This window comes from Macaca thibetana, chromosome 20 (genome assembly GCF_024542745.1).
Source record: "Macaca thibetana thibetana isolate TM-01 chromosome 20, ASM2454274v1, whole genome shotgun sequence".
Classification (NCBI taxonomy): domain Eukaryota; kingdom Metazoa; phylum Chordata; class Mammalia; order Primates; family Cercopithecidae; genus Macaca; species Macaca thibetana.
In genome coordinates, this window is record NC_065597.1 from 67154843 (window position 1) to 67226931 (window position 72089).

The 72089-nt window shown below is 43.5% G+C and overlaps 1 pseudogene; it reads right to left on the minus strand.

The window, feature by feature from the left end:
• Nucleotides 1-1337: 1337 nt before the first annotated feature.
• On the minus strand, nt 1338-23239 carry LOC126944143 (40S ribosomal protein S14-like; annotated as a pseudogene).
• Nucleotides 23240-72089: the final 48850 nt, after the last annotated feature.

Sequence of the window (72089 nt, forward strand, 5' to 3'; positions counted from 1 at the left end):
GTTTCTAACTCTTGGTCTTCCAAATATCAAATTCCCAGTGGGGAATCCGATTTTCCCAGGTCCAACCAGGTGCTCATGCCTGGGATCATTAAGCTATGACTGGGTTGGCAGAGGAAGGGGTTCCTATATATAGTGGGGTCATTATTGGAGCCAGATAGACATCCCATAAGGTCTCAGAGTGCTAGTGCTGGGAGGGTATTGTCCACATTCCTTTGTTTTTCTGTCTCCTTTCCGAGAAAAGACAATCTGAAGCTTATCTTTTTGCTTTGAGACAAATCAAGACATAAACCAAGAAAGCAGCAGGAACTAGAAGAATGCTACACGGGGAACACAGACTTTTTTTTTTTTTTTTTTTTTTTTTTTTTTTGAGACAGAGTCTCACTCTATCACCCAGGCTGGAGTGCAGTGGCGTGATCTTGGCTCACTGCATCCTCCGTGGCCTGGGTTCAAGTGATTCTCCTGCCTCAGCCTCCAGAGTAGCTGGGACTACAGGCATGTGCCACCATGCCCAGCTTTTTTTTTTTTTTGTATTTTCAGTAGAGATGGGGTTTCACCGTGTTGGCCAGGATGGTCTTGATCACCTGACTTCGTGATCTGCCCACCTTGGCCTCCCAAAGTGCTGGGATTGGGGACACTGACCTTTTAGGGTACAGTGATCCTGCCCTTAATCAACCTGGCTCAGAAAGTGGATCCATAGGATAACATGGGGGAAGGAGGGTAAGAAATGGATTATGAGAAGGGAGTGATGAGAAGGACAAACAGCTCTCCCACATCGAAAGTGTTTAAATAATAGTCTGTTCTCTACGTATGACCCACGGTGTCCAGAGAGGAGAAACCGTGGTAAGCTCATTTGGAAAGCCCAAACTCTCATCTTGATACAAAATACATATTGGCTCTATCAGAACAATTGGATTGTCTTGTTTTTGTCAGTCACAACATGGTACGCTCAACCCCCATGTCAATTTCTGAGATGGTAAAATCAGCAGTAACCGAGGCAAAGCACCGTTAACGGACAAGACAATTTCATCAAGCAAAATCTCACAAATAATATATTGCTGTTTGTCATCAAGACACTTAATACACCAGGGGCTGCTCCCAAAGCTCCCATAATCAATTTTTGCTAATTTACCAATTCTGTGGCTCTGTGAGGGTGCTGGTAATTTCATATTTTACACACCCACAGAGGTTACGGTAATTGATTCAGTTCTAGAAAGTGCTGTAATGACTTTGAATGAACTTGAAAGGTTTTGCATTTGTTTTCAGAGGCTGTTAGAGAGAGTGATTCAGACTCTGCCACACGGGCACAATTTGTAAAGGTTGGACATGAAAACGACGGATTAGCTTTTCTCGGAGACAGCTATCTTCTTGTTATAACCTCCCTGCTCATGAGGCAGGCTGGGCTTGGCACTGAAACACTCGACTTCCTTTTTATCTGTATCTCGATGGTGGCGGAAATCATCTCTGAACATCTGAAGGGAAAAAAGGCAATTATTGAAAAATCCTCCTAGAATGACTTGGCTTTTTGAATTCAGTTTCTTTAACAAATACCCAAAAAGTAAGTTGGCAAAGATGAGAAGTTGTAAAAATTTCCTTCTCGACTTTGGCGCTTCTGAAACTATATATATTCAGCTTCACTTTGGCCCTGAGTGTCTCTTTTAAGCTGGTTAGGCCTGACTGTGAAGACAATGTCAGGAGGAGAAACCCGGAGCTCTGTTGTAGTGGCACCAGCAGCATGGTTATTGCCATTTTTAAGGAGTGTTTTCTATGGCCCTGAGACTGTGCTAAGCACTTTGTACAGTGAGAGCACTGAAGCTGAATGAATCCCTTTCAGGCGGCTCAACCCATTTTACAGATTATAAAATTGAGGCTCAGCAAGGTAAATGTGTGCAGGCTTCCCAGTCTGTCTGGTTACAATGCCTGTGCCTTTAACCACCCTCCTGTTCTGCTAGTCTACCAGCAGTGTGCTGGTAAATGTTTAACAACCAGCTTTCCGAAAACACAAACAAAAACAACGGAACTCTGATATGTAGCGTTTGTTTATTACTGTGGTGTAAATACTCCCACCACGGTTAATTTCAAGCTACTGATGTGATGCTGAGAAATACGGAAGAGTTATGCAAGTGAGGTAGGAGGTGGGACTTTACTCTGGACCAGACTGAAGAGTGGCTGAAACAGGGAAGAGGCAAAAGCACCTCTCCAGAAGGCATGCCCACCAGTGGCAGGTCAGTTGTTCATTGCCATGGCAACACCCAGAAGTTACCACCATTTTTCATAGCAACGACCGGGAAGTTGCCATCCTTTTTCTAGACATTTCTGAAAAACCTGCCCCTTCATTTGCATGTAATTAAAATTGGGTATAACTATGACTGCAGACCTGACCCTAGGCTGCTACTTTCAACACACTGCTTATGGGGTAGCCCTGCTCTGCAGGAGCGATCATGAGATTGTAACACGGCTGCTGCCTCATTAAAGCTAAGCTTTCTTCTACCACCATCTTGCTCTTGAATTCTTTCCTGAGTGAAGGCAAGAATCTCTGTGGGCTAAGCCCCGGTTTTGGGGCTCACCTGCCCTGCATTACATGGTCAGCTCTCACGCTGGTGTGATATCAACCCCATAAAGTTTCCTATGAATCATTTATCTATTAATAAACTCATCTTGCACTCCATTTTCTGATATGTGCCCAATATTGCAGCTCAGATTGCTTTTCCTTGTAGCCTCACTTTGTCGGAAGCTACCACTATGGCCCTGTCTTCTGATTCATTCCCAGGGTATAAACATCTTACTAGTCTTTTGTCCGGCACCCCTGCCGGAATGACCTTCACTCTGAGAACTGGGCTTTCACAGAACCTATTTCAGAAAGACAACAACGCCTCAGCCAGCTGCGGTGTTTGAGGGTGAGGTGTTCACTCATGATGGTGTGTGGGGACATTTTCAGTAACTGAGTGTCGAGAGGTGAACTTTAAGCCCACTCCAACACTCCCACGTTGGAGCCAACACGAGTGGGTGGAGAATGCACCAAGGGTTCTTAAAGTGGGCGAGAAACGACTTAGGGGAGCTGCCCGACTTCCGGGGTGGAGAAGGAGCCCCTCTCCAGGCTCAACAGGAACGGAGGCTCCGGAAGACATTGAGGAGTTTCTGTTCATCAGTGAGGGATGAGACTCTGGGTAAGACTCCCTGGAGTGCAATTAGACCATATAGAAAACATTCTCATCTGCGTCCTGATGACTGCTCTTGGGAGAAGGTGGCAGAGTCGAATATATAATGAGGAAATGAACCAATGAGAAAGAGTGAAACCTGAATCTCAAGGGAGGCTCATGAGTTCGATGGGAGATGATGGTGGCCGGGACTGGGGTGTGGGCAGTGCCCAGGGACAGTGGAGGAGGGGGAGTGCTGCTGAGGGGAGAGAAACCATCAAGGATGAAACAGCTCTGGCTGTGGGAAGAGATGGCAAATCTCTATCCACTGTTGAACACCAGGCAGTTGATGTGGCAGATTGAGAGAAGGGTGGTACTCAAGGCTGACTGAACACCCTGCATTAGGCTGGATACTTTATAGGTGTTGCTCTATTTCATCCTCATAAGAGTCCTTTCATGACAATTAAGCTGAGAACAGTTGCGATTGGGCACCCAGTTATATAACGGGTGTGGTTTGCAGTCAAGCCAGGATTTTCTGATTCCTCCTTCATTGCTGTCTGGTCTCACCCTGTAGAAGGCAACGCTTTCCTCCAAGCCCTTTCGTTCTTTCCTTGCTGGGCTATTTCTTCTCTGTCTTCAAGCTCCTGGCTTTTGAAGCTACTATTTCTTGAGTTCTTAATAAGCTAAAGCGCCTGACTGAAGGGTCTGCACCCAATGTTTCATTAAATACACACAGCAATGCAGTGGGGTGAGCGTTCACTCTTCCTACCACCGTTTTTCCCAATTAGAATTCTTATCTGTAGAGGGGTAGAATCACTTGTCCAAGGTCACCCTGTCAATATATGGCAGAGCTGGGCTACGAACTGTGATTGCATCTTGCCTGCTACTCTTCTGATGTGCAAAGTAAATATGTGCAGGCTTCCCAGTCTGTCTGCTTACAATGCTTGTGCCCTTAACCACCATCCTGTTCTGCTAGTTTACCAGTAGTGTGCTGGTAAATGTTTAACAACCAGTTTTCTGAAAACAAAAACGAAAACAACAAAACTCTGATTTGTAGCGTTTGTTTATTACTGTGGTGTAAATACTCCTACCACGGTTAATTTCAAGCTACTGATGTGATGCTGAGAAATAAGGAAGAGTTATGCAAGTGAGGTAGGAGGTTGGACTTTACTCTGAACCAGACTGAAGACTGGCTGAAACAGGGAAGAGGTAAAAGCACCTCTCCAGAAGACATGCCCGCCAGTGCCAGGTCAGTTGACCATTGCCATGGCAACACCCAGAAGTTACCACCCTTTTTCATAGCAACGACCGGGAATTTGCCATCCTTTTTCTAGACACTTCTGAAAAACCTGCCCCTTCCTTTGAGTGTAATTAAAATTGGGTATAACACATTTCAAGACCTTATCTAGGAAACAGCATTTGTGCAAGAGAAGAGTATGGTTTGATGGGGCCATTCTTTTTTTTTTTGAGACGGAGTCTCGCTCTGTTGCCCAGGCTGGAGTGCAGTGGCCTGATCTCAGCTCACTGCAACCTCCGCCTCCCGGGTTCATGCCATTCTCCTGCCTCAGCCTCCTGAGTAGCTGGGACTACAGGTGCCCGTCACCACGCCCGGCTAACTTTTTTTTTTGGTATTTTTAGTAGAGACGGGGTTTCACCGTGTTAGCCAGGATGCTCTCGATCTCCCGACCTCGTGATCCCCCTGCCTCGGCCTCCCAAAGTGCTGGGATTACAGGCTTGAGCCACTGCGCCCGGCCTGCTGGGGCCATTCTTTAAATGTTTTCCTGGTCCTGGCAGGCTGAGGCGGGAGGATTGCTTGAGCCTGGGAGGTCGAGGCTGCAGTGAGCTATGATTTCGCCACTGCACTCCAGCCTGGGCAACAGAGCAAGAGCTTGTCGCTAAAAAAAATAAAATAACTTTGTGGTCCAGAGCTCCATGGATGCACATGAACAGGCTCTTGTTTAATTGACAGCCTAGGAAGCTCTTTTTTTTTATTTTTTGGTCTTTTCCTGGGGATTTTCCTGCTGACACGGAGAAGATGCCTTCATCTTTGCCCTTTAGAGAAAATGTGACAAGTATCAGAAAATAACCGACAGTTGTTAATTCTCACATTCTAAACGCAAGGGTGAACGATTTAATTCCAGAGTTAGAGATAAGGCTCTAACTTCACATTTACAACCAGCAGCGAGGTCCTAGGATAACTGCATTTTTGTTTCCTAAGAAACAGGCTATGTTGATGGGAAAAGGCTGTATTGCAATGCTGTGTCCTTATTCCTCACCCATATGCCTCATAGGTTAAAATCCATTAACTGAGGTGAGATTTGCGTAAGTTACTTTATCCTGCTGGGCCTTGATTTTATTTTTTCATGTATGAAGTAAGTTTGATAGAGAAGAGAGAAAATAATTCCTCCTTTTCTGGGTTATTATGAACCTTGAGTGAGAAAGTAAGGTGAGCATGTGCAGAGAGCATGTTAAATGGCGATGTCACCCAGGTACAGTGTGGTAGTTAGGATATAGATGCTGGTGTCTGACAGGCCAAGGGTCTGAAGGCCAGCTCTGCCATTTACTAATGGAGCAACTTTGCAGAAGCGTTTTAGCCTTTCTTTCTCCTTTTTTTTCTTTTCTTTCTCTCTTTCTTTCTTTTTCTTTCTCTCCTTTCTTTCTCCCCTTTCTCTCCTTTCCCTCCCTCCCTCCCTCCCTCCCTCCCTCCCTTCCTTCCTTCCTCTCTGTCTCTCTTTTTTGAGACAGGGTCTCACTGTGTTGCCCAGGCTAGAGCACAATCATAGCTCATTGTAGCTTCAAACTCCTGGACTCAAGCAGTCCTCCCACTTCAGCCTTCTGAGTAGCTGGGACTACAGGTTACTCAGCTAATTTATTTTTGATACCTGGCTAATTTATTTTTTATGTTTCTAAAGATGGGGTCTAGCTATGTTACCCAGGCTGGTCTCAAATTCCTGGCCTCAAGTTATTTTCCCACCTCGGCCTCCCAAAATGCTAGGATTATAGGTGTGAGCCACTGTGTGTAGCCTGTTTTAGCGTTTCTGAGCCTCTGTTTCCTTATGTCTAAAAGAGAGATGTTAATGACACTGCCTTATAGGGTAGATGTGAGGATGACATGGGATAACGCATGGAAAATGCTCAACACACGGCCTGGTGTGTAGCAAACATTTAGTAAATGGCAACAACTGTTGTAACAGGGACCTTGTCAGTAGTCCATCAAGTGGCTTCAGTAGGAGCCAAGAGGCAGTGAGGGTGGGGACGAGGAAGGCGGGTTGGAATGTGGGGTAGGGGAGATCACTCCCCACTGGAGGAGTCCAGGAAGAGTCTGGGGACTTATATGGTTTGAGTTGGGTGCCAGGACCAGGAAAACATTTCAAGAATGGCCCCATCAAAAGTTGGGGATGAAAGGAACCCTATTGATCAGTTACGTTCTATGGACTCTTTGAGACACTTTCGTATATAAGACTTCCCTTAACCCTTGAACAAAACCAACAAGGTAGTGTCATTATCTCCATTTTACAGATGTGAAAATGGAGGTTCATGAAAGTGAACTGTATCAAGGGTAGAGTAGGTGATTGAACCCAAATCTCTCAGCTTCTTGGAACTTGGTGCTGTGTCCACTTTGTTCCAAAAGGGGGCTTTTGGGAGAAGCAATCAGAGAGGTCACCCACCATAGCTCCTGAAAATGCCGGTGGGCTGGTCCTCCTTCCACCCCCAGGGGATCCGAGGCAGCCCAGGGCCCCAGCTGCGTTTCTGATGACCACAAGGCCCCTTGCTTGGTTCATTCTGTCTCTCTGCATGCCCAGTCCCAGCAAGACGCCAGTGGCCTTCGCTAATGTTCCTGAACAGACCATTCCCAGACCCAGACAAGAGCCCAATTATCTCTGGCCAATCAAAGGCCAGCTCCCTGCTTGGGCCCCACATCTAAAGGCGATTTCTCTTTCTCAGGAGAGTCAGCCAGGGACCTGCGAGCCGCTGTGAAGGTAATTAAGAAAGTTTGGCTGTGGCAACCTCTCTCCCCCTCCTGCCATGGAAAGGAAGGGAGGGGCTCTGAGAGGAATGGGGGTGGCTTTTCTAGGCAGCTGCCTTCACTGAGCGCTGCGAGTCAAATAAGAGGAGATAAGACAGAAAAACGAGTCTGTCCATGTGCATTCATGGAGCTCTGGACCACAAAGTTATTTTATTTTTTTTAGCAACAAGTTTTGCTCTGTTGTCCAGGCTGGCGTGCAGTGGTATAATCATAGCTCACTGCAGCCTCAACCTCCCAGGCTCAAGCAATCCTCCCATCTCAGCCTCCTGAGTAGCTGGGATTACAGGTGCACATCAGCATGCCCAGCTATTTTTTAAAGTTCTTTATAGATACGGGGGTCTCCCTATGTTGTGCCAGCTGCTCTCGAGCTCCTGGCCTCAAGCGATTCTCCTGCCTTGGCCTCCTAAAGTGTTGGGATTACACGCATGAGCCACCGTGCTCTGCCCTCAAAGTTATTTTTCACGTGTCTTCAAAACAGGCTTGAGATGAGGATAAGCATGTCGTCCCCACCCAAATTGGCTAATGTAGTCATTAAGATAATAACTGTGGCTCCTTCTCCATCCACCATACCCAGGAACCATCTCTGCTTCTTCTCTTTTCTTTCCTATTCAAGTCCTGCTCCAGCAGCAAGCTTTATCAGCTCTGCCCCAAACAGACACACTGAATTGGATAATTTTCCTTTGTCTCTGATGTGCCTTAGTCTAAGCCACAGCCACCCCTTGTCCAGATCACCGTGATGGTTTCTTAATTCTGGACAATCCATTGGAAGTAAAAATTAGGTTACTTGTCACTGCCTTGTTTCAACCCAACAATGACTTCTCTTTGCTCTTTAAAAATGGATGCATGATAATGGTACATATTTAAGGGGTTCACGTGATATTTTGATGCAAGCATAAAATGCGTGATGATCAAGTTGGAGTATTTAGGACGTCCATCACCCCGAATGCCTGGGCAGGCTGATCGGCTGTCTGTGAGCTGACCCAAGCCTGTCTCTCTGACATCAGGTCCTCATCTTCCTCCGTCCAGCAATTGCCTGTTCCAGGCACTCTGGCCTTCGTCATGCTCCTTGAAAATGCCATATCTTAGGCCTGTGCACCGTCTGTTCCCCTCTGTCTAGACTTCTCTTACCCCGGCCTATTGTGTGGCTGGCTTCTTCCAGGCCTGATATCATCCTTATAAATAGGTCTTTCCTGAACACCCTTTCTTTTTTCCTTTTTTCAGATTTTTTTTTTTTTTGCTTACTTAAAAAATTATTATTATTTTTAACTGACAGATAATTGTACATATTTGTGGGGCACAGTGTGGTATTTCCATATATGTAGAGAAAACGTCAGGATCATGTTTAGAATATTCAAAACCTACTTTTCTAGCTATTTGAAAATATACGATAAATTATTGTTTATTATAGATACTTGATACTGAACTCCCTTTCTAAAGTAACAACCTGCCTGCACTCCCCAATAAACTGTGTTCCCATGCCCTCTTTATTGTCTTTATAACATTTATCATGGTCTGAAATTGTTTTATCTGTTGTTTGCTGCCTTATGGGTTGTCTCGTGGTTGTCACCACGAGAATAGGAGTTCCATGAAATTAGGAGCCTTTCTTGCTAGCTTTTCTTTTCTTTTCTTTTGAGACAGAGTCTCACGCTGTCACCCAGGCTAAAGTGCAGTGGTGTGATTTTGGCTCACTGCAATCTCTGCCTCCTGGGTTCAAGCGATTCCCTAACCTCAGCCTCTCGAGTAGCTGGGATTACTGGCGTGTGCCACCATGCCTGGCTTTTTAAAAATTTTTTTTAAATTTTTGGTAGAGATGGGGTTTCACCATGTTAGCCAGGCTGGTCTTGAACTCCTGATCTTAAGTGATCCACCCACCTCAGCTTCCCACAGTGCTGGGATTACAGGTGTGAGTCCCCGTGTCTGTCCACTTGGTTGCTTCTCATAGTATTGCCATCACCAAGAAGATGTGCTTGAAAAAACATTTGTCGAATGCATGAATGAATAGCAGATGTGAGGCCAAGTGGTTTTTAAACCGTGCCTTATTGTTCTCCCTGCAGTCCGATGAGTTGAGGACTATTTTCATTTCCATTTTACCAGGGAGGAAATGGAGACACTGAATATACAAATGAACAATGGCCAGACCATATATGACAACACATCTGTGACCTGGCACCTCTGTAGTCACCAGCCAAGGAATCAAAGCACAACCTCTGCAGAAATCAGCCCAATATGGTCAGGGTCAAAACTTGGTCAATAAACTGACAGCTTCCCTAATTTTTGTTCCTATTTCCAACTGAAGACCAACCAGAGAAAGCCAAATATGCCCTCTAACCAATCACATAAGATGACCACTTCTAATTATTCCCCTACCGCTTCCCAGTGTTGACAGCTTCTGATCAGGCAGACCTGAAGCCACCCCTTTTCTCCACGGTGACACTTTCCCACTCCTCTGTCTGCTTTTGAGTCTCTGCCAAATGCAAGTAATGGTGGCTGACTCCATTGCTACAGCAAGCTCCAAATAAATAGCCTTTGCTTGTTCATATGTGGACGGTCTTCATTTGTGTCCATAAAACTGAGTCTGTTCCATAAAAAGTAACGAGATTATGTCCTCTGCAGCAACATGGATGGAGCTGGAGGCCATTATCCTAAGCAAACTAACATAGGAACAGAAAACCAAATACTGCATGTTCCCACTTAAAAGAGGGAGCTAGACATTGAATACACATGGGCACAAAGAAGGAAACAACAGATACTGGGGCCTGCTTGAGGGTGGAGGGTGGGAGGAGGGTGAGGATCAAAAAACGACCTATCAAGTACTATGCTTATTACCTGGGTGACAAAATAACAGGTACCCCAAGCCTCTGTGACACACAATTTACTCATAACAGAGCTGCGCATGTACTCCTTGAGCCTAAAATAAAAGTTGAAAAAACAAACAAACAACCAAAGCTGCTCTGAAGGATTGATTGGTAACAGCTCAAGGGCACCCAGCTAAGGAAGGGCAGGACTAGGGCATGGGCTTGCGTGTTTGGCTCCATAGGCCCTCTGTGTTCACTGTGCCATGCTTTATTTCAAAGAGATTTCTCTCTCTCTCTACCCCAAACTATGGAACCAGTGGTGTGGCTCCAGAAATAAGAATATGTGGAAGTGGGGCAGGCAGAAGAAGGCATCTTGGAGGGCAACAGAGAGAAATAAAAAGAAGCAAAGGTTCCCAAGACGGTGGCAGGCAGCTTGGCACAGGCAGCTCAGTTGTGGGACTTCAATCTTCTTCCTTATTTCCAGTCCTCTTTCATTATTCATTTGGCAAAACAAACGCTAAATTTCATCAGGTTCAAGCCATGTTTCATCTCTGGGGCTGAAAAGGGGAGGCTGGGCCAGTTCTCACCCAACCATAAAGTCTAGGAGCCAGGGAAGGGCCCCAAGGGGGTCATAATCCCTGGGAGCAATGAGGTTACACAGCTGGATTTATTAATGTAGAGAGACCTCTGAAAAGGGGAATCTGTTGGGGTCATCTAGTATTAGCCCTAACTTCTTTTTGTAACTTAATTTTTTAAAAAATTTCCTTAGGTTATTGGGGAACAGGTGGTGTTTGGTTACATGAGTAAATTCGTTAGTGGTGATTTGTGACTCTCAATGATTGAGAGTCAATCATTGGCCTTTAGGTTGGTATTTGTCTAAAGGCGAGTATGGCAATGGAGAGATTTGTGGGAAAGGAGCAATCAGTACTCCCATTCATCTCAATGGAAGATAATAATAATATTAATGAATAGCCATACCAGGGTGCAGTGGAAAAATTTAAAGGTCTACAAATGGCAGCTCTTCAGGGATCACATCTTTTCTAACGGCCTCTCTCATAGTTGCCTGTTTGTGATGGGAAAAAGCAGAGACTGTCTGCCTCTTCCATTACCAGTAACCAGTTCCTAATTCCTCATCCTGTCATGCCAGGTGTAGGCGTATTTCAGGGACAGAATGTAGAGCCCTGAAATGCTGGCGGGCAAGGACTAGGGATGGGGACGGAAGGACCCCAATGGAGTCATAATTCCTTGGAGCAAGGAGTTTACACAGCTGGATTTATTAATGTAGAGAGAGCTCTGCAAAGGGGAATCTGTTGGGGTCATCTGGCATTAGCCCTAACTTCTTTTTTTTTAACTTAAATTTTTTATTTCCTTAGATTATTAGGGAACAGGTGTTTGGTTACATGAGTAAGTTATTTAGTGGTGATTTGTGGGATTTTGGTGCACCCATCACCCAAGCAGTATACCCTGCACACAATTTGTAGTCTCTTATCCCTCACCCCCTTCTCACTTTTTCACTCTGAGTCCTCAAAGTCCATTGTGTCATTCTTAGGCCTTTGCATCCTCATAGCTTAGCTCCCACTTAGGAGTGAGGACATGCGATGTTTGGTGTTCCATTCCTGAACTACTTCAGTTAGAATAATAGTCTCCAATCTCATCCAGGTTGCTGCAAATGCCATTAATTAATTCCCTTTTAGGAATGAGTAGTATTTCATTGTATATCTATATATTTCATCGTATATCTATACCACAGTTTATCCACTCACTGAATAGTATTCCATCATATATATATATATGTATGTATATATATAATATTACAGCTTCTTTATCCAAACTAACAAACACAGCCCTAACTTCTGATTATCGCAAAGCATTTTCCTTTGGGGAACTGCCCCTCCCTGGTTCCTAGTCTTTATGGTTGGATAAGAACTGACCGAGCCTCCCCTTTTCAGCCCCAGGGATGAAACATGACTTGAACCTGATGAATTTGCATGCATCACTCCTTGAGTCACTACAATTGGTACAGGGATGGTCAAAGAAGAGACCTTGAGGTTGTTAAATTAAAGGTTTGGAGAAGGCAAGCAATGAGAAATAAGAATGACCATGGTGAATTCGTGGGTTAGAGGTATTCCTCTTCCTTTATGTCTTACTGGACAGTCACTTTATCAACAACTTTTGGTTCAGCCTCCCAGATTATCAGCTTGGCTATTCTAACTGGCAGATTATTCAATCTTTTATTTATCTACCTTCTCAGGGTACATTTCCATGGCACGGTGCTGGGTAGATATTAGTTGAATGCACGAATGGAGGCTGGGTGTTACCTCCTACGCGCTATGCCTACAAATCAGGTTGCTCTCTTCATATGGATGGTGGTACTTACCCATGGTTTATCATGGTGGTTAAAATAGCCTAGGTGTGGCTAATCGAGTAGAAAGTGACAACCTCAGGGAGAATCTCACAATTCTACTATTATAGAAAAACAAGGCCAGGCATTGTGACTCATGCCTGTAATCCCAGCACTTTGGGAGACTGAGGTGGGCAGATTACTTGAGGCCAGGAGTTTGAGACCAGCCTGGACAACTTGATGAAACCCCAGCTCTACAAAACGTACAAAAATTAGCATGGACATAGCCTGTGTCTGTGATCTCAGCTACTGGGAGGTTGAGTGAGGTAGGAGGATTGCTTGAGCCCAGGAGGCAGAAGCTGTAGTGAGCCATGATAGCACCATTACACTCCAGCCTGGGTGACCTTGCCAAGAAAAAAAAAGAGAGAAACTAGTTATGGAAATGACAATATTTAGTATTATTTGCATGAAACAAAGTAAGAAATAGATTGGTCATGAAATAAAAAATGCAGTGAAATTTAAAGAAATATTACATTTAGGTATATATTGCAGCTTTCTTCTTAATACCCATTGCTATTTACCCCAGTCTCCGGCTTATACTATCACAGACTGGAGTTTAAAACTTACATTGACTTAGGTTCCAGGACAATGTTTCTCAAAGGGTGGTCCATGAACCACCTGCACTGAACAAATTGAACTGGGATCTCTAGGGTGAGGCAAGAACCTACGTTTGAAAGACACTCCTAGGTGAGCTTATGCACGAGAATCCCTGGGAACAATGTTCTGAATTCATTCCTGAACGGGCATTATGGTGCGTGTTTCTCATGGCCATGCATATCTGAACTCAGTGTGATTCTGTATTATCAAGGGGAAAGGGTGGAGGAGAAAGACAAACACAACCTCTCTTAGAACAAGGCAAACAGATGAGCTCATAAAGCAAGGTGCTATGGGAAAGCATGAAAGGTGAGATGAATTCTGCCTCAAAGGACTTTAATGAGGATTAAAGAAGAAAGGTGGGTTTAGAGTGAGATTTGCAGGATATTGAGGTCATGTGGTGTGGAAAAGGAGTCCCCAAAGGAAAAAAAAAGGAGGAATGGGTTATAAGATCTGGGCAAAAAGGAATGTGTAACACCACAGTCTGCTCCACAGGCTGCAGAAATAGCTTGAGTAAGGGACGATGATAAAAACAGACAAACGTGGACTATGTTTTTTTAGTATTGAATGTGTGGCAGGAGCATTGCAAATATCAAGAATAGAGGGATAAAGCTGGAATTGTGGACAGGAACAGTAAAGATCCTGAACATCATGCTGGCAATGGAAAGCTATTTGTTAAATACATAACATCAAATTTGCCATTTTAACCACTTTTAAGTGTCCAGCTCAGTGGCATTAAGCAAATTCAGATTGTTGTACAACCATCACCACCATCCATCTAAAACTCTGCACCCATTCAACATGAACTCCCCATTCTCTCTCCTCCCAGGCCCTGGTAACCTTTATTTTACCTTCTGTCTCCACAAATTTGACTATTCTAGATACCTCATATAAGCAAATTATACAATATTTGTCCTTTTGCGTCTGGCTTGTTTCATTTAGCATAATGTCTTGGGAAGTTTCATTCATGTAGCAAGTATCTGACTTTCCTTTATTTATTTATTTATTTATTTTATTTTATTTTTAATTTTTATTTTTGAGATGGAATCTCGCTCTGTTGCCCAGGCTGGAGTGCAGTGGCACAATCTCAGCTCACTGCAACTTTTGCCTCCTGCTTCAGTCTCCTGAGTAGCTGGGACTACAGGCACGTGCCACCATACCCAGCTAATCTTTTTCTGTGTTTTTAGTAGAGACAGGGTTTCATCGTGTTAGCCAGGATGGTCTCAATCTCTTGACCTCATGATCCGCCCACCTTGGCCTCCCAAAGTGCTGGGATTACAGGTGTGAGCCACCGCGCCCGGCCCAACTTCCCTTTATTTTTAAGGCTAAATAGTATTCCTTTGTAGATGCATACAAAACATTTTTTAAATCCACTCATCCATTGATGGACATTTGGTTTCTCATTTAATGTTTTTGAAACAAGGACTGTTAACATCTGGGAATTGATGGAGAAATAGGTATTAGGCAGGTTTTTTGTTTTGTTTTGGTTTGTTTTTTTGAGACAGGGTCTCACTCTGTTGTCCATGCCGGAGTGCAGTGGAGCCATCTCAGCTCACTGCACCCTCCACCTCCTGGGCTCAAGCAATCCTCCCACCTCATCCTCCTGAGTAGCAGGGACTACAGGTGTGCCTCATCACTTCTGGCTAATTCAAAACATTTTTTTTTTTTCATAGAGACAGGCTTTCACAATATCTCCCAGGCTGGTCTTGAACTCATGAGCTCAAGCGATCCTCCTAAGGGGGTAGGTATTTAGAATGAGGAAGGTACTGCAAGGTCTTCTTTGTGGCCAGACGAAGACTCTGGGCTCTGGCTAACCAAAAGAGATAAATATCAACTAGTAATGACTGCATGGCTACTGTGTTGAAAAATCCCCGTGATTGATTAGCTATGCCTTCCACACTCATGGAGGGAGGAGTGACACCTGCCAGGTATGTGCATTCCTGGTCTAAATTGTTTGAACTTGGGTTATCTTCATAGCCCCACTGGGGAAAGAGGTAGCATCTCTAACCCTTTAACCAGAGACAAGGGAGGATCTTGGCAGTGTCTGAAGGGTCATTTCCAGCTTCCGATTATAGCTCTGGCTTAAGAGGCATGAACAATTCAGCCTCCGCCCTTGGCAATATCTCGAACTGAAGAATCAATGGTTTTTTTATTTTGTTTTCTCTTTCCTCTGCTGAATCATCAGTGGTGAGAATGATGATGAGTGGTGAGAGTGCTGGGATTCTTGATCACAGGAATCTGGGTGAGTTCTTCTTCCAGAAAATAAGCATCTGCTTTTTGACCCAAAACTTGTATCAAAGTGAACTTTCTGGGACGGGATGCTTTTGAAAAGCAGGGAGTTTTCATTTGTGCCTGTCACCCCAAGCTATGTTGATTCATTCATTCATTTGTAATGGGCTTCCCCGATTTTTCTAGCAATTCTTCTCTCTTTTTCTGTGGTGACAGTGCTTTGCTTTTCCCCAGGGGAAGTGCTGCTCTTCTATTCTCTCTGGCCTCAGTGGGGCTTTCCATCAAGGTGTCCTGCCCAGTTCCAGCTCCCAGCCACAAAGATGGTTCCAGGATGAAGACTGGCCAGTCAGAGTTTTTTACATCCCTGGCCCCAGAGAGTGATTCAGGGAGAAAATCATGTCCCAAACATGTCCTTTGAGAGTTTACACTCATGCATGGCAAAAGTAGAGATCTTTCACTTAGGTCAGGGATTGGCAAACTTTTTTTCTGTAAAGGGCCGGATGGTAAATATTTTAGGCTTTTTGGGCTATTCAGTCTGTGTTGCAGCTACTCAATGCTGCTGCCTCTAGTGTAAAAGTATCCATAGACTATAGATACTTCAATGAATGGGTGTGGCTGTATTCTAATAAAACTTTATTTACAAAAATGAGCAACGGGCCTCATTTGACCCATTGGGAATCCTTGTCTTAAACTAAAACCATTGGAATGTAGGAATCTAGGACCTACCTCATGAAGAGAGCCATCTTGAAATGAACTCAGGGGAAAAATTAAGAGAGAATGAGCTTGGACAACAGTCGCTGACTCCTGGATTTAGCCATGCCTGAAGGCAGCTGCCCCTTGGACAAGCCAGTTACGTCATCCAACATGATCTTTTACTGCTGGTGGTAATTTGATACGGGTTCTTTCATTAAAGAGAGTCCTGGCTCCTCCAGGGACCTCTCCAGCCATCTGGTCTGGGAGTCTTAAAATTGTACAATGAACTGGAAAGGCCCATCAACAACCAAGCAGGAAGAGGACAGGGACTTTTCAAAATCTGAGTTCAGAGGCCTCCACTGAACTTTCCCATTGGCCAGAAGCAGGGAGGCTGATCTTGTCCACCTATCCCCTGCCCCCACCCAAGTCCTATATATTCTTTCAACCATTTATTGAGTGCCTAGTATTTGCCAGTCCCTGTGGCTTGACCTAGAAGGAAGGGAAGAATGGACACATGTTCCATTGTATAGCACATGCCCAGTGTGTGTGCTGTGGGCACCTGCACACCATATTTCATGCCATCCTTCCAGCAGCCCGAAGAAATAGGATTGTTATTTCTATCTTGCACATAAGAAATCATCAGCAATAGAGCTGAAGAGGGTTAAGTGATTTGCTCAAAGTAACGCAGATAGAAAGTGACGGATCTAGGATATAAACCCAGCTCTGGAAGTTCAATCCATTTACCCCACCAATACCATTGCTGTCTTCCCTAAGAAAAGGCCGAGAGTGCCGGCTCTGGTCCTTGTCATAGAAAAAGCACATTTATAATAAGCCTGCATCTTACACGGATGAGGAAAAGAGTGAAGGAAAGTCAACGGCACCTGTCACCTGGCTCACCGGGAGCATTATAAACAAGCGTGGGCCCGTTAGCTGTAAATACAGACCGGCTATTCTTTCAAGTAAATTGGTAGTGCTGTATTAGAAAATCTCTCTCTGCAAAATGCTAGCAATGCAGTGGTGCTTAAATTTTATGTATGCAAGATGATGACTAGATATATAAAATGGGAAGAAAAAAAATCTGCAACTGACAAGAGTTGGATACATAATTATTATTTTTTCCCCTCTCTCCCAGTTTCTTTCCCAAACAGTTCTGGAGCGAGAGTTTCCTTATGGAGAAAGTTAACAATAAAACTGCTGACTGTAAGTGGGTACAGGGCACTGTATGTTTCTCAGCATGTGGGGATGCTGAGAAACTGGCAATCTCTGCTTTTCTGGAGAAGAATCAAAGACTTTTGTCACTGGTAACATTGCAGCCTATTTAAAAATAGTGATGGTTCTTACCAAATGGATGGAGTCTGTCTTTGTCGTCCAGGCTGGAATGCAGTTGCACAATCTCAGCTCACTGCAACCTCTGCCACCTGGGCTCAAGCGATTCTTCTGCCTCAGCCTCTAGAGTGCTGGGATTACAGGTGCCCCCCGCCACACTCAGCTAATTTTTGTATTCGTAGTAAAGATAGGGTTTCATTATGTTGGCCAGGCTGGTCTTGAACTCCTGACCTCAAGTGATCTGCCTGCCTCGGCCTCCCAAAGTGCTGGAATTACAGGTGTGAGCCACTGTGTCGGTCCTGTTAATTGATATTGATGCTACCTCCTTCCACTCCAAAGATGCCACTTGCAGACATGCATAAATAGTCAGTTTTCAGAGTCCACTTGTGAGATAAGGTTTTGATGGGGACATGAGGGGCTCTTCTCAGACCACGCCCACTGCAGTGCCTGGATCAGGAAGAGCCTTGGGTTCTTCAACGAATGAATCATGCTTGTGTACAAGGTCAGCCTGGTCAAACCCTCATTTTCATGAGCAACCGCAAATGTCCTGTCTTATCAGGATCCCAGCGAGGGAATAAGCAATAATGGTAGCAGTTTTACTCTTGACTGCTGCTTTGCAAAATCACCATTTCATCTCACCTTGTCCTTCCCTCTCCTTGTCTTTCTGTCTTCCCCTCTGTTCTGCAGAGCCAGCCTCTCCCGTTTGCTCTTAAAATTAAAAGGGACTAGCAAATGGCTAGGCAGCCTTGACACACTCTTGCAGCATCAAACACTCTGGTTGGTTTGGGGCTGCTTCTGCCAGGGGCAATCAGCCCTGAAAGTTCGAAACAGTTGTCTAACAGGAAGTTTCAGGCCTCACCATCTGTGGGCTGGGGCACTGCTGTTGAGAATAATGTCAGGCAGCCTGCGCCATCTTCAGATTCAGCAGAAAAAGAAAACACAATAAAGATATTTTCATTTGCAGAAATAAAAAGAGATCAGCTTCAGGCTGTGAACTGGTGCAGCATCTGAGCAAATCTAACAAGATGAGTTCATCTTGAAGGAATAGAGGGAAGCTATTTAGAGTGTTAGCTCTGAAGTTGGGTGAGAATCCTAGCTCCACCATATTGAGACTCTTACTGAAACTCTAATACTTGTTTTTCCCATCTGTGAAATGGGTTATTCGGTCCTTAGCCCATAGCAGAGAGGAATCCATTTCTGAGAATGGTTTTATGGCCCTCTTGGGGTGAGAGGCTAGAGGAGGGTGAACCCTTGAGTGAAGCTGCTGGAGGCACCATATCGGTATAGACTCTGTCAATATTTGCTGCAAAGAAACTCACAATGTTTGTAAAGTTTGTAAAATCAAAAACTGATTTTGAAAAGACCTATATATTCCACATCTTTCAGTTGAAGAAACTCTGGGTTTGTGACCTTGTGCAAATCGCTTTAATATCTCCATGCCTCACTTTTCTTAAACGTAAAATGGAAGTTACTAGTGCTTATCTCATAAAATTGTGTGGATTTGGCCGGGCGCGGTGGTTCATGTCTGTAATCCCAGAACTTTGGGAGGCCGAGGCGGGCGGATCATGAGGTCAGGATATCGAGACCATCTGACCAACATGGTGAAACCCTGTCTCTACTAAAAATACAATTAGCCAGGCGTGGTGGCATGTGCCTCTAATCCTAGCTACTGGGGAGGCTGAGGCAGGAGAATCGCTTGAACCCAGGAGGCAGAGGTTGCAGTGAGCCAAGATTGGGCACTACTGCACCCCAGCCTGGTCGACAGAGCAAGATTCCGTCTAAAAAAAAAATTATGTGGATTTAATGAGTCAAGACAAATGAAACACTTAGATTAGTGCCTGACATACAGTATGTGCCTAATAAATTAGATATGGTTGTTAGATTATCATCGGTACTCTTGTTTGCAAATGGCCAGCCTGACTGGATTCATCTAGGGCAACAGATGGTGTGTGGATTATGGGCATAGTAACCCAACTACGGACAGGATGGAAATACAGCAAGAGAGGGGTTCTCTTTCTCCTCCTACCTCTCAGCTTTCTTCTATATTCCTGCCAAGCATTTATTTTGTCTTTCTGAGAATGGCTTTCATTAGCCCCCATGGCCACCAATAGGTAAAAGTTAGACTTTTCTTAGGTTTTCCACCAGAGAGGGCAGTATCCCACTTCCAGGCCCAGGTAGAAAAATCCTGGGGAAGAGGAATGATTGGGTTGGCTTCTACCACGTTCCTGCCTCTTAGACCAATCACTGTGGCCAGGGTGGTGAGGTCCTATGATTGGCTGAGTTTTAATCACATGACTGTTGGACGTGGTATAATTGGCTCAGTTTTAATCACATGACTAAGGTCCCATGATGGGCTCAGATTCAATCGCATGACTTTTCTCGGGGACTGTATGTATGATTGATATGAAAGAAAGAGCATTTCCCCAAAGAAAGGACATGCGGGACAGACAGAGGAATGGATGTCTGTTATAGTAGAAGAAGAGCCCAGCATATTTTCTAGCATGCAGCAGGACCTCAGCAGATCAGCCTTCATCTGTTAGTCCCAGCCTTAAGGGTCCTTCTCTGTAAAATGGGCATCTCCTATTACTACTAGTGAGGATGAAATAACATACTTTAGTACCTAGTAGTGCAGAAACGTATTAGGTGCTTTGTGAATTTCTTTGTCCTTCCCCTTTCTACAGCCAGAGATGTAGGAAGACCACCATATGAATAACTCAAATTATACACTGCTGGTGGGCATGTAAATTAGTTCGGCTGCTGTGGAAGGCAGTTTGGCGATTTCTCAAAGAACTAAAAATAGAACTACAGTTGGATTCAAGAATCCTATTACTGGGTATATACCCACAGGATCACAAATCATCCTGCCAAAAAGATATATATTCTTGTATGTTCATCACAGCATTATTCACACAGCAAAGATGTGGAATCAACCTAGATGTCCATCAGTGGTGGGCTGGATAAAGAAAATGTGGTGCATATACACCATGGAATACCATGCAGCCATGAAAAAGAACGAAATCATGCCTTTTGCGGCAACATGGATGCAGCCGGAGGTCATTCCCCCAAGCAAATCAATGCAGAAACAACATCAAATACCACATGCTCTCACTTATAAGTGGAAGCTACACATCGGGTGCACATGGACATAAAGATGAGAACGACAGGCACTGGGGACTACCAGAGTGGGAAGGGATGGAGGGGGTAAACGCTGACAAACTAGGTTGGGTACTATCTACGCTCATTACCTGGGTGATGAGTTCAGCCATACCCCAAACCTCAGCATCATACAATATACCCAGGTAACAAACCTGCACATGTACCCCCTGAAACGAAATTAAAAAGTGAAAAAGAAAAAATACCCAAAGCTTCTGAAGGAAATGTGCTTGAGAGCTGCCTCCCTGCACGACCCCAGAAACTCCAAAGCAAATGTAAGTTGAGAAACACTGCACTTACCACTTAGTAATTAGGCCGTGATTGTTGTTTATCTGTGCGCTGTACTGTAACTCCCTCTGCCTGAGGCTGGTGCTGGAGCTCGGAAAATACAATTTCCTCCAAACTAATTTAGTTTTAAGAGGAAAATGAAAGTTTAAAGTAGTTTAATGTTTCAGCAAAACCATAATGGCTGGGGAAGATTGGACGATGTGAACCAATAAAGCACCCTAATTCTGATAATAACTCAAGGCTTAACTCTTCCCACATCAAAACCTATCCTGAAGCTGACACTTGGCACGGGACAACATGGCTTCAGCCGATGGTTGAGCAGTCATTCTTCTTTATTTATTTTAATTTATTTATTTTTAATCAACAGCATCACTTTTGACTTTAGTAGAGTCGTAAAGACACAGCTGTTAATATCATTTATGGAGCCCTGTAGTTACACCTTTAGAGACGACCTCAGGATTTATTCGTTTCCATCTGCAAGTTTTCCCCAGACCTAGGGTTCTCAGGAGGAGTCCCATCCTCGGGCTGAACATGTAAGATAGTTGTTGAAAATCCCCGAGTCAAAACATTAGTTCTAAAACTTGAAACCTCTGAGAGTCTCAGTTTCTCATGTACAAAATAGGCAGAAAGAGAAGGAATTTGTAGGGTTGTTGTGAGAATTAAATGGGATAGTGGTGATACTAGGCACTTGGCCAATAAGAGTGAAGCGGTGGGTTGTGGGGGAGAGAGAGAGAGAGAGTAAGAGAGAAGGGAGAGCAGGAGGGAGAACTAAGAACACAGCATCCATTCTTTTGCTACACATTTTTATTATTTTTTCAACTTTTATTTTAGATTCAGGGGGTATATATGCAGGTTTTGTTTGTTTTTAACCTGGTATATTGTGTGATGCTGAGGTTTAGTGTGTGATTGAATCCATAACCCAGGTAGTAAGCACAGTATCCAATAGTTAGTTTTTCTAAACCTTGTCCCCCCTGTTCTCCCTACTCTAGTGGTGTGCAGTGGCTATTGTTCCCATTTTTATGTCCATGGGTACCCAATATTTAGCTCCCACATATAAGTCAAAACATCTGGTATTTGGTTTTCTGTTCTTGTGTTAATTTGCTTAGGATAATTGCCTCCACCTACATTCATATTTCTGCAAAGGACATGATTTTTGCTTTTTTTTTTTTTTGTGGCTGCATAGTATTCCATGGTACACATTTTCTTTATCCAGCCCATCATGCATGGGCCCCTAGGTTGATTTCATTGCTATTGTGTATTGTCTTTGCTATTGTGAATACTGCTTTGATGACTGTGTTAGTGTACGTGTCTGTTTGGTAGAAAGATTTATTTTCCTTTGGGTATATACCCAATAATGGGGTTGCTGGGCTGAATGGTTGTTCTAAGTTCCTTGAGAACTCTCCAAAGTGCTTTCCGCAAACAACTAATTTACATTTTCATCAACAGAGGTTAAGTCTTCCCTTTTCTCCACAGCCCCACCAGCATCTGCATTTTTTGACTTTTTAATAATAGCCATTACGATTGGTGTCAGTTGATGTTTCATTGTGGTTTTGATTTTTTGCCACACTCCATGGCTGGCATTATCACAGTACCTGAAGATCCGTGAAGCCACAGAACATGGAACCTGACTCAAAGAGTTTCCGGTCTCACTGGGGATATAAGCAAGCAATCAGAGGATCTCAGTCCTTCAGTGCTCAGTGCTGCAGTGTTCTCATTTCTAAAATGGGAATAATCCTGGAACCAGTTTCGTAGGGTTGTTGGTGGATTCAACGTGTCAAGCTTTTAGAAGAGGCTCTGGCATATAATTAGTGCTCAGGGCATATTGTTGGCTTTTTATTTTCTTACAGGAAGGCAATTTATTAACAGAAAAATATTTTGAGGATTTCTGTCCACAGACGGCAACCACAGTGACCCCCCCTTCCTGTGAGTGCTGTCAGAGGGGACTGGAGTGACGTATTCATTCTGCCAGATCTTCATACCTGAGCAGGCAAGGGGCTCTGAGGGACATCTGGGCCCCAGGTCCAGGGGTCTTGTTCTTATTTCCTCCTGTGGCCCGGAATTTCATGTGTAGGGCAGAGATGCCCCGCTCCTTGCACCTCTGGGCTACATCCTGGGTGGCCAGCATGGCAGCATATGGTGAGGATTCATCTGGGCCTGCCTTCACCTTCATCCCACCAGTAACAAGACAAAGGGTTTCTTTACCAGAAAGATCTAAAAGAACAAAAATCATGCCCTTTGCAGCAAATGGATGCAAGTGGAGGCTGCATCTTCCAGCCATGGACAAAAGTGACATGGACCAAAGTGTCAATGAAGGATGCAAAAATTTGACAGACACCAAATACATTCTCTCTCCTACACCCACCTGAGGTCCAAGGCTGATGATTTGCTCTTCCTTTTTTTCTTTCCCTTTCGAGGTGCCATTTCTACATGTCATCTCCCACTTGCTGGATTTTAAGACTGACAGTTCGCAAATGCTCCACATTGACAAGGGTGACCTAGAACTGGCAAATGTCTTAGATGGCCGTTTTCTGAGAATCTCCAGTTCATGGGGCTGGCAGTGTTCAGCATTCAGAATTTCCTTATATACCAATGCTTGCATCGCTGATCTTGGTTTTGTGTTTTTTAAGTATGTTTACGCATTGATACTGAGAAAACTTCCTTGTGATGATGTGACAAAACTGATTATTATCAAACTTAAAGTATAAAACTTCTACTCCCCCCAGTTAACCACTGTTCTGGTTTCTTTCACTATGTATTAATTTTGCCTCTTTTAGAATTTAATGTAAATGGGATCATGGAGTATGTCTTCTTTTGAGAAAGGCTGATCCCCAGCAAGGTATCTTTGATGCTTATCTGTGTTATGTGATTTGCATTACATGTATCAAACTTTTTATTGCTGAATACTATTCCTTCCTTTCTCAGGGAGAGTGCTACTGGTCTTGGATTTGAGGACCTGGGAATCCATGCCTCTGAACTCTGGTGACCCTTCTAACAGCTCTCAACTCCACCTGGTGGCAGAGAGGTAGGAGAGAGTATGTGTGGGCTTTGGTTCTTGCAGATCTGAGTGACTCTTGTCTCTGCTACTCACCAGTTGTGTGACTCATCATGTTATTAATATATAAGTCCATCCTCAGTTTTTTCACCTGTGAAATAAGCAGGTTGGTACTTAGTGTATGGGTCATTGTCAAGGGTAAGTGAAATAATTTCCACTGTGGCTACTCAAGTCCAAGCTTCTATTATCTTTTGCTGGGGCAACTACCATGGTTTTTATGCTTACTCCTTTGTGCTTTATTATCAGTCTATTGCCCATACAGTATTTATAGCAATGATTAGTAATGTAGATCAGATCCCATCTTTCTTCTCAAAAACTTCCAATGACTTCCCATCACATCAATTGATTGATTTACAGACAGGGTCTCACTCTGCCACCCAGGCTGGAATGCAGTGGTGCAATCACAGGTTGCTGCAGCCTTGACCTCCTGGGCTCAAGTGATCCTCCCATCTCAGCCTCCTGAGTATCTGGGACCACAGCCATGCACCACCATGCTTGGTTAAGTAAAGAACATTGCTTTTTTTAAGAGACAGGGTCTCACTATGTTGCCCAGGCTGGTCTTGAACTCCCGGTCTCAAGTGATCATCCTGCCTTGGCCTCCCAAAGTGCTGGGATTAGAGGCATGAGTAACTGCACCCAGTCCCCGTTGCATTTAAATAATATCCAAGCTCTTTACCTTGGCCTGCCAGGCCCTTCGTCATCTGGCCCGTGCCCTTCTCTCCAACCATATTTCCTGACTCTTCTTCACCATGATGTCCCAGCTGCATTGACCTTCTTTCTGTTCTTTAAAGCTCTGAGCCTGCTTCCAACCTCAGGGTGTCGCTCCTGCATAGAATCCATATTCCCTAGATCTTTGTAAAATTAGCTTTTTATCTGGTGTCAGGTCAAGTGTCTCCTCTTCAGTTTAAATGTCACCTCTTGCCTGACCAGGCTAAAGTTGACCCCTTCTCCTGTTGTAGTCCATTTCCTTCTCTAGTTACTCAATTTTATTTTCTTCATTGTTGTGTCATCATTAACAGATCCATCTGTTTATGGGTTTACTATCTCCTTCTATCACATAAGTTCCATAAGGACAGAGATCTTGCCTGGGGTGTTCACTGCTGTATCCTCAATACGTAAAAGGGTGCCTGGCACATAGTTGATGCTTAACGAATATTTGTAGAATACATGAATGAAATGATGTCTTCAAGGTGCTAAACAGAAAACACAAAACACAATAGTTGGCTTTCCTATGTTGACTACTGTGATTTAGTTTTATTTATGTACAAATTTAAAGTGTTTCAGTGTTTATTTAGGGAGTCACCCAGACATTCCAACTACTTAGCTCCTTAACAGGCCTGCACGGCTTCTGAACAGCTCTCTCCTTTCTTGACACTTCACTAGAGAGCTCCTTGCTTCTTGGTGGCTTCCATCACCTATCTTGTCTCTTAAAGTTGTAGGTGTTTTAATATTTGGTTTCTATGGCATTTCATGAATGCTCATACAGAGACCAGATATTACAAGGACATTAGATCTGCCACTCCACTGCCGTCTTGGAGGGGGATCCGAGTCTGGATCGCTTTGAATTGTTTGTTGTTTGCATAATGGCTCTCCTTTGTTCTCTGTTAATTGTATTAGAGGACCTTGATTAAACAAATGTGCCTTCAGGCAGTGGAGCCAGTTATAGCACCTCTGTTTGCTAAGCTTTCCATGGAAAAATGTGAAGCATGCATGCTTCCAGTGTTAAAAATACACATTTAGATGTTTAAAGCTGTGGTCAACTTGGGAATTCACATCTCTCAGGACAAAAGTGAAGTTCAAAGAAGCAAGTTGTGTTTCCTTTTAAGGTTATCATTGTGATTGGAGGGGAGTGGATTGAGGAAGTTATTGCATAATCTCACAATTATGTTTGGTCTGTGGTTCACATTTATGGGAACGTAATAGGCAGCCAATAAAATCTTCTAAGATTATGACAGTTGAATGGTCTCTGCCTTGCTTTATGTCTGACCAGGACCCTGATGACTATAACTATGTGGTAGGATAGGTCTTAGCACCCACTTGACTTTTGTAGCTTTGCTTCCTGCCATTTGTCCTGATATACTCTGTGTTTCAGCCAATTAACTTTTATATATACATGAGGGGTCTTCAGAAAGTTCAAGGAAATGTATATTTTCCATGCATAATGTAAAAACTATGCTTGGATTTCTTTTTTTTTTTCCCCACCAAAATAAACTTGTTTTAACTTGTTACAGTATGTTTAAACTCAATCTAGTTTTAGACATTCAGAAGAACAAGACATTCGTTTGAAAAGAGCCCCTCTCAGAGCAACATAAATTCTGCTAACATTGAAGCAAGAACAGACATCAAATTTATGGTGAGACTTGAGTGGAGGAATGGTGAGATCACTGATGCTGCGTGAAAAGTTTATGGGGACAATGCCCCAAGGAAACCAGCAGTTTACAAATGGATAACTGGTTGTAAGAAGATATGAGATGATGTTGAAGATGAAGCCCACAGTGGCAGACCATCCACATTGATCTGCGAGGAAAAAATTAATCTTGTTATGTCCTAATTGAAGAGAATCAATCGTTAACCACAGAAATAATAGCCAACACCATAGGCATCTCAATTGGTTCAGCTTACACAATTCAGACTCAAAAATTAAAATTGTCCCAGTTACTTGGGAGGCTGAGGCAGGAGAATGGCGTGAACTCGGGAGGCAGAGCTTGCGCTTGAGCAGAGATGGCACCACTGCACTCCAGTCTGGGCAACAGAGCGAGATTCCGTCTCAAAAAAAAAAAAAAAAAAAAAATTGAAATTGGAGACCGGGCACCGTGGCTTATGCCTCTAATCCCAGCACTTTGGGAAGCCGAGGTGGGCAGATCATGAGGTCAAGAGATCAAGACCATACTGACCAACATGGTGAAACCCTGTCTCTACTAAAAATACAAAAATTAGCTGGGTGTGGTGGTGTGCACGTGTAGTTCCAGCTACTCGGGAGGCTGAGGCAGGAGAATCTCTTGAACTAGGGAGGCAGGGGTTGTGCCATTGCACTCCACCCTGGTGACAGACTGAGACTCCATATCAAAAAAAAAGAAAAAAAAATCGAGCAAACTTTCTACTTGATGGGTGCCAAAACTGTTGTGACCAGATTAGCTGCAGGTAAGAGAAGAGATTTCAATGAAAAATTTAAACAAACGGGATCAAGATCCTAAAGCATTCTCAAAGAACTGTAACAGGACATGAAACACAACTTTATCAGTACAATACTGAAGACAAAACACAATCAAAACAATGGCTACCAAGAGGTGGAAGTGGTCCAGTCAAAGTAAAATGGACTGGTCAAGAGCAAAGGTCAAGGCAATACTTTTTTGAGATGCTCAAGACATTTTGCTTGTTGACTTTTTGGAGGGTCTATGAATGATAATATCTGCTTATTATGAGAGTGTTTTGAGAAAGTTATCCAAAGCTTTAGCAGAAAATCACCTGAGAAAGCTTCACCAGAAATTTCTTCTCTATCATGACAATGCTGCTGCTCATTCTTCTCATCAAACAAAGGCAATTTTGCAAGTGTTTCGATTGGAAATCATTAGACATCTCCCTTATAGTCCTGATTTGGCTACTTTGACTTCTTTGTATTTCCTAATCTTAAGAAATCTTTAAAGGGCACTCATTTTTTTCCCCCAGTTAATAGTATAAAAAAGACTACATTGAGATGGTTGAATTCCTAGGACTCTCGGTTCTTTAGGGATGGACTAATGGCTGGTATTATTGCTTACAAAAGTGTCCTGAACTTGATGGAAATTACGTTGAGAAATAAAGTTTATGTTTTCATTTTTTTTTTTTTTTTTTTTTTGGTTTTTTGAGACAGAGTCTCACTCTGTCACCCAGACTGGAGTGCAGTGGCATGATCTTGGCTCACTGCAACCTCTGCCTCCTGGGTTCTAGTGATTCTCCTGTCTCAGTCTCCCAAGTAGCTGGGATTACAGCTGCCTGCCACCACACCTGGCTAATTTTTAGTAGAGACAGGGTTTCACCATGTTGGCCAGGCTGGTCTTGAACTCCTGGCCTCAAGCAGTCCTCTTCCCTTGGCTTCCCAAAGTGCTGGGATTACAGGTGTGAGCCAACGTGCCCACTGGCTTTTAATTCTTTTAATTCCACTTTTACATGAACTTTGAAGCCCTCATGTGTGTGTGTGCGCATGTGTGTGTCCTAAAATATCTAAATTCCAGAGAAAAAATCTTTCTCTTTTATGTGTGCTTTAATCATGTGGTATCATTTCTGTCTTCAGTGTATTTTGCCCTTCTTTCACCTGGAAAACATTCTCCAAGATCAGGCTAAAATTTCATTGGCTTTACCAAGTCTTCCCAGATTGTGCAGAGGTAGTTCCTTGCTGTATTAGTCTGTTCTCGCATTCCTCTAAAGAAATACCTGAGACTAGGTAATTTATAAAGAAAAGAGGTTTAATTGACTCATGGCCCCACAGACTGTGCAGGAAGCATAGCTGGGGAGGCCTCAGGAAGCTTACAGTCATGGTGGATGGTGAAGAGGAAGCAGGAATATCTTACAAGCCTGGAGCAGGCAGAAAGGGGCAGGGGAGGTGCTACACACGTCTTCTTTTTTGACGGAGTCTTGCTCTGTTGCCCAGGCTGGAGTGTGGTGGAGTGATCTTGACTCACTTGCAACCTCTGCCTCCCAGGTTCACGCCACTCTCCTGCCTCAGCCTCCCTAGTAGCTGGGACTACAGGCGCCTGCCACCACGCCCGGCTAATGTTTTGTATTTTTAGCAGAGACGGGGTTTCACTGTGTTAGCCAGGATGGTTTCGATCTCTTGACCTCGTGATCTGCCCGCCTCAGCCTCCCAAAGTGCTGGGATTACAGGTGTGAGCCACTGCGCGTGGTCGGGAGGTGCTACACACTTCTAAACAACCACTTAAACAACAGTCTTCAGCCACAGACTGAAGGCTGCACTGTCGGCTTCCCTGGTTTTGAGGCTTTTGGACTCGGATTGAATACTACTGGCTTCTTTCTTCCCCAGCTTGCAGGCAGCCTATCATGGGACTTTGCCTTATGATTGTGTGAGTCAGTTCTCCCTAAGAAATTCCCTTTCAGAGTGACATATATCTTATTAGTTCTGTCCCTCTGGAGATTCCTGACTGACACAGGCTCCTTGGGAATCACTTTCTTTCTCTTTGTGTATCTCCCTGTGGACTCTTCAGCATAGCGGCTCCAGGGCAACGAGGCTTCTTACAGGGCAGCCCAGGGCTCCACAGAAGTGTGGGTGGAGGGAGGGGTGCAGGGCTGTATCACCTTTTGTGACCAAGCTTCAGAAGTCGTGCAGCCTCACTCTATCACATTCTATTTATTGTGGTGATCCCAAAGGCCTTAATTCAAGGAAAGGGGGCATAGACTCCATCTCTTGATGGGAGAGTAACAAAGTTCTGTAGTAGCATGTGGGGCCAGAAGCATCGTTGCTGATGACGGATTTTGGAAATGCAATCATAATCTGCCTTCTGGTCATGATCATTCTCAGCCCTTCCACTTGCAAAATACACTCAACCCCTGCTCTAAAACACCTCGATGCCATATCATTTTATGCTATTAACCTTGTGCTTGAGGTCCAGGATCTTGTTATCTAAGTGAAGTTCAGGTGTGAATGAAGCTTCCTGAGTGTCTCACCAACATACCATGGTGAGACAGGCATAGATCATTATAGACACTCGCATTCAAAACATGGGAAAATAGCAGTCACACAGCACTCATTGGTCCATAGACATTTTGAAATACAGCTGAGTACATGTTGCTAGTTCTTTAATTACTATTTAGCTCTATTTCCTGGGAATAATTCTCTATGCAATGGAATCCTGGTTCACCTTCTGAATTATCCTTCCTTCTCTATAAAACAGCTGGTGTTTGCAGCTGAATAGTTTTTTTTTTTTTTTTCCAGCCTGATTCCTATCCATAGTACTTTTTGGAGGGAGTGTCTAAAGACTCCTTTTTGCTTTGTGTGAGTTCTGTCCAGAAAAATAGGTTGGCAGAACATCACCAGCTTCAACTATGAAGCTGGTGATGTTTTTGCCAGCATAATTTTCTTAAAAACTTTGAGGATTTTTTTGTGACTCTTATTTGAGTTCACTCAATTAGCTACAATCAATACCCACAAATCTTGTTGATAAAAGTGATTCTCTACCTTGGGCTCCCTGGAAAGCTGCTGTGAAACGTTGTCCTTATTGTTATGAGTTTAACGTTGATGAAGTTCAGTGAGGAATGTCTCAGAGGCATGCCTGTAAGATCCTTAGAGGACCTTTTGTTTGCTGCAAGGGTCTGTGAGGCACCACCTTAAATTTTTCTAAAGCCTGAAGAAAGGATCTCATAGTTCTACTCTGGATTTGATTTTTGTTCTAAGGTCATTTCTTAATATAAGAATTTTTTTTTTTCATGTAGAGAGGCTAGAAATGAGAAACAACTTTATTTTCAAACCCATCAGTCCAGGATCCTTCACAACTTGCTTTAAATTTGGTTGAAAATCAAACAGTTCCTTTTTCAAGTCATGTTTCTCCATACTTTTATTGATTGATTGATTGACTGATTGAGACAGGCTCTCACTCTGTTGCCCAGGCTGGAATGAAACAGCACGATCTTGGCTTACTGCAACCTCCACCTCCTGGGTTTGACTGATTCTCCTGCCTCAGACTCCTAAGTAGCTGGGATTACAGGTGCGTGCCACCACGCCTGGCTAACTTTTTTGTATTTTTAGTAGAGACAGGGTTTCACCATGTTGGCCAGGCTGGTCTCGTACTCTTGACCTCAAATGATCTGCCCACCTTGGACTCCCAAAGTTCTGAGATTACAGCTGTTAGCCCCATGCCTGGCCTCCATCCTTATCTACTAAAAGAAACTAGTATCAACATTCTGTTTGGAATTCTAATCTCTTCATCCAAATTAAACAGTTAATTCTGTATATTTTCTAGTCTCTACTTTGGCACAGGTGACAGTGCTGCTAAACCTTTCATAATTATATAACAAGGATCATGACATTTTTCTAACTTTACTAAGCCCTCACTAGCAGCCTCCTCAAGGGCCATCAAACCTCGGCTAACATTTCTCAAAGCCTTTGTAATGTGTACACACCCCCGTCTCAAAGCCATTACTGCAGTTTAGGTTTTGTTATGGCAGCCTCCCACTTCCAGAGACCAAAGTCTGTTTCTGTTATCTGTTACTGAACGGTAACTCCTCACTTAATGTCATTGACAGGTTCTTGTGCACAGCAGCCTCAAGTGAAATGACATATAAGGAAACCAATGTTACCGTAGGCTAATTGATAGAAACAAGAGTTAAATTACTGCAGCATATTTCTGGTCACAAAAACATCACCAAACTCCTAAATAAAGACCCAGAACACTTCTAAAATCTTGACATAAGTGTGAGCTATATATGTATTTAAGAAAGATTATTAAAAACAAGCGAGAGAATTATTTATCCATTTTTTGTTGTTGTTGCTGTTGTTGTTTTTTGAGATGGAGTCTCACTGTACTCCCAGGCTGGAGTACAGTGGTGCGATCTTGGCTCACTCCTCCTGAGTAGCTGGGATTACAGGCGTCTACCACCGTGCCAGGCTAATTTTTGTATTTTTAGTAGAGACGGGGTTTTACCGTGTTGGCCAGGCTGGTCTCGAACTACTGGTTTCAAGTGATCTGCCCACCTTGGCCTCCCAAAGTGCTGAGATTACAGGCATGAGTCACCGTGAGCCTATTTATTCAATTTTTGGTTAATCGATGAGTGATAGCTGTTGGTTAAATTGAGGAATCAAGGAATAAGTGTTTAGAAGTGAAAATTGAAAGGAGCACTTCTTGCCACCACACAGTTAACAAACAATCACAAGTCGGGCGCAGTGGCTCACGCCTGTAATCCCAGCACTTTGGGAGGCCAAGACAGGCAGATCACCTGAAGTCAGGAGTTCGAGACTAGCCTGATCATCATGGAGAAACCCTGTCTGTACTAAAAATAGAAAATTAGCCTGTAATCCCAGCTACTCGGGAGGTTGAGGCAGGAGAATCGCTTGAACCTGGGAAGCAGAGGTTGAGGTGAGCCAAGGTTGTGCCATTGCACTCCAACCTGGGAAACAAGAGCGAAACTCTGTCTCAATTAATAAAAAAAAAAAAAAAATTACAAACATGGCGGGCTTGCAGAGTGCTATTTTACTGCATCGTTTATTGTCATGCATTTGTATGATTATCATATACTTTATGAATTTTTAACAATAATTTATATTCATTCATTTTTCTAAACTGCTCATTCCAGTTCAGGGTCTCTAGTGGCTGGAGCCTCCCCTGGCAGCTCACAGTTCAAGGCAGAAACCAGTCCTGGACAGGACCAATCCCATCATTGCCAGGTGCACTCACACACTCCCCTACAGCCACTCAGACTGGGACCAAGCAGACACGCCAACGAGCCTAATGTGTACATCTTTGGGATGTTGGAGTAAACTGGCGTACCCAGGGAAAATCTATAACAGACATGGGGAGAAGGTGCAGACTCCATACAGACAATGCCCCTGGCTGAGAATGGATTCTTTCTCTCACCAATGTTATAATGAAATGACATTGATTGAAATGATGTTATTTAAGGAGTTGCTGTATAATAGAATACTCCAAAAGAGTGGCTTGGAATAACAATAATTTTATTATAATCTCTCACAGTTCTGGAGTTGCTTTAGCTCAGCTACTAAATGGTTCTTGCTTGAAGGTGCAACCTAATCATGGAAGTGACAGCCCATGATATTCCTAGGTCCTACCACCCACAGAGTACCTGCGTCAGGGGGCTGGGATCTCGAGGTCCCTCTTGGAGTTCTGCCTACTCCAAATTAATACAGTGGTTCTCAACCGGGGCAATTTTGCAACCTCCCTTTTTGGGGGAACATTTAACAGTATTTGGAGACATTTTTGATTGCCACAAGTGAGGGTGGTTAAACAGAGACCGGGGTGCTGCTAAATATCCCACCATACACAGGACATCCTCCCAAGAAAAAGAATTAATCTGGTCCCAAATGTTGATCATGCTGATAATCATTGAACTAGAAGAGGAAGGAGTTTGGGGAAGGGGCTTAGAAGAGTACTGGTGGATAGGTTGGTTCTGTGGATTCCATCTCTTACCTGGCTCTATAAGCTGGGTTTGAATGCCTTTGATTAGAGGAGAGGTGGTCAGAAGGTTAGAGAAAATTTCTTTAAAGAGTTTTCAGACTCTGTGCAGGCTGATTTTGGCCCCAGAGTTGGAAAAAACATAATTTTCTGTCTCCTAATGGAATCCAACATCACTCTGTACCCTTTCTCCTGAACTTAGCAAGATTGCAAGCCAGGGGGGCTGCAGGAGAAGGAGTTCTTGGCATGGCCTTTGAGTAGTAGCCACAGTAAAGTCTGCCTTTGTGGGTTTATGAGCAGCAGGTGTACTCCAGCATGATCTGCAGACGGGGAGCGGGAATGGGATGATTTGACTTGGTAATTGCAGCAAAGAGGCTGACAGGAGGCACTAGGAGAAATTAATCATTGGAGATCACTTTTTAAAAGGCTAATGTGTAGTAATCAGGCTAGAAGGGACACAAGGATCATGATTTGGTCATTAGAAGGAAATATGTTAGTTATTAGGGAAATGCAAGTTGCTGCAATGAGATACCACTTCACCCCCATTGGGATGGCCATAATAAAAAAGACAGACAATAGCAAGTGTGGACAAATTGGAACCCTTCTACACTGCTAGTATAAATGTAAAACAGTGCATCTCCCTTGGAAAACAGTCTGGCCATTGCTCAAAAAGTTAAATATAGAGTTACCATATCACCCTGCAGTTCTATCCCTAGGTATATATCTAAGAGAATTGAAAGTATGTCCACAGAAAAATCTGCACACCAGTGTTTGTAGCAGCATTATTCGTAATAGCCAAAAGGTAGAAACATTCCCTATGTCCATTAACTGATGATTCGATAAATACAATGTGGTCTATACACATGAAGGAATATTATTCAACCATTAAAAAGGAATGAAGTTTTGATACACGCCACAACATGGAGGAACTTTGAATATGATATGCTAAGTGAAGGAAGCCAGACACAAAAAGACACACGTTATATGATTGCATTTATTAGAAATGTCCGGAAGAATTAAATCCATAGAAATAGAAGGCAGATTACAGCCTGGCACTGTGGCTCATGCTTGTAATCCCAGCACTTTGGGGAGGCCAAGAAAGGAAAATTGCTTGAACCCAGGATTTCTAGACTGGCCCGGGCAACATAGTAAGACCCTGTATCTACAAAAAAATGCAAAAATTAGCTGGGCATGGTGGCATGTGCCTGTAGTCCCAGCTACTCAGGAGGCTGAGGTGAGAGAATCACCTCAGCCCAGGAGGTTGAGGCTGTGGTGAATGGTGATAGCAGCACTATACTCCAGCCTGGGTGACAGAGTAAGACTCTGTTTCCAAAAAAGGAAAGCAGATTACTGTTGAATAAAGGGGCAGTGGGGGAGTGATGATGATGGGTACCGGGCTCCTTCTTAAGGATGATGAAAATGTTCTGGAATTAGATAGTGATGATGGCTGCCTAACTTTGTGGACTATACTGAAAACGACTGAATTGCTGGGTGCAGTGGCTCATGCCTGTAATCTCAGCACTTTGGGAGGTCAAGGTGGGCAGATCACTTGAGCTTAGGAGTTTGAGACCAGCCTGGGAAACATGACAAAACCGTGTCTTTACAAAAAATGCAAAAATTAGCTTGGCTTGGTGATACATGCTTGCAGTCCCAGCTACTTGGGAGGCTGAGGCAGGAGGATCGCTTGAGCCCAGGAGGCAGAAGTTGCAGTGAACCAAGATCGCATCACTGCACTCCAGCCTGGATGACACAGTGAGATCCTGTCTTACAACAACAACAACAACAACAACACAAAAAAACATTGAATTGTACATTTTGAAAGGGTAAATTGTATGGCATATGATTGATATCTCAAGAAAAAATAATGTGAAAAGAAAATGTGATCTTATTTTGTGGTCTGTGTAGCTGAGGTCTGAGACAATTACATATGGAAAGTCATAATTTCTAGGAGGCTTCTTGACTTGTCTGTGAGAGCCCGTTCAGAGGCTGAGACACACCCAGCACTGTCCTGGCTCCACTAGTCTTTCCTTAACAAATGTCCTTCCTTTGGATTGTTTCCTATGCAAATCCTTTTATTCCGTCAAGGCAGAATACAAATTCCTACAGGTGGTGTTTTATATTCCCTTCACTTTTTTCTGAACTTTGTATATATATGTTTATGTAAAATATATATTTATAGATAAATTGTATGCATTATATAATTTATAACTATAAATATATAAATTATATATTTATATATGTATCAACACACTTTTTTTTTTTAAGGTGGAGTTTTCACTCTTGTTGCCCAGGCTGGAGTGCAATGGCGAGATCTCGGCTCGCTGTAAACTCCACCTGCTAGGTTCAAGCAATTCTCCTGCCTCAACCTCCCGAGTAGCTGGAATTACAGGTGCATGCCACCACACCCAGCTTCTTTTTGTATTTTTAGTAGAGATGAGATTTCACCATGTTGGCCAGACTGGTCTTGAATCCCCGACCTCAGGTGATCTGCCCGCCTCAGCCTCCCAAATCCCAAAGTGCTGAGATTACAGGCGTGAGCTACTGCGACCAGTCACATATTTTAATATACATATTTATATGTGTGTGTGTGTTTACTTATGGCATTTGTTGTGTACTATTATGAATTATAAACAAATTACCTTATTGGATTATGTGTTCCTCAAGGGCAGAGTAGCCACTAAAATTCTTTCTGTTGAAAGTGATATAAAGCTGGCAGGGTGCGGTGGCTCACACCTGTAATCCCAGCACTTTGGGAGGTCGAGGCAGGTAGATCACTTGAGGTCAGGACTTCGAGACCAGCCTGATCAACATGGTGAAACCCCATCTCTACAAAAAGTACAAAAAATAGCCGGGTGTGGCAGCGCGTGCCTATAATCCCGGCCACTTGGGAGGCTGAGGCAGGAGAATTGCTTGAACCCAGGAGGCGGAGGTTGCAGTGAGCCGGGATCATACCACTGCACTCCAGCCTGGGCGACAGAGTGAGACTCACTTTTGTTAGGGGGAAAAGAAACGTCTAATGTCTGGGTTACTTTTCCATGTGGCTTCATCTAGGGCTCAATTCCGTCTTTGCATCTTTTGGCTCCATTTCTCAGTCTTTGCTGGAGATTCACTCTCTGTCTTTGCAGGTTTAACTCCAGTGGCAGGTAAATGCAGGACCCTCTTTCTGGGTTGATCTAGCTCAGCTCCAAGATTTATTAATAGCTCAGACTGACCCTTCCCTGAAGCCATCTCTGTGGGCGGGAAGATGGGTGGGAAGCACTGAATGGCTGGTCACTTCTTGGTCTCCGGTGCTGGAGACTCAACCTGATCAGAGGCCTTGGCTCAGGAATAGGAATAGAAAAGTGAGTGGTTTCAGGAGGAAATTGGGATGGTGTTGCCAAAAGAATGGGAGAGGAACACGGACTGGCAAAAATGAACTAGTGCCCACTGTGGTTCCTTTTTGAACCCCCAGTGCTTAGAATGGAACAGGCACTTAGCAAACACCTACTGAATTAAATCGAACCCTGAAATACAGATATTGGCTTCCCAATGACAGTCTACAGGAAGGAATGAACAGCTTTGAAAGTTGGGCCAAACAGAGAAGATATATGATATTAAACTCCCAAAGTACTTTTGTATCTAAAAAGCACATGCTCTGAAGCTCATTTTGGACATTTCTTTTACACCAGTGAAGATGTTCCAAACAGTTTTGAGAGTCCAAATTAGGGGTCTCAACCTTTTTGTTTAGTGACATAGCTATGGTTACTCTTTCAAAATTCAGTGAAAGCTGGTGGGGCCTGGTGGCTCATGTTTGTAGTCTCAGCAGTTTGGGAGGTCGAGGCAGGAGGATCAGTTGAGGCCCAGAGTTTGAGAGCAGCCTGGCTAACATGGTGAAAACCCATCTCTACTAAAAACGCAAGAATTAGCCGGGTGTGGTGGCACATGCCTGTAATCTCAGCAACACGGGAGGCTGAGGCATAAGAATGGCTTGAACCTGGGAGGCAGAGGTTGCCGTGAGCCAAGATGGCGCCACTGCGCTCCAGCCTGGGCTACTGAGAGAGCTTGTCTCAAAAAAAAAAAAAAAAAAAAAAAAAAAAAAAAAAAAATTCAATGAAAGCCACAGACGCTTTCCACAAAATGTTTTACATTATAGACTGACTTACATGGAATTTTGGAAGTCCCTGGAACCCTTGGAGTGCCAAGTTGGGCCGCTTTGTTGTGAATAATTACATCCAGTGTTAGATTTTGTGTATTTTATAATTCCCCATTGTTTTCAGAATCTTTTCTCTTGGAATTACCCTGACTCAAGACTAGAGGGCATTGTGTACCTTGAAACCACATCAGACACAGTGCAAGAGCTCCTTAGATTTTCATACAAAAAGGCTTGTTCACTGCTCAGTTAACAAGTGAGTCCTCCTGCTCCCAGGAGGCAACGAAGTCAGCTCCCTGTGAAGAAAGGGATGGGGACGAGGGGAGAAGCATTGCCTCAACGTTTCCCTCATTTGTATGTTGATGAAATGTTGGCAATCTCCGTAGAGTTCAAGTGCCTGGTTTGGATTGATTTCCCAGCAAGGATCCCGGTGTGTTAGGAAGTGCTGCATACTGGGAGCGGATGAGATTGAGAGTCCCAGCCTGCCTCTGGCTTCCTGTGGGGTTTCAGGAAGGTTCCTTTCCTTAGCTGTGCCTCAGTGCTCTTATCTGCAAAATGAGGGGATGAGATTAGGTGCTCCCAAGCTCATCAGAGTATATGATGCTTCACAGGTTCAAATGTTTCAGGAGTGGTGCAGACATGAAGAGGAAAAAAAAAATGCAGCCAAGGAAAAGTGTGGTTAGACTCAGAAATGAACATGTCAGGTGATCCCGTGAGGATTTGGTCCAAACAAATCCAGTGAATGAATTTGGAGGGTTGAAGGAGAAGGCCCCTCCGCAATACTAAATGGTTTGTATATGAATGCAGACTGTTTATCCAAAAAGAAAAGTACTGCAGTAGGCAGCCTCTATGATAGCACTAAAAGTTCCCACTTCCTTATGCAATTGTCTTCCCTTGAATGTGACTCAACCTAGTGACTTACTTCTAGCCAATAGGATCAGGCAAAAGTGATGGGATTCACCTTGGAAGGAAGGTTCCAAAAAGATGGTAAATTCTATCTTGCATACTCTCTAGCCTGCTGCTGTGATTAAGCCCAGTGCCAAGTTGTAAGCTGCTAAATGGAGAAGCCCCTATAACGAGGAACTAAGGAAGGCCTGTGATGAATGACCAGTGAGAAACTGAGGCCCGTGGTCCAACAGCTTATGTGGAACTGAGTTCTGCTAACCACCCCATGAATGAGCCTAGAAACAGATTTTCCTGCAGTCAAGCCTTCAGATCAGACTGCAGCCCTGGTGGACTGCTTGATTATATAGACTCTGAGGGACCTAGAGGCAGAGGCACCCAGCTCAGCCATGCCTGGATTCCTGGCCCACAGAAACTATGAGATAACAAATGTTTGTTATCTGAAGCTGCTAAGTTTTGGGATAATTTGCCATATAGCAATAGATAACAAATGCATCTATTAAGGCAGGAACTTTCAAACAGTTTTCCTTCCTAGCAGAGTGACTTTGGGTAAGTGTTTTACTTTCTCTAAGCCTTGGTTTTGTCTTCTGTCAATGGTCCCTACATCATAGGATTGTTGTCATATCTAAATGAGATCATGCATGAAAAGTGTTGACACATGTTTGGGATATGAACATTAAATTGTCATCATCATCATCATTATGGTGTTCATCAAAGAAATCCAGTAATAGAGGGATGGAAACCAGTAGCTGTTTCTTTAAAAAATCCATCCAGAGATCTTTCCTATTTTTCTTCCTCCATTAACAGTCACTACAATTGTGTGCAAATAACTGGCCAATCAGAGAGCCCCATCCTTTAGCAACAATGGTGGGTCCAAGGGACGAATGTTGACCCCAAAAGACCAATTAGAGTCTTTTTCTGAGATTTACACAGTCTCTGGGAGGGGAGAAGGCTTCTGGAGTGGGGCAGAATTTCTAGTGGTCCTGAAGCCATAGAGAGAAATCTTCAAATCTGACCCTCAGAACAGTAATTTGCAGAAAAGCTCTTTGATATTTATTTTACTTTTCATGGAACTAAATTCTAGTGATTATTGACATCTTTGCAAAGAAACAAACACAACAACAGAAATCCCGCCTCCAAAATCTATCTGCAAATGATCTCTCATGGTTTAATTGGCCCTTTAGGTAAAACCTCTCATTGTTGCAACAAAAATAGGTCCTTTCACTCCAGAGAGTGCTCAGGGCTGATTACCTTTGAAGAATGAGACTTGCAGGCAGATCACACAGTGAGTTCTTTTATCCATCCCTGTCCTGGAAGCAAAAGCGTCACCATGGATGGGTGGGGAGGAAAGCACTCCTTTCTCCCAGATTTCCTGGGAGTCTCCTAGAAACCCTTAGTGATTCTCCCAACTTTTGGGTACTGATGTTTTTCTCCTGGGTAGCCAGGAGGGGTAATGGCAGATTGCCAGAAAGACACTGACTTATAAAATAATCCAACTCTAAATTCCCTCCTTGGAATTTAGAAAAGGCTTATTTATGTACAGATTTTTTTTTTTTTTAAATTGAGGAAACTAGGAGTTTAATTTTGGACATGTTGAACTTGAGACACCTAAAATGCGTGCAAGTTGCAGTATCAAGTAGCAATTGGCTGGGCGAGTCTGTAACTCAAGGGAGAGTGTGGCTGGGTGTATACATTTGGGAGTTATAGTACGTGGAAGCCATAGGAAACCACGGCACTGGATGAGAATAAAAAGGGAAGGGAAGTTTGCCTCCCACCCCAATTCGTAGGCACCTCTTTCTTTTGGCAGGTGAGCTGAACAGAATCCCAGGATGCCCTGTGGGGACTGACGAGCTTTTATTCTTGGGTTACCCGGGAGATTATTCCGGGCTCCTGACTTCTGTTGTGCTTGTGACTCTTGCAAGCGAGTGTGTCTCAAAGTGAGGAGCTGAGGAAGAAAGAGATGAGGCACATGAGAAAATAAAAGGTGTTGCCTAAAAGTGCCTAACCAATATCTTGACTGTACTGTGTATCTCCATACTGTGGCCTTTATACCTGTCTCCTGTGGCTATCTTTCCCTTTGGGAAAAAAAACTTCTTGAGATATTTGTCATTGATTGGAGTCATGAGAAATTGTGTCTTATCATAGAAGTCTTTGCCTAGAACTCTCCTTCCTAGAAGCCATAGATTAATCCCAGAGAAAGTCGCTGATTGGCCCCATGTAGGTCACATGCTCAGCCTTTGGGCCAATCACTTTGTGACTTGGATGGATACTATCAGTGGTGAACTACTCTGTTTCTGTCTCATCTGTCACTTGCTGTTTCTGTGAGATGCTCGGTTTTCTCTCTCTATCTCTTCTGCTCCATATCTCTCCCTGTCAATTTCTCTGTGTCTCCCTGCATCCCTACTGCTCTGTGGGTCTCTCCTGGTTTTACCCTATAACATTTTCTGTGTCTCTACTCTTTCTCTCTGTCTCTGTTTTTTTTTCTTCTGTCTCTCATTTATTCTCTGTCTCTGCAGGTGCTTCCTGTCTCTCTATGGAGATGGAACTCAAGTCTATCTTGCTGAACTCTGTATTCCTATTGTCCTGTATACAGTCGGCATTCAATACACATTAAGTAAATAAGTGAATGAGAGGATCAGCCTTCACATAAAGATTTGCAGTCAGAGGAAAATCAGTACCTTTTGGGAGAATATGGTAAGGAAGTACCTGATATCATGGCATTTTAGGAATCGGAAGAAACCTCTTCCTGGTGAAATCTATTCTGGCCTGGAGGCAGAGGGCTTGGTTGCCTCCATGGCCATAGCATCTCTCTTCTCGACAGGGTCTAGGAATCACTGGGCTATTACCTGCCTCTAATATATATTCTGACAATCACTCTCGGCTCTTCCTGTTGTCTTGTCTGCACCTCTTTTGTTGTAGCTTAAGTCTAATTTCAACTGAGAGGAGATCTAGCCAAGATGTGCAATGGTGACATTTAAAAAAAAATTGTTTTTCTTTATTTCTTCTAAAAAAAACCCTGGGATATATGTGCAGAATATGCAGGTTTGTTACACAGGTATATGTGTGCCATGGTGGTTTGCTGTACCTATTGACCCACCCTCTAAGTTCCCTCCCCTTGCCCCCCACCTCCCACTTCCAACAGGCCCTGGTGTGTGTTGTTCCCCTCCCTGTGTCTGTGTGTTCTCATTATTCAACTACCACTCATGTGTGAGAACGTGCGGTGTTTGGTTTTCTGTTCCTGTGTGAGTTTGCTGAGGATGACGGCTTCCAGCTCCCTCTATGTCCCTGCAAAGGACATGATCTCATTTGTTTTTATGGCTGCATAGTATTCCATGGTGTATATGGACCACATTTTCTCTATCCAGTCAATCATTGATGGCCACTTGGGTTGGTTCCATGTCTTTGCTATCGTGAATAGCGCTACAAAAAACATGTCTTTATAGTGTCTTTATAGTGGAATGATTTATATTCCTTTGGGTATATACCCAGTAATGGGATTGATGGGTCAAATGGTATTTCTGGTTCTAGGAATTTCTGTCCTTGAGGAATTGAATGGCGACATTTTTTTTCCATGACTGCGTTAAATTTTTCCTAAAGGATAACTTGGATCGTCAGAGCAGTCTTGTTGGAAAACGCTCTTCAGGGAGGTAAGATTCCTGTGTTAATAGTCAAGGCTCTGAGATTATCTTGCTATGTGACCGGGGGTAAGCCACTTTTTCTCTGTGAGCTTCAGTTTTCCATCTACACAATAATTAGCTCCATCAGGTCATCCTATAGACCTATCCCACTGATATTCTTCTTCTATCAGTTCCAGTAGGTTGAAAGCTAGCACATTGCAGATGTGCCTGACTGCTATGGCTGAGTCCTAAAAAATTATGGCAAATACCATCTGGCCCAAATCTTTAGTAATTTTATAGAGGCTTCCAGTGACCTCTCTCTATCATCTCTTTGTACCTAGAAAGCAAGAGTGGCTTTGAATTCTGTCATCCTCCCTCACTAAACCATCAAGGTGGGCCATTAGAGTGCATTTATCATGAAAGGTTGAGAAAGAGGAAGGACTACGTTCAGACATTAAGGGAACCTATCACGTAAATTCCACTGGAACATTTTATGTCAGGCAATATAATGGAATGTGAAGACTTTTGGAAGGGGGTTGTTATAAAAGACTCATTCATTCCCTTGGGGACACTGGATCCAATCCTCTTTTTCAGTGTCCTCGTTCATGGAAGAAACAATGGCTTACTCATCATTCTTTTTACTAAACAAACATTTAATGAGCACCTATTATGTCCTGAGATCTGTCTTCGTGATGCTAGTCCATTCAGGCAAGAAAATCATCCTGGGATAGAAGACTAAGTCCCTAGATCCAATTTTGCCACTTGGTTACTGGGTGAGCTTGGGGAAAATTTCTTAAGCTCGTTGACCCTATTTGCATGTCTGTAAAGTGGGGATAGTAGCATTATCTCTCTCTTAAGGTTATGGTGAGCTTTAGGGAAGGCAGTGCGTGCAAAGTGTTAGCACAGCTCTGAGGGCATTTGTAACTGGCTGTTATTATTACTTATTACCTTGTGCCAGGTAGGTTTGATGCTTTGCTTATACCATAGTGTTATGTTTACTTACATCATGGCCATCTGGTCCACTGCTGCTATTTGACAGATGAGAAAATGATCTTGCTTCAGGTCATACAACTCTTGATATTTGGCCACAAAAATTAATGGATGCTAAACTCAGGTAGGCCCTTGGGGCCACCTATAAATTCTTTTTTATTTGTGCTAATATAGATTATCTCATTTATTCTGTACAGCACACCTAAGTGGTAGGTGTCACTATTACCTCCAAGGTACAGATAAGAAAAGGAATGTATTAAAAGGCCACGTGGCCTCACCTTCGTCTCCATCGTTCTCCATCTTCATGACAACCCTGCTGAAGCGATATTTTCATTTTGCAGTCGGGAAATCTGAGGCTTGGAGAGAGTAAGCAAATTGCCCTGGGTTTCAAGGCGAATACAAGGCAGAGATCTCATTCAAAGCATACATTCGTCTGTCTGATTCGGGAACCCATAGTCTTTCCCTTAAACAAGGTAGCAGAATGATTCAGAATCCCAGTTCTGGAAACAGGTGTGCTATACTTATCTATTAAAAATGACAACCCCTTAAAATTGTAGCACCCCTCTTCTATTCTCTATGGGCCTTCTCTGCCTTATTTTTAAAATTTTACTTATTTATTTATTTTGAGACAGAGTCTCACTCTGTCGCCCAGGCTGGAGTGCAGCACAGGGTCAGTTCACTGCAACCCCTGCCTCTCGGATTCAAGTGGGTCCTCCGGCGCCTCAGCCTCCGGAGTAGCTGGGATTACAGGTGTGCGCCACCACGCTCAGCTAATTACTTTGTATTTTTAGTAGAGACGAGGTTTCGCCATGTTGACCAGGCTGGTCTCAAACTCCTGGGCCCAAGTGATCCACCTACCTCTGGCTCCCAAAGTTCTGGGATTATAAGTGGGAGCCGCTGTGCCCCACATCTGCTTTATTTTTCTCCCCAAATACTTATCACTTTCTTCCAGGTTGCATATTGTACTCATTAATTTTGTTATTGCCTTCATCCCTTTCACAAGAATGTAAGCTCTGTGAATGTGGGGAATTTTTTTTCTATTTTATCCACCACTATATCTCTTGCTCCTGGAATATATCAATACATGCCTGGCCCAAGGTAGCCATGTCTATAATAATTCAGTTTCCTCAAGAGCAAAATCGGGAAAATGGCAACACTCACTTCATAGGTTAGGTTCAAGGAATGTAAGGGTTAATGCATCTGAAAGTCTTGAAACAGGGTCAAGAACACACTGGGCTCTGAATAATCGTTAACTACTATCATGTAATCCATTGCATGCCAGTGCTTTATTGATGTCAGCTATCCCCTGATGACTGCCCGCTATGCCAGTATTTGTTTTACATATATCATCTAACCGATGCCTTTAAACAATGATTGCCCTCACTTTACAGTTGGGGAAATGGAGGGGTTAAAAGGCAGTGCTTTTTTCTGTCATGTCATTAGTCAGCATTCAGGGAAGACATCATCATGGTGCTCAACAAAGTCATCCTCTCCAGCTGTCCTCCTGTGCAAGCTAGCCCCAACTCTGTCCTGGGACTTCATGTTTCCACTCATGAAATCCAAAGCTTTACAGAATCAGTGTTGGTTTGCAAAATACCCCGTGAACATCGTCCCTTAATTTATGCCAGTCTTCATGTAAAGCCACATTGGTAGGACTCTTGTATCTTAAGACCCCAAGCAATGCAATGTCCAGGACAATCTATATCTGAAGTGTTTAAAACAGTTTGCCTTCCCCCAACTTTACACAAAAATTAATTTATACTAAATGCTGTTGCAAAATCAGATTTATCACCCAGGGAATTAAGAAAAATGAAGGACCAATTTAATGACAGGATTTAGTTCATTATTTATCTTCTAACATGTAAATTATAGATTATCATAAATTGTTTATTCTTTGGGTGCCCACCACCTAATTCCAGAAAAAAAGAGAAGCCTGTATTACAAAGAGCAAGTGTCTCCTCTCTGGGCACAAGAGCCATCTCTTCTGCCTTCTGACGGACGATAATCTGTCAAAATGAAAAATTAATGGCTGCTCCCTTAATTCATCATTGCCTGCTTCTGTTCTATTAATGCCTTTCCCCCTTCTTCCTTCCCTCCTTCCTCCCTCAGCCTCCTCGTCTCCCTTCCTCCTCCACCCACTCCAGTGGTGTGACTGCATTCACCAGCAGTGAATTGGAGGCAGAGAACTGGAGTGGTGGTGGTGAATAGGACAAAGAAAAAGAAAATCAAATCCATTGACCTCTATATCCATGTAGCGTCTGTTAAGATGGGAAAGAATGGGCTCTGCTTTACTCACCTAATGCATCAGGGCCCCATGATGTCAATGCTGATGTAGAGTGTGTATCACAGCAGGCATCGCAGACATTCTATTCCCTTCTAAGACCTGTGGTCGGCATAGGGGTGTTAAATGGCATGGTGTTTCAGTATCATCAGATTCACTGTCCAAATGATGAATCTTGGAATTTGGTAGAGAAACTTACAGGCCATCCGATCCAACTTCTCCGTTTTACAGATCAGAAGACAGAGCCTCAGAGAGGAAATGGGTTTTGCTAAAAGTCCCGCAACTAGTGAAACTAGCAGCACTATAAATTATGGATGCCAAACTCAGTCAGGTTGTCAAGGCCACCCATCAGTCCTTTCATTTGTTTGAAATCATCTCCCTTTTTCAATTCCCTTAAAGACTTTTCCACACTCCCACTCAATTTCCCTGACTGTAGACAACATATCTCTCACTTCCTTGCAATAACCATCTGTGCCATTTACGAAATATTTCTAGCTCTCTACTTTCTGGTCAAATGTTAACCTTGAGGTTAGGCTTACCCACGTGGCTTGCTTTGGTCAATGAAATATGGGCAGGAGCTTTAAAGACAGATATGCAATTTACTGAATTCCCTTCCCATTGCAGTAGCAATTAAGTATGGTGGAGTGCATCGCCAGCAGCCCAGGTCCTCAAGTGACTGCAATGAGGAGGACACCCTGTGGACCCAAGTTACCACACAGTGTGTTAAGCCTCTGAGATACTGGGGGCATTTTTTTTCCTGCAGCAAAACTTAGCCTATGCTGACTCCTAAATTCATTAGAAAAAAAATGGAGATCATGAGACTCTTCTTTTCCCAGCTTCCTGCAGTTGTATTTACATCTGGCCCATCATCATCTCATTTCCTCTAGGCTGAGTAAATGAGATATCTCTTCTCTTCCACAGGACACATCATTTTCTCCTGGAGTTTCCATTTCCCCCTTCCTTTTGTGTCTGCCTTGTCAAGGTATCAATATGCTCAAGTTTCTCTCGCCTCTAAATATCCTTCCATTGGCTCCCCCTCTGAAGCTTTCATCCATTCTCCTTCCTATTTCTCATCTAGTATTTTCTGAAAGACTTGTCCACTGTTACTTTCTTCCATTTCTCACCTCCATTGCCCTCCACCCCCCGACCAGTTTATTATGATTAGGCTTCTCCTCCCAATACTCCAGTGAAGCTCTCTGTGGTACTCAGTGTCATCTGCTTGGTTAGGTCCAGTCTACCATGCTGGTCCTTGTTGATGTGTCTGCTCCTGTTGATTTTGGCTCCTTCTTGAAATACCATGACTCTTGGCTTGTATTACACCTAACTCCCCTGGATATTTGCATGCCTCTCTGGCCAGTTCCTTTCTGGATCTTCCTTGAATATTTTTCTCCTACAACTTCTACACGTATTATTATTGGTGTTTCTCAGCACGCCAGCATCCTCAGATACTCCACATTTATTCCATTTATAGTTTAGATCATTTATTCAGTCTAGATGCCTTCCTAAAGACTTAGGAATAACATAGCCAACTATCTGCTCCTCATCTCCAGAGAGTGTCTGTATATTTGTCAACACCATCACCTTCTTTCAAAATATTTTTTCCTTTTCTTTTTTTTCTTATAGTTGGTGACATCATTTTTCTAAGCATCCAAACCAACCCCTCCTTCTTTTCAGAATCTCAATACCTAAATCAGGTTATTTCTCTTATATTCCCTCCTCCCCCAGAGGATGAATAAGAGAAGGAGTCAAGGGTAAACTCCAGTTGTCCAGTAGATCAAACTGCTTTTATTTCCTTTCTGAAAGATAAGAAAAGAATTATTGGGCAAGAGAAGAGAACCTACCTTGAGAAAGGAGGGTTTGTGTGTGTTGAGCTGTTGCTCTCTGAGGGCTCAAACTTGTCTGGGTGATTTTGGGAAAATCCTTTCACCCATATAGACCTCTGTCCATTGATAGGTTGAATGAGTAGGATCCATGAATCTCCAGGCATCTCTTATGGTTTTCTCTTTCTCTCTTCTTACCATAGACTGGAGCAGATATTCAGATAGTGCTCAAATGTACTCTGAATCCTGCAACCCCTCCCAAGTTAAGATGCAGATACAGCTTCTGGGGTCAGGATGGAAGTTATAAGGTGGCACTTTAATGGGATTGGAGTAAATAATGGGAGATAGTAAGCTTAAGGCCCATGGAGCAAAACTTAGCTGCCTTCCCTAAAAGATAAGAGAGGCGGTAGAGATAATATGCTACAACGGATAAATGGGGGATTAGTCGGTTTCAACAACCTAGTGGCTATGGAGTAACCACAAAGACATCACAGCTGGAATTGAAATTGTCCACAGAATCTCTAGCATCCTCTGAGTAGCCATCTCTTCCTCACCTTAAGAAGCCGACTACACTGGCTGGTTGCAAATATTGACAAATTTCAGGATCACCTTGGAAGGTGGTTTTTTAGGTTCTTTGATTAGAACTCTTCAATCATGCTCCATCAACCCACCAGTCCCAAGTCAGGCTGGTATTTGAGGCTCCTCATGACCTGATTTCTGGTCTTGGCTTCAACCCCTCTACCGTCCCTTGTTGAATCTTGTGTGCCAGTCTCCCTGTGGAGGTCACGATGAAGGTGAAAGCCATGTGACCAGATGAAGGGACTGAGAAGTGCCAAGGAAGATGTCAGGGCGAGGCTTGTTCTGGGTTCGATGTAAATATGGCCACAGAGATTTCCACCTCTAAGCTCCGGCCCTCCTTTCTCTACAACATTCCTATCTCCTTTCCTGCCTTCCGTCTTAGGTCAAAGAACCACAAGCAGCCACCTGAAAGACTGTGCACCATAACATTCAAGAACATGGGCTTTGGAAATCCATGTGGTCTAGGTTTAGATCCTGGCTGCACCACATACTAGCTGTGTGACTTTGGGAAAGTTAGGTTACCTGTCTGGGCCTCAGTGTTGTCATCACAGCTCTTTAGCTCAACATGCGTTCTAGTCCCCATCATCTGCAATAGCAATCGTTCTCCAGGAAAAGTTTTCACGTCTTCATTGAAGGCTGCTCCAACTCTCAAGCAGTCTGGGTACCCTTTTCTCCGACCCCTACTCTAGTTATATCTGTTACCTGTGACCTTCCCTTCTGAATATTGCTCCAATAGCATGAACTTTTTATAGTTTGAAAGACAGCATGGAAATATGGAAGCAGAGAAAGTGCATAGAATGTGGAATGTGAGTCCAGGCTCTGCTACCAGCTGTATGACCTTGGGCAGATTATGTAACCTGGTTGAACCTGTTCCCTGTTTTCAATGAAAGATCAGTAATTCCCTTTTCTCAGGATGTTTCTAAGTATTAAGTGGGATGAGATGCATATGCTTTGGGCTTTACTCATCTGTGAGTACCAAATAAAATTATATCACAGTTATAACCTGAGTTCTTGACAATAGGGAAACCTCCTTACCCCAATGTTTTCAAGAATCCTCATGGTGCCCATGAATGTCCAAAAATCAGACTTATTTCTTTTCTATGCAAACCTAGGCAAAGTGTGGCAGCATGACCTATGTTCTCAGTTATAGCTTTCCACCGTCTAGGTTTCAGAGAGTTAGAGCTCTGTCCCTCCTCAAAACTGCAGAAACTGGAGAAGCCTTTTTTATTTTCTTTTTTTGAGACAGGGTCTTGCTCTTTTGCCCAGGCTGGAATTCAGTGGTGTGATCATAGTTCACTGTAGCCTCAATCTCCTGGGCTCAAACAATCCTCCCACTTCAGCCTCCAGAGGGGCAGGGAACATAGGTGCTTGTCACCATGTCCGGCTAATTAAATTAAATTAAATTAATTTGTTTGTAGAGATGGAGTTTTGCTATGTTGCCTAAGCTGGTATTGAACTCCCATCCTCAAGTGATTCTCCCACCTCAGCCTCCCAAAGTGCTGGGACTACAGATGTGAGCCACCACACCTGGCCAGGAAATGCTTTTTTTTTTGAATTCTGGGTACCAAAGATTTAAGTTGTAATGCTTGAAAAGTGAGAAGGCCATGCTGCTTCTGTGCTATGTCCAGTGAGGGAACCCCACGGTTTGATTTGTTGAGGTTTTATAATCAAAGTCTCACACTCTTTTCTGTTTCTTGATGGGTTACAAATCCCCTGCTTTGGGGTACCAATCCCATGGAGTTGACACAGTAAGGCTGGGGTTCTGTTCTCTTACCATCACTGGTGTTTCCGTGCAGGGGCATGAGAATGCAGACACATCCAATGTCAGCAGGCTGGAACTACCAACATCTGAGACTGAGGTGATATCTCACATGAAACATGACAAATACACCTTTTGTGTTATGCTTGGTTGGGGCATCACACTATTAAGCTGCCGGACACTCGAGATATTACAGCCTTTAGTGATGCCCATTTTTTAAGTCACTTCTTGAAGTGGATGGAGAGTACACAGCCTCTTCCCTCCTGTCTTAGAATCCTCCTTCCCTTAGATGCTCATGTCTTGCCCCTGCATCTAACTTGCAATGACAGGCTCTGCTTTCTCTTTCACTTTGTTCCCTCAGGAGCCCCTTGTTCCCTCCTCTAAGACAACTTCTGTTGAGACACCCTAACTCCTCAGTTATGTCTGAAATATGCCTAGATCCTTATATTGGTCAGGGTTTGGGCTCTCTTCCAAGGTTGTTTCTCAGCCTCTATGGAGCTGCAAATGGATAGGACTGTTTGCTATCTCCACCCACTGGAAGTGATCTGAAGCCCAGCTTCGGCTCAGCCAAGAGCCCCGCTACAAAGCCCAGAGCTGGGCACCACCTGGGCCCTCAGAGGTTAATTTATTTTCCACCTACCTTGTTTCTATCATGACCTTCAAGACGGGACTTCAGAGCATCAGGACTAGTCCATGCTGTATTCTTCCTCGCCTTCATCCATCTTGCCAGTGCTGTTCCCTTTTCAATTTAATAACACAACATCAAAGAATGGATGAGGGCTTGATTTCCCAATAAATCGCCATTGCATAAGTGTCTGCTATTTTGCATTGTGGGAATATTCCAGGGGAATTAATGATACTGTTGAATGGCTACTATGAAGATTTATGTGTGGATCTAGGGAGGATTGCTTTTCGTCTTTCTATTTTCCCTCCCCTTAAAGTTATAATAAAGATTACAAAAGAGAAATAATCAGGGAAAGTTAATTTGAAATGAATCTTTCATCAGGTTTCATCTGTTCGAAGCAAACGTCTCCTTTGTCTGAGCAGAGCCTCAGAGGTGGAGCCTGGAGACACCATTGTGTAGATGTATCCTCAAAGTCAAAGCCATTCTGACAGAAATCAAATGAGAAATAATTTCTCCCTGAAGGAATTCTGTTTTAGCTTAATGACGGCGGGAGTGTTCCTGTTGAAATGGCATAATAGGGGTTTTTAATTACGATTCATACTGTCCGGTTTAAGGGCAAGACTTTTACTTATTTATTTTTATCCCTGAGCTCAGAGGCTCATTTGTTGAGTGTGTACTGCTAAATGCTGAGTTTACCCCAAGGTGAAGAAGTGAATTAACTTCTAAGAGTGGACCCATGCTCCAATTTCCCCTTAATGGGAGACAAGAGGCCGACTGACCTGGCCAATGGGACTGAATAGAATCAAGCTGGAGTCAGACGTTTACGTTTTAGGACCACCAGAGAGGCACCAATTAGAGGAGCAAGTTGAGCCAATAGATAAGAATGCCCAAGAACAAGAATACAAAAATGTGGCCAGGCACAGTGGTCCATGTCTGTAATCCCAGCGCTTTGCGGGGCCGAGGAGGATGGATCCCTTGAGCCCAGGAGTTTGAGACCAGCGTGGGCAATATGGTGAAACCCTGTCTCTACAAAGGAAACAAAACAAAAATTAGCCAGATGTGGTGGCACGTGTGTGTACTCACAGCTACTCAGGAGGCCGAGGTGGGAGGATTGCTTGAGCCCAGGAGGTTGAGGCTAAAGTGAGCTGTGATTGTACCACTGCATACCAGCCTGAGCAACAGAGGGAAACCCTATCTCAAAAAACAAATCTAAAAATGAATCTAAAATAGCCATTAGGATCATGGTTTGAGTCAGGCAACTCCTTTTAAACAATTAAGAAGGTGCTGGTGCCAGGCGCGGTGGCTCATGCCTGTAAGCCCAGAACTTTGGGAGGCTGAGGCAGGCAGATCACAAGGTCAAGAGTTTGAGATCAGTCTGGCCAGTATGGTGAAACCCTATCTCTACTATAAGTACAAAAATTAGCTGAGCGTGGTGGCGGGCGCCTGTAGTACCAGCTACTCAGGAGGCTGGGGCAGAAGAATCACTTCAACCCAGGAGGCAGAGGTTGCAGTGAGCCGAGATCGCACCACTGCACTTCAGCCTGGGTGACAGAGTGAGACTCCGTCTCAAAAAAAAAGAAAAAAAAAAAAAAAAAAAAAAAAAAGAATGTGCTGGTGTTACATCCTGGAAAAATCAATTGCAATCGCATTGCTTGACCTGCATTCTAGCTCTGTGGAACAATGGGATCATTTAGCCTCCTTGGATTTCAGTGTCTCCGTAGTGTCAGGTGGAGACCTTAGTGAAGGGAGAAACCTCCTGCAGCAAAAAAAAGACGTGGAAACCCAAGTTGGAATCAAATTTTGCTTCTTGTCAGTCCTCAGAGTTGCCTAAGCTCCCTGAGTGTCCATTGTAACATGGAGAACACATGGATGAAGAAAATATTATGGATCATGCAATGTACTCTTATTAAATTAGGATGAGCAATAAAGACAAAGAGTTTTGAATGTCAACTGTCCAAACCTAGCTCTAGTCCCCATTCGCTGCTAGAAAACTGACATTATCTTAAGGCCCTTTGACTTTGAGTGACTGGACGTCTGCATGATGACTTTTTCTTTGTTTCTTTGCTGTCCGATGAATTGAGTTAGAGTACTCTTGTTAGCTAATAGCCCTCTAGACCTGGGCCTGGCATCAGCACACCAGCACATTCTTAATTGCTTAAAAGGGGTTATCTGACTCAAGCCGTAATCCTAATACCTATTTTAGATTCATTTTCAGATTTGTTTTTCTTTTGAGACAGGGTCTCCCTCTGTTGCTTAGACTGGAGTGCAGTGATAGTCACAAATCACTTTAGTCTAAACCTCCTGGGCTCAAGCAATCCTCCTACCTTAGCCTCCCGAGTAGCTGTGAAAACACACAGTCATTTTATAGTAAGGCTACAGGTAAGAAGGGTGAGAAATATTTGGCTTTTCCAATTTGGTATATAAAACATAGAATTTAGAACAACTCTGTTGTTGCAAAAGTAGGCTGGGAGTACATTAAAAGTAACGGCAAAAACCACAATTACTTTTGCACCAACGTAATAGTTTATTTGGTTGTTCAAGGAATAAGATAACACCTCTCAGGAAAGAATGAAGAGAGATTAATTACCTCTTTACTGCTAAGGTTCTTTCCATTTCTTCACCATGCGGTTCTATTGAGATGTGGGTAATTACTGGGGAGGGTGGGAAAGGTTGTTGAATTAGTGTAGGAAGTTACTGTAATTTTAGAGTTGACGAAATCATTGTGAAAAGCTCCCTGTCTGCATCAAGCTTGGTTTAGAATGTTGCCTACCTCCAGTGCATTGGTGAGCTGGTCAATAACAGGTAAATTTCACTGCAAAATCATTTCCATCCTCATTTGCAGGACCCTAGGTCCACAGCCACAGGAGAGTTAGGAGCTAAAACCAGTAACCAATATTACCCCTCCCAAGGGTTTTAGTGAGGATGCAATGACATTATGTACATAAAATTGGACATAAGGTACCGTTTTTAGCACATAGTAAGTATTCAAAATGTGTTTATTTCCCCTCTATCTCAAGGTCTAATCTTGATTTTGATCTGTACAATATATGCTCAATTAAATATGCATTGAAGCAAATAAAAATCTATTATAAAAACACAAGACTGTGTACCGAGTAGGCATTCAATAAAATCGTTATTGAACAGTGACTTTCTATAGCTTTTGATGACTTGATTAACCTCTCTGAACTTGATGTATAAGATCTTTTCCCTCTCACATCTTATGAATTAATAATATGTTAATTAGAGTTCATAATTTTCTACTTTATGACTTAGGTGCATTCATCTTAAATCTTTTCTGGAATGGGGCCTAGAAAATAAAGGAAAAAAAAAAAGAAGGAAAGAGCAAGTAAGTAAGTTTAATTATTTCGCATATCATACCATGATGTTCAAGAAGAAGAGATTTGACCTGATGATACTTATCATTCATTGCATAAAGTGCAGAAAGTGCAGACAAAATGGTTAGAGCATTGGCACCTTCAAGCTCCATGGTGATGGGTACATCATGTACTTGGAGTCCAGGCCTTTGGACATTTTTATCTTTCACCTTGGAGGCAGCGGCTCATATCTCTTCTGCAAGAGTCTAACTTTAGGAGGTAGTTCAGACTCCTGGAGCATCAGGAATTTGTATCTCTGATCCAAACTGAAATAACTCCTCCAAAATTCTTGACAATGACATGGAGACTACCCCAAATCATTTCTCCCATCCCTAGAGCAGCCTGATGACCTGAATGCATTTTAGAATAATTAAACTGTACTGTTGGTTTACATATTAGCAGGGATATAACCCTTGACCATCGTAAATGTTGCCGCCTTTCTATTTTTTCCCTATTCACTCTTTTATTTATTTATTTATTTTTGAGACAGAGTCTCGCTCTGTCACCAGGCTGGAGTGCAGTGGTGTGATCTCGGCTCAATGCAACCTCTGTCTCCTGGGTTCAAGTGATTCTCTTGCCTCAGCCTCCTCAGTAGCAGGGATTGCAGATGCACGCCACCACGCCTGGCTAGTTTTTGTGTTTTTAGTAGATACAGGGTTTCACCATGTCGGCCAGGATGATCTCGATCTCTTGACCTAGTAATCTGCCCGCCTCGGCCTCCCAAAGCGCTGGGATTATAGGCGTGAGGCACCGCGCCCAGCCTACTGTTTTCTTTTTTTTTTTTTCAACTTTCAAGTTCAGGGGTACATGTGCAGGCTTGTTACATAGGTAAACTCGTGCCTTCAGGGTTTGTTGTACAGATTATTTCATCACCCAGGTATTAAGTCCAGTACCTGTGAGTTATTTTTCCTGATCCTCTCCCTCCTCACACCCTCCACTCTCTGGTAGGCCCCACGTCTGTTGCTCCCCTTTTAGTATGCATGTGTTTTCATCATTTAGCTCCCACTTATAAATGAGAACATGTGGTGTTGGGTTTTCTATTCCTTCATTAGTCTGCTAGGGATAATGGCCTCCAGCTGCATCCATGTTCCTGCAAAGGACACGATCTCATTCTTTGTTTTGGCTGCATAGTATTCCATGGTGTATATTTACCACATTTTCTTTACCCAGTCTACCATTGACGGGCATTTGGGTTGATTCCATGTCTTTGCTCTTATGACCTATTCACTCTTCTAAAGTGACAAGCAGCTCTTCCATGTTTATATCCGCAGGGAGAGGAGAGTACACAGGTGCGTGGCTGAGGCTTGCCGTGCTGATCTGAACCTCTGGAACATGCATTATGCCTTCCCATGTATTTAATGGTTACCCTTAGCTCTCTTCTTCCAAAGTCGTTAACCATTCCCTAGTGGGACTGGGAAACGTTTGAATTAAAGGTGTTTATACACCTGCCTTAGAGGCTGTGAGAGAGCCCTGGTGGTTTGCTTGACTGTCAGTTCCATTCTTTTTCTTGTTATGTGGCCTTCAGTGACTCAGTTTACCACTCTAAGCCCAAATTTCCTCATCTGTAAAATGGAGATGCAGCTTCATTTTTCCACCTCACCAGGTTTCTGGGAGAATTACATCAGCTAGTAAAAGCCAATAAAAACTTTATAGTTCTATAATGATATGAAAGATTATTGGGTATAGTTAAAATACAATTGATGCTACTGAGTTAATGAAGTTACCTTCTCATAGCACCAGAGTCCTCCCCTTGGAACTATTTATAATTACAAATTAAATCTGTGTGATCATTTAATTTGTATCTTTTTCTTCTATCACGCAGTAAGCTTGAGGGCTAGGTCTGTGAACGTTTGGGGCCTCACACATGGTATTATGATAAATAGGGGTAAGTGGTTATTGATGGCTTCCATCAGTGTGATAACCATGGAGATGGCAAGATGTGGTCAGATGCTGATGTAAGTTCAGGTGGAGCCCATCAGACTTCCTAGCATGTTGAATATGAGGTGGGAAAGACAGAGAGTCATCAAGGAGAACTCCAAGGATTTTGTCTTGAGCAACTCGAAGTTTTGTTAAGTGAGATGGGAAAGGTTGTGGGAGGAACAGGTTTTGGAAAGAAGATTATGAATCTAGTTGTAGGCTGAGCGTGGTGGCTCTTGCCCGTAATCCCAGCACTTTGGGAGGCCCAAGGTGGGTGGATCGCTTAAGCCCAGAAGTTCGAGACTAGCCTGGGGAACATGGTAAAACCTTGTCTCTGTAAACGATACAACAATTATCTGGGTATGGTGGCATGCAGCTGTAGTCCCAGCTACTCAGGAGGCTGCGGTGGGAAGATCACTTGAGCCCAGGCGGTTTAGGCTGCTGTGAACCACCATCATGCCACTGCGCTCCAGCCTGGGTGACAGAGCAAGACCCTGTTTTTTGTTTTCTTTAATTTTTAAATATTTTAATTTTCTAAAACCTGATCTTGGAAGTGACAAGACTCTGTTTTCTTTTCTTTTTTTAAAAAGATTCTAATTTTGAACTTATGTTCAGAATGCAATGATAGAATAATAAATTCTAAGAGGCTGAAGGGCACATAGGAACTGTCTTGCCAACCGGTCTCAGTAAGTGGCCATCTAGCTTCTGCCTAAATATCATCAGTGAGGAGGAGCTCACTTCCTTTGGAAGAAGCCCTTTTCATTGTCAGACAGCTCTAAGTGGTGTGATGTTGAAATCTCTCCATGTTCCTTTTACCCTATTGACTCCATTTGAGCTCTGTTCTCCCAAACAGTCATTAACATATTTGAAGTCATTGACCCCGCATAGCTGAGTTTTCCCTTCTTCAGGAAATGCACTTCCAGTTCCTCCAGCCATGCTTCACACAATCTGGATATCAGTCATTCACACTGTAGTGCAAAGTTGCCTTTTCTTAGGATATTTACATTGGGGAGCTGGCCTAATTCAGCACGCATATCTGATGCCGAGACAAGCAGATAATGGTTAGGAATGTAATCAGATGTTGCCTAGTCCTGACAGATGAGATGATAGAAGAACCTGGCCATAGCAGTCGGAGGCAGGCGAGAAATTAAGAGTCAGGTATGGCAAGAGTGTAAAACCATCATGGCAGGATGTTGATTTGTCTTGTTCAATGCAGTATCTCCTATACCTTGCATGGGGCCTTGTATTCAGTAAGCAGTTGATCATTGCTTGTTGAATGACTGAGTGGATAAATGAGGGAATGTGAGGATAAGAAATGGACCATGCAGTGCCCTCCCAGCTCAAAATGCCTCTTCTTTTTTTTTTTTTTTTTTTGAGATGGAGTCTCGCTCTGTTGCCCAGGCTGGACTGCAGTGGCCGGATCTCAGCTCACTGCAAGCTCTGCCTCCCGGGTTTACGCCATTCTCCTGCCTCAGCCTCCCGAGTAGCTGGGACTACAGGCGCCCGCCACCTCGCCCGGCCAGTTTTTTGTATTTTTTAGTAGAGACGGGGTTTCACCGTGTTAGCCAGGATGGTCTCGATCTCCTGACCTCGTGATTCGCCTGCCTCGGCCTCCCAAAGTGCTGGGATTACAGAAAAGGCCTCTTCTTTAAGAAAGGCTTCTCTGCCTCCAACACCTGCTCAGTCCCTTTTTTTGTAAATTCTCATTGTTCTGTATACTTACCCCTAGAAGTACTTTCTATTAATAATTGTGTGATTCTTTGCTTTGCATTCCTCTTAGCCATGAGTCCTTCAAGGCTGAGATGATTTCTGGTTTTTTTCTCCAGTGAATCTCAAGTATTGTGCACAGTGCCTGGCATATAGGAGGGAGGGACTAAACAATGTTTATTATGTAAACATCCAGGGCTGATTTCTAGAAATTATTGAAACTGGATTTTAGATACACAGGTACACCAGAAATAACACTCATCACAAAAGAAGTAGGGCTTATTCTCTCTTTAAAGTAGGGGAGTTGATCTCATCAGCCCAACTCTTACTTGTCTTATAGAGGTATTTTGTGTGAATCAGTATTTGTTTAAGCCCTAAAAATGAAAACGTTGGTGACATCTGATTTTGACTGCTTTTGCACTTACATTGCTTAATTTTCTGTGTGACCTTGGGCTAGTTTTCTCATATTTGCTTCTTAGTTTCCTCATCTGTATTGCCAAAGGGTTGGAAGAGATGTTCTAATAGGAATCTTTCGGCGTCAACTGTCAACAATTCTATCCTCTCCACACATTTTAATTTTTACTGCATTAGGCTGAGCTAGAGGTGAGTTCCCAAAGTGACCTGTGAGGAAGTCCTACAGAGTTGTGTGACTTCCACTTGACTTCCAGAATGCAGCAGTGAAAAGAAATCAACAAAGAGTTCTGAGCCTTTGAGAGACAGCAGTGCTAGAACAAAGAGATCCATCGTCTGGCTGTCACTGTGGACAGCCGAAAAACAGGTGACAGAAAGATGCAGAATTCTGTGCGAGATGACAGGCCCTGCCTTCATTGTAATCACCTAGAAGAAGCAGCTATGGAACAAGTATTGGGGTGGGAAGGTGGAGAAGAGGGTGTAGTCAGACACCAGAGTCGTGTGTAGAAATTGCTGTAGACAGAAGGGTGGACGAGCCCCTTTGATATCTGGGCATCTTGATGTCTGCTCATCTACTTTTCATAAAAGTCTTGAGAGGAAGAAATTATTCTTTGCAGATGAGGAATTGAAATATACAGAAAATAAAATGTTCACCAAATGATGTTACCCAGATTAGGCTAAGCTGGTATAACGGCGAGGCTGCCAAATTAAGAGGCTTAAAGAACAAAGAAGTTTGATTCTCTCTGCTGACAGAGTCCAGGAAGGGAGGTACTGGGCTCCACTCAGTCATTCTTGGTCTCAATTCTTTACATTTACCAGTGGTTGTGGCATCCACTAGGGTCATACTGCTATTCCCAGTAAGTGGTAAATTATAAATACAGGTTGATCACACATGCAAGATTTTATGGGCCACGCTTGGAAGCTGTACATGTACATGCACACACACACATGCACACACTTTCATATAACATCCTTTGGGCAAGATCTTCCATCTATTTTCAGGGAAGACTAGAAAATAGTGAGTTTCAGGCTGGGCAGCTATATCACAGCTATAAATATATCGTTATTACAGAAGGGAATGATGAATTTTGGTGGACACTAGTAATTTTCACCATGCATATATTATGCACACAGGGAGGTGGGGAACAGGAATCTATGCCCAGACTGAGTCCAAAGCTCTTGTGTTTCCTTCCTTCAGCTCACTCTTAGCTAATGTCCATCTCTCCAGCATCATTTCCCTCCACTCTTTCCTGGCTCACAACAGGCCTCTCATCAAATGTGCCAAGCTATTTCCAACACCAGGGCATTTGATCCCTTGCACATTGCTGTTTTCCCAGCCTTTGAGCTCACATGTCACCTCCCAGATCTGGCCCTGCCTAGGTGGGGAATTCACCTGGAGTTTTCTGTCTTCTAGGCTGAGCCATGCAGGATTCATCAGCCTGCCCCAGGGAACTTCCTGGGATGGTTGTCTGGGTTGGTTTCCTCCCTGGGCTTGGGTCGGCCAAGGAGAGGAGAGAAAGAGTTCAATGAACCCTCTTGCAAATATTTTTAAAGAAGAGAAGGGAAAACAAGAGGCCGCTGGCTGGGAGCCGCACTCTAGCCATCGATTGGGTAATTGGAAGCCCTCGGGTGTGAGTCCTCATTAAGGCAAAGGGCTATGAATCATTTTCTAATGACACCTCTTCGATCCCAGCAGCTCAGCATGCAGCCTGCCTCCACGGTTGGGCTGCAAGTCAGGGGAGCCGCGGGGTCTGCAACCAGGCTGCCTGCCATATGTTGTGTCTTGCAATTAGCAGGTGCTGGGAGTGTGGGCTGGGCACCAAGAGGGCAAGGCGACTGCCTTTGCCAGGGAAGCTCTTGTGAGCCATGCCCAGAGCTCAGGAAGAGAAACAAGGTGGCTGGGGGTTGATGGGCAACCCCCAGGGCCACTAAGATGTGCTGGTCAGGAAAGAGATCTCTGTTGCAGAGAGTTTTATTCCTGTACAGGTATTTACAGCTTGCTATTGCAAATTGGTGCATCTTTTTTCCTGGAACTGTAGTCCTTCTTGCAGGTCTGTTGGGGGAGACATTTTGGGATAGTCCTTTGATGTCTATCATCACACTATGGAAGGTACTGTAAAAATATTGACCCTTTTCTGAGTAATCCGTCATTAATGATATTGCTTATATTATTTATTTCCACATTTTTTACAGATTTTTCTTTTGGTATAAAATTTATAAACAGTAAAATCTTAAACTTATATTAGCCAAATTTTGATAAATGCAAGCCCTTATCTTTTTCTTTTCTTTTCTGTTTTTTGATATGGAGTCTCACTCTGTCTCCCGACCTGGAGTACAGTGGTGCAATCTTGGTTCACTGCAACCTCTGCCTCCCGGGTTCAAATGATTCTCATGCCCCAGCTTCCTGAGTAGATGGGACTACAGGTGCATGCCACCAGGCCTGGCTATTTTTTTTTTTTTTTTTTTTAGTAGAAATGGGGTTTCACCATGTTGGCCAGGATGGTCTCGAACTCCTGACCTCAACTGATCCGCCCACCTTGGCCTCCCAAAGTGCTGGCATCATAGGCATGAGCCACTGTGCCCAGCCTACAAGCCCTTATCTTGGTATAAACATTATCATCACCCCAGAGAGTTTCCTCAAGCTCTTTCTCAGTGGGTTCCTAAGCTACCATCCAGAGGTAAGTGTTGTTCCGATTTTTCTTCCTGTAGTGGAATAGAGCACTGTTCTAGGATTTCACATAAATGAAATCATGGCATGTATATTGGTTTGTCTAACACTTCTCTCACTCAACATAATGTTTTTGAGCTTCATTTATGTTGCATGTATTAGGAGGTTATTTCCTTTTATTGCTGAATGGTATTATGTTGTGTGGATGTACCACAGTTTGCTTATTCATTCTCCTATTTACCTAGACACCTGGGATGTTTCTAGTCATCAGCTATTATGAATAAAGCTGCTATGAGCATTGTTTGTACAGTTCTTTTTGTGAGCATGTATTTTCATTTATCTTGGGTAAATATTTAGAAATATATATATATATATATATATTTTTGGAAACAGGGTCTTGCTCTGTCACCTAGGCTGGAGTATGGTGCAGATTACCGCTCATTGCAGCCTTGACCTCCTGGGCTCAGGCATTCCTTTTGCCTCAGTCTACCAAGTAGCTGAAACTATAGGTGCATGCCACCACGTCTGGCTAATTTTTAAATTTGTTTTGTAGAGAAGTGGTCTCATTATGTTCCCAGGCTGGTCTCAAACTCCTGAACTCAAACGATCCTCCTACCTCGGCCTCTTTTTTTTTTTTTTTTTTTTCCGTTTTTGACAGGATCTCACTCTGTTACTTAGGCTGGAGTGCAGTAGCATGATCACAGCTCACTGCTGGGATAACAGGCCTGGTAAGTCACTGTGCCCGGCCAGAAGTGAAATTGTTGAGTCATAGAATAAGTATATATTTGGTTTTATGAAAAACTGCTAACATTTTTGGAAAGAGTTATATAAGCAGCGTATTTCTAAAGCATCTTAGAAGCGTTCCAGTTGCTCCACAATTTCATGAACATTTGGTCTCATTCATTTTCTTCTTTTTTTTTTTAAAAAAGTGTTATTCTGGTGGATGTAAAGTGGTATTTTGTTTAGTTTTAATTTTTGTTTTTCTGATGACTAATCGTGTTGAGCGCTTTCTCTTTTTCTTTTCTTTTGGAGAGTGTGTTTTAAAATCACAGACCCTTTTTTACATTGGGTTGTTTGTCTGTTTATTCTGGGTACTGAATAAAAGCATGGATTCTGGATTCAGTGAGTTCAGGGGTCAAATTCTGGTCCTTCCACTTATCCGTGTTGCCCTAGAAGAGTCACTTTAACTCTCTGGGGTATAATTTTCTCATCTGCAAAGACAGGATTAATAATTGAACACAGTTAACAGGGTTGTGAGGATAAATGAAGCAATGCATTGAAAGCACAAGGCATAGTGCCTGGAACCCTTGAGCGATCAACAAATGGTAGCTCTTATTATTGTTATTGTTGTTTGTGGCCACTGTGGCAAAGCCTAGAGCTTGGAAATGTGCAGGAGTCTCCTATATGTTTGTTGAAGCAAAATGAGTTTAAATCACATTCAAAATGCCTTCCAAAGACCCATGCACTGATGCAATAATGATGAAAAAAGGTTTCCCCAAGATGTCTAGACTTTAGAGGTTTTTTTTTTTTTTTTTTTTTTTTTTTTGAGCCGGAGTCTTGCTCTGTTGCCTAGGCTGGAGTGCAATGGCACAATCCTGGCTCTCTGCAACTTTCACCTCCTGGGTTCAAGCCATTCTCCTGCCTCAGCCTCCCAGGTAGCTGGGACTACAGGCATGTGCCACAATGCTTGGCTCATTTTTGTATTTTCAGTAGAGACGGTTTCACCATGTTGGCCAGGCTGGTCTCGAACTCCTGACTTCAAGTCATCCGCCCACCTTGGCCTCCCAAAGTGCTGGGATTACAGGCGTGAGCCACCGCGCCTGGCCGAGGTTTCAAATATTTTTACAAGCCTCACTGTATTTCATTCTCACCACCATCCTTTAAGGTATGTGTTATTATTTTTTTTTCTTCCATTTTCTAGCTTAGGAATCCGAGGCTCAGAGAAATGAAGTGATTTGCCCAAGATCACACCATGACTAAGTGGTTAAGCCAAGGCCTCTACTCAGGTCTTCAGAATCTTAATTTTGTACTTCTTCTCCTTCCGTATTTGGCTCTGGATCGAGCCTCAGGTGCCTCATCTGCTATGGCAATAAGCAAGAGAAATAAAGGGCCCTCTCTCTTTGGAGTTTCTCTCCTGGTGGGGAGGTAGTGGGTCGAGTATTGGGAGAAAGCTGCTTCCATGGGACTCTGGGGCTGCTTGCACCTTCTCCCAAAAAAGAACAATTGAGAAATAGAAGGTAGAGCTGCCTTGCCTTGCCTTGCCTTGCCTTTCCCTTTTCCTCTCCCTTTCCCTTTCCCTTTCCTTTCCTTTCTTCTTTTTTCTTTTCTTTTCTTTCTTTCTTTCTTCTTCTTTTTTTTTTTTGACAGAGTTTTGCTCTTGTTGCCCAGGCTGGAGTGCAATGGCATGATCTCAGCTCACCCCAACCTCTGCCTCCCAAGTTCAAGTGATTCTACTGCCTCAGCCTCCCAAGTAGCTGGGATCATAGGCACACACCACCATGCCTGGCTAATTTTGTATTTTTAGTAGAGACGGGGTTTCTCCATGTTGGTCAGGCTGGTCTCAAACTCCCGACCTCAGGTGATCTGCCCGCCTCAGCCTCCCAAAGTGCTGGGATTACAGGTGTGAGCCACCGCACCTGGCCTGGAGCTGCCTTTTGCTAAGCTGATGGCCCAGAGGAGGACAAGCTGATGTCTTAGCGGTATCTAGGTTGATTCCGCTCAGGTGTAATTGCATCTTTTTGCCCCGTTTTTGTATTTGACTCTTCTTCGTGAGCTCTTTCAATCCTCCCTCCTTTCAGTGCACCAGGCACTGGGGATTCAACAATGCACAGAACAAATGTGGTCCTGCCCTCTGGGAGCTGCAAATCCGCAGGAGAGGCTAGCAGTCCCACGGTCACATCACAGGTATATGAGCACCGCTGTGATAAGAGCTGTAAAGAGGCAGGGCGGGTGCTGCTTGGGAGCATCACACAAGGCTTCCCAGAGAAAGGCACATGTAGACCGAACTCAGAGAGAGCGACCCCTTCTGGTGGGTCAACAGGAAAGGATATTCCAGGCAGAGGAAACTGTGTACTTCTGTGGCTGGCAGGTTCAAAGACTTAGGGATATCCCAGGTTATTCTCTCTATCCCTAGAGTGGGCATCGCATCTGGCACTTACACCTGGTAAATGATTGCTGAGCTGAACTGAACCCTTCTTGATGGGAAAAATGAGAGCAGGGAGTAATATTTTGAAAGGGGAGGTAAGTTTTGGAGTAAGTCCATTGAACCTTCTCTCATTCCATTTATACTAAGTGTAAATACTAACAGGTGTCATTTGCTGGCACCAGCTCTGTACCAGTGACTGTCAGATATTTTTACATTTATTTAAAGCCTTGGTTGGGCACAGTGGCTCATGCCTGTAATCCCAGCACTTTGGGAGGCTGAGGTGAGAGGATTGCTTGAGCTCAGGAGTTCGAGACCAGTCTGGGCAACATAGTGAGACCCTGTCTCTACTAAAAAAAAAAAATTAGCTGAATATGGTGGTTTGTGTCTGTTGTCCCAGCTGTTTGGAATGCCAAGGTGGGAGGATTGCTTGAGTCTAGAAGATTGAGGCTGCAGTGAGCCGTATTTGTGCCACTGCACTTCAGCCTGGGTGACAGAGGGAGACCCTGTCTCAAAACAAAACAACAACCTTACAATAGTCCTCCAAAGAGGATTGTACTGTCCCATTTTGCATATTGGGATACTGAGATCAAAGAGGCGAGGTGACATGTTCAGTGCAATGCAACCAGGCAGTGGCTATGCCAGGATTCAAGACCATGCTACACCTTCACTGGAGGCAGAGAGGCAGGTAGGGTAATGGTCCCAGTTAATCTGTTAATCTTCTCCAGTTAAATGTGGTTCAAATTGCTTCTTAATGAAAGCTGTCCAGCCATGAGCTCAGTAAGATCTTTTATGGAACAACTGACAGCCAGAGATTGCCAATACAGAGTAATTAATATGGAGCAATGATGAGTGATAAGAGATGAAGATCTAAAGTGAACTATTAAACGACAATATCATTTTTCTTGTCTTCTTCCCTTATGCACACTGACAGGAAGAGAGTTGACACGATAATTTTATAAAACTCCCTGACACTTCCTGTTAACTCCCCTCCATTAGCTGGGTCTGATAATCCCCCAGAGCAGACACACGGAAAGAGGAGGCTCACTCTTAAAAGACGGAGAGGTGCTACAAAATGGGACAGAGCTAGTGTCTCTAAGGGCTCTGAATTCCAAACCATAGTCTGAATGGCTATGAGTATTTCCTTTGGCAAATCTAGGAGTGGAGAATGTTACTACTAGAATCTCAAAAACAGAGGTAAAAATGAGCTTTCTACCTCTGATCTGTTATTTGTGTTCTAGCCCTTGTCTAGCACACACTTTTTTCCTCTCCTCCATTCACCTCAACTTTACCCACTCTTCAAAGCCCAGATAATTCTTCCAAAGCCGCTTTCCTTCCACTTCATTCTCACATCTCCTGACTTCAGTCTTGTACTTGGAGGTAGGAACACGGAGTTTAGAGTTTGTCTGTGACTATGGGTAGTTTGAAAGTAGGGATCTGTAATTTCTACTTTGATTTTAGGCTGGGCGCGGTGGGATTACACATGCCTATAATCCCACGCCTTTGTGAGGCTGGGCTGAGGCTGGCGGATCACTTAAGGTCAGGAATTCAAGACCAGCTTGGCCAACATGGTGAAACCCTATCTCTACCAAAAATACAAAAATTAGCCAGGTGTGGTGGGAGGTGCCTGTAGTCCCAGATACCTGGGAGGCTGAGGCAGGAGAATCACTTGAACCTGGGAGATGGAGGTTGCAGTAAGCTGAGATTGTACCACTGTACTCCAGCCTGGGCAACACAGTGAATCTCTGTCTGAAAACAAAACCTTTTTTAAAAGACTTTGCCTTAGGTCTCCATATTGCAAGTAGAAACAGTGCTATGGGATAAATTGTATCCCTCCCCAAACTAATACCATTAAGTCTTAATCCTCAGGACTTTTGAATGTGACTGTATTTGCAGGTAGTTTCTTTAAAGAGGTGATTTAAAATGAGGTCATTAGGGTGAGCTAATTCGACATGGTGGTGTCCTCATAAAAAGAGGAAATTTGCACACAGAATCAGAGGGAAGACATAGGGAGAAGACAGACAACTGCAAGCTCAGGAGAGAGGCACAGGACAGATCTCTGATGGCCCTAAAAATGAACCAACCCTGGTGACACCTCAATCTCAGGTTTCTAGTCTTCAAGAGTTGTAAGCAAATACATTTCTATAGTTTAAACCAGCTAGTTTGTTGAACTTTGTTACAACGGCCCTAGCAAACTAGTACAGTCAACCAAATAAATGGTCATGATCTTGCTAATGTGAATACCAATATTTCTACTACTATTCATAGCAGCTGTCTTTATTGAGGAACATGGTGACCAGCCTATTACACACATTAACTTGATATTAATAGTCTCTTCCCTTGACAGCAGCCCAAGTTCTTCTGGTCCTAAAAGTAGAACATTACTGTGGACCAGCCACAGTGGATGAATGACAAGAGGCAAATTAGGATGAGTTGCAGGGCAAGGCTGAGCCCCAGCATCTGTTTCAGGGAGAAGAAGAAGATGGGACAAAAGGGCTATTTTTAATCTGGTGGCTTGGCGTTGGAAGATTGGATCCTCGCAGAGAATGCTGATTGCATTTCCACCAAGCTCTGGATCACATGAGTAAGTGAGATAACCTTCCTTTGTTATTCCAGACCCCAAAACATCTCCAGAAGCACTGGAGGCCACTGCATGTGTGACTGAATACTTTCTTCAGTCGTTCGTTCATTAATTTATTTACAGATTCATTCAACTAAAATTAACATTCAGGAAAGCATTGCAGCACAATGAAAAGAGCATGTCTTGGATTAAAATCTTATCTGCCATTTGCCAGCAATGAGAGCTGGGTTAAGTGATAACCTTTCTAAGTCTCAGGTGGAGTGAATTAGGGTGGCCTGAATCCACTGCTGCTATCTATTCCCCTGGTGACTCTGATCAGGGATCCTAGGGCAGTGCTAAGTAGACAGAGGCTCATATGACTTGCCAAAGTTCAGGAAATGTTATTGACTTGATCTACTTGATGGAAATAGACATGTCATCACAAAGCTGTAAATGTCCACAAGAAATTTTACATAAATTAGACTCCTTTCCATGTTGCAGTATCTCCTTCCTTCCTTCCTTCTTTCCTTTCCTTCCTTCCTTCCTTCCTTCTTTCCTTCCTTCCTCTTCTTTCTTTCCCACCAGCTTTATTTCCTTCTTTTTCTTTGTCTCCCTCCTCTTTTCCTTCCTTCCTTCCTTTCCTCCCTCTTTCCCTCCTCTTTCCTCTTTTCTTCTCTTTTCTTTCTTCCCTTCCTTCCTTCCCTCCCTCCCTTCTTCCCTCCCTCCCTCCTTCCTTCCTTCCTCTCTTTCTCTCTCTTTTCTTTCTTTCTTTCTTTCTTTCTTTCTTTCTTTCTTTCTTTCTTTCTTTCTTTCTTTCTTTCTTTCTTTCTTTCTTTCTTTTCTTTTTTCCTTCCTTCCTTCCTTCTTTCTTTTCCTTTCCTTTCTTTTCTTTTCTTTTCTTTTCTTTTCTTTTCTTTCTCATTGTCTTTGTCTGTCTTTCCCATCAGCTTTTCCCCCAATCACGCCAATTCACTTCCTCTTATGGATTGAATCACATTCTTCCAAAAGACATGCTGAAGTCTTAGCCCCTGGTACCTGTGAGTGTTACCTTATTTAGAAACAGGGTCTTTGTAGAGTAATTAAGATATAAGCTAAGCTGAGGTCATCTTGGTATAGAATGAGCCCTTAATCCAATATGACAGATGTCATTGAAGAGGGGAAGAGACACAGAGACAGACACATGAATAGGTGAGTGCTGTGTGGAGAGACAGACGCACGGGAGGATGGCCCTGTGACTGTGGAGGCAGAGATCCGTTAGGCAGCTTCCAGCCATGAACGCAAGGGTTGTCGGCAACCACAAGAATCTGGAAGAGAGCGTGGCCCTGTGCACACCTTGATTTCAGACTCCTGGCCTCTAGATCTTTGAGAGAATAAATTTCTGTTGTTTTAAGTCTCCTACTTTGCGCTCCTTTGTCATGGGGTCCTAGGAAATGAATATGTTTCCCTTAGGGTTTTACTGGGGACACATATAATGCCAGTGCTGGAGTCCTGGATTGTTGGCCATCTTGGTTCTGGAGTTAACCTCTCACCTACCTACTTAACCACCTCCAAAATTTCCTATCACTGAGAATATCTTCAAAGCATTTAGAGGAGAACCTTCCAGTGGGTCACCATGCCCATGCCTTGCTCTAGGACGGATGATATTGTTAACAAGCTGGGAAAACAGCTTTCTGAGTGTTCTTTCTAGTGAGGTGCGTGGGACACATGAGTGACTTTCTTCCAGAGAAGAGCTACCGTAAGGAAAAACAAGCCCAGTGCTTCCTTATTTTTTGGTGGAATGGCTTGATCTCAGAGTAGAGGAAATTTACTCATAAGTGTTCTGTCTCAAAAGCTCACGGGAATCATCCTTTAGTTCTTAGGCGCCTGTCCTGATTGGGGCTCCTCCGGTCCAGAGCCTGCCCGCCTCCAGCAGTCTCGATTCCAACTCATTTGTGGGACAAGGCAAGGTTGTACCTTGTCTCTCGTCTTATTTATTAGCACATTACAACCACTAATCACAATTAAAAATAACGATGCCATCAAGATAATTCAAATCAGGGACAACCAATTTCAACTACCATTACTTGTAGATGGAGTTATGGGTCTTGCTCCCTCTTCAGCACTTTTAGAGGACTCCTTTTTTTCCATTATTCCTCCATCCCCCATCAGACTCTTGAATTATACTGGGAATTAACTTAATATGTAAAGTCACTTCTAAATGAACTCTGTTCTGCTGCTTTTTCTTTGCCTGCCCTCGAGTCCCTGTATCTCCCTCGGTAGCCTTCAAATGTCAAGACGCGGCCTTCCAAGTCCAACATCTGGTATTGTTCTTGTAAACAACATTTTTTTTTCCCCCAGGTAGATTCTTCTTGGGATGAGTCAGTGCTTTGCTTGTCTGGGTCATTTGCATGGAAATGGCATTCTGCACTTGGTACTTCTATTATCTACAATGTTTATTCTTAAAGCACCCAGGATTTTCTCATAATGTCAAAAGCAGAAGACAAAGTCAGTCTCTTTCTCTTTTTTTCTCTCTGCAGTTCTCTGGGGGAGGTGGGTAGGACCTCTAGGGAAGCTTCTCTATGGAGGTGAAATTCTAGCTGAGACCTGCATGATGAGAAGAAAAGGAACCTGGAAGTTGAATTTAAGGCAGAAAGAAGAACAAGGATAAGATCCATGACCTGGGAACCGTCTTGCTATATTTGAGTAGCAGAAAGAAGGTGGGTTGAGCTGGACATAGAGAGCAGGGGAGTGGTAGAACACTCCATCAGACACATAAACAAGGCAGATGTGCAGGCCATTGCAAGCACAAGAACTTTTTTGTTTTTGAGACAGGATCTCCTTCTGTCACCCAGGCTGGAGTGCAGTGGCACAATCTCAGCTCATTGCAGCCTTGACCTCCTGAGCTCAGGTGATCCTCCCATCTCAGCCTCTTAAGTAGCTGGGACTACAGGTGTATGTCACCATGCCTGGCTAATTTCGTTTTGTGTTTTTTGTAGAGACAGGGTTTCTCACCATATTGCCCAGTCTAGTCTTAAACTCCTGGGCTCAGGCAATCTGCCTACCTTGGCCTCCCAAAGTGCTGGGATTACAGATATGAGCCATTCCACCGTGCCAAGAAGAACTTTTGATACAGGTTCCTGGAACACAGAGAGTTGGAGAAATCATTATCTGAAACAGACATGCATACACAAGTCATCCTTCCTGCTGATGAGGGAACACATATCAGCGTAGCTGAGGAAAGCTTTTCTCCGGTAGGGTGGATGGGTGTTGATGGAAGGTCACTTTGACCTTTTCCCATTTGCTGCTGTCAGCCACTTACCAAATTCATTGGCGGGTATCAATAGTGATTTCTACTCTTGTTCCCTTCTTTCCATACCCACCGCCACTGCCCTAGAGCCAGTCCCTCAAACTGGGGCTGTGACAGTGGCTCCCTATGGTGCCCCCCGATCTCTTTCAGCCTATAACTATAAAGTATTCACATTGCTTAAGCAGTAGTGTCAGAACCAGGTTCAAACTCAGGATTTCTGGCGTCTAATCTTGTATTCCTTCCATTGTACACCACCAAATGAGATGAAAGCCTCTATATAGGCCAGGCACAATGGCTCATGGCTGTAATCCTAGCACTTTGGGAGGCTGAGGCAGGTGGATTACCTAAGGTCAGGAGTTCGAGACCAGCCTGGCTAACATGGAGAAAGTCCTTCTCTACTAAAAATACAAAAATTAGCCGGGCGTGGTGGCAGTCACCAGTAATCCCAGCTATTGGGGAGGCTGAGGCAGGAGAATCGCTTGAATCTGGGAGGCAGAGGTTGCAGTGAGCCAAGATCACGCCACTGCACTCCAGCCTGGGTGACAGAACGAGACTTCGTGTCAAAAAAAAAAAAAAAAAAAAAAAAAGGAAAAGAGAAAGAAAGAAAGCCTCTCTCTACCCCTTTCATCAGTGACAATGAATGGAATTCACTCTGACTTGGTATTTCAGCCCCACTGGGAATGAATCCATCTTCCCAACCTCTCAGCGTCCACCAGCCCAACCAGCTGTCTTTTGACACAAGCACACTCTCCTTTCATTTTGATTTCCAAACCCTTCTGATACTATTTCCCCAGCCTGGGTTGTTCAGCTCCCTCCCACCCCATTTTCTGCCTCTTAACTTTCATCTCATTTGTGGTGTGCAACAGAAGGACCACAAGATTAGAAGCCAGAAATCCTGAGTTTGAATCCTGGTTCTGACACTTATCAGTCTCTGCGAGTCTCAGTGTGGTCTTCTATACATTGGGGTCAGTGACCCTGTTTTCATTTAGGATGCTCTTGGCTACAGAAAACATAATTAAAAGTGGCTTATACAAAAAGACTGGGGTCCAGTGGTCCCAGAGGTGACTAAGTCAGCAGGTCAACCATGTTATCAAGTCATCAGGTTTTTATTTTGTTGATTTTGTTCTCTGTTTTTCTGTGCTGACATCTACACAATATTGGCTTTTCTTCTTAGGCTGGATCCTGCATCATCTAAGATGAAGCCTGCTTATCTAGATAGTATATACAGCTGACAACACCCAGATAGAGCAAAGAAAACATCCATGCCATGGTTTTTTTTTTTTTCTTCACAGTGAGCAAACCTTTCCCAGAAGCTCTACAGCAGAATTTCCATCGTATTTCAATGACCAGAGCAGAGTCACGTGCTTGTGCTTTGAAGATTGCTTGGCTTAGAGAAGTCAAGATTCATGGGTTGGGAAGGCACCCGAAGTTCACTGGCTGCATGGAGGATAGTGAAGAAGATGCCGGCTCTCTTAGTAAGGAAGGAAGGCACCCATACTTCACTGGCTGCATGGAGGATAGTGAAGAAGATGCCGGCTCTCTTAGTAAGGAAGGAAGGCACCCATACTTCACTGGCTGCATGGAGGATAGTGAAGAAGATGCCGGCTCTCTTAGTAAGGAAGGAAGGCACCCATACTTCACTGGCTGCATGGAGGATAGTGAAGAAGATGAGCTCTCTTAGTAAGGAAGGAAGGCACCCATACTTCACTGGCTGCATGGAGGATAGTGAAGAAGATGCCGGCTCTCTTAGTAAGGAAGGAAGGCACCCATACTTCACTGGCTGCATGGAGGATAGTGAAGAAGATGCCGGCTCTCTTAGTAAGGAAGGAAGGCACCCATACTTCACTGGCTGCATGGAGGATAGTGAAGAAGATGCCGGCTCTCTTAGTAAGGAAGGAAGGCACCCATACTTCACTGGCTGCATGGAGGATAGTGAAGAAGATGCCGGCTCTTTTAACAAGGTAGAAGGGGGTACATAGTGGTTGGGTGGGAAACCAAGTCTTCATCACAGGAATTTAGCTTAGAGAGTATTATGCATTGAATGTTTGTGTCCCCTGCAAACTCGTATTTTGAAATTCTAAAGCCCAAGGTGATGGTATCAGGAGGTGGGGCCTTTGGGAAGTGATTAGGTCGTAAATGTAGAGCCCTCGTGAATGGTATTAGTGACCTAATAAAAGGCACCTCAAATAACTCTCTCACTCTCTTTTTTCTGGGTAGGGAGACAATGAGAAAATCATTGTCTGCAGTGTGGAAAAAGACCCTCACCAGAACCAGATCATGCTGGCGGCCGAATCTTGGACTTCCAGCTTCCAGAACTGTAAGAAATACATTTCTGTTATCTGTAAGCCACCCAGTCTGTGGTATTGTGCTATGGCAGCCAGAATGGAGCTGATAGACTGTTGTTTTAAGGATGAAATGAGATGATGTATTAAAGCCTGGTACAGCATCAAGCTCACAATACATGCTCACTAAATGGTAGAGACTGTTACCGTGATTAATTTTCAGTGTCCCCTCCTTTTTGAAGTCTTCTCCAGTCCTGGATGGAATGACTGAAGTCTCCTTTGATAGTCTCACAACACAGAGTATATCTTTATGTTGTGTGGGAAGAATGCGGTATTGGAGTTCAAACCACATACCAGCATTAAACCTAGTTTCCAAATAGTGCTATTACTTGATGATTAGTTACAGGGAGTTTGGATTCCTGCAGACAATGACTCAAGACTTAGCCCTGCCACTTACAAAATGTATACTGTGGTGACCGAACCTTTAGATTAAGAATCCCACCTTCACCCTTTCCTGGTTGGGTGATCTCGGGCAAGTCTTTAAGCCTCTAAGAGCTTGTTTCCTCATTCATAAAACGAGGCTCAGTGGAAACCTACCTCCTGGGGTTGCTGTGAGGATTAGAAGCGATAACACATGTATAAAGCATGCTGCAAAGGGTGTTATCAAGGGTAATGACTATTTAAAGCAAATTTCCTGTAATCCAATTCTAGTTGATTATGGCTTAAGATTTTGAGATCCTCAATGACAGTGAATGGGGCATGTTTCTCTGATTTCCCAGGACTTGGCATGCAGTTGGTGCTTAATTAATGTCAACCGAATTGAAGATAACTGTGTTGAATTTTGAAAAGTGCAGTGGAGGAGAGAGGAGGAAAAATATTCCAAGCAGAGTGAAGGCCCAGTCACAAAGCGGTGATAACAGTGTCAGCTTTTCTAGCAATAACCGAGTCAAACTTAACATCATTTTCTTCAACTTGCTCTTTCGTCGCCCAAGCATTTCTGGCGTTTATTGCTCCTAGGAGTGCAAAGATGAGACAAGGCTGCCACTCAGCCGCGATATATGAGGACTGACACTGTACCTTCTCTTAATCTCCTACCTTCTCTCCTCACCGTACTTGCCCCTTTTTAAAATTTTGCTTTAATCTGATCAATATTATAAAATCCAATAAAGAAAAAATTTAAAAAATAGGAATTTGTTTGACAAAGGTGACAAGTAGCAAAATATCATCAAAG